This window comes from Amblyomma americanum, chromosome 9 (assembly GCF_052857255.1).
Source record: "Amblyomma americanum isolate KBUSLIRL-KWMA chromosome 9, ASM5285725v1, whole genome shotgun sequence".
Classification (NCBI taxonomy): Eukaryota; Metazoa; Arthropoda; class Arachnida; order Ixodida; family Ixodidae; genus Amblyomma; species Amblyomma americanum.
In genome coordinates, this window is record NC_135505.1 from 37,151,554 (window position 1) to 37,223,642 (window position 72,089).

General features: G+C 44.9%; 1 protein-coding gene across 1 annotated transcript; it reads left to right on the top strand.

Annotated features, from left to right (window-relative positions):
• The first annotated feature begins 1,720 nt into the window (after positions 1–1,720).
• LOC144104381 (monobin-like) lies at positions 1,721–32,074 on the top strand. Its single transcript, XM_077637343.1, has 5 exons — positions 1,721–1,837; positions 11,152–11,307; positions 20,401–20,568; positions 26,513–26,701; positions 31,965–32,074. Exons 1-5 carry the CDS (start codon positions 1,768–1,770, stop codon positions 31,967–31,969), a joined length of 588 nt encoding a protein of 195 aa, XP_077493469.1. The 5' UTR covers positions 1,721–1,767; the 3' UTR covers positions 31,970–32,074.
• The last annotated feature ends 40,015 nt before the right edge of the window (positions 32,075–72,089 follow it).

A 72,089-nucleotide genomic window follows, 5' to 3' on the forward strand; every position in this document is an offset into this window, starting at 1 on the left:
AAACTCCAGCCCTGAGCTGCACAATAGAGGAAAGTTCAGGGCGCACCATGATATTGATGACCACTTATAGGCAACCAAGAAAGGTATAAGCACACCTGTTGCTTCCGGGAAAGCGAGATACCCATTTTTAATAAAAATCAACACAATAACGCTCGAAAACTCCTGTCGGGCAGACAAAGAAACCGCTCCTGCGATCTACACTAGGAAGCCGTTAAACTTAGGGGCACGAGCTGAGACACTTTTATGGTTAGTCCTTCTTGTAGGTGCCAGCATAGTATTATTATAATTTAGGGAGCTAGCTAGCTAGCTAGGTGGAGCTAGGGTGGGGTGCCAACGTATAAACCACGTTCTACTGCATCTGCAGATTTTTTACGGTAATTAAGAAGCGTCCTTGTTCCGAAAAGTTTCTGAAAAATAACGTTGCTTGTTGTGCACACTTGTGCATTTTATCACTAAGAATAAAAAGAAAAGTGGGAGATATGTTCATCAAGCAAATTATTAACAGGGAAAATATTAAAAAGGGCATTTTTCATAATAAAGGCGAGGAACGCTGACTCCTTTTTCCGTATGCGGCGATTCCGCTAGTAATGCAGGGAATACTAAACTAAATAATTCGAAACCTGTTGCAAATACCGATGTGAAGAGGTGTCTTGCGCATACCTCCAAATCACATGTGTTACCTGCGTATAAGATAAGTTCACAGAAAGAAAAAGATCTCCTACAGCTCCGGGAATCTCGGGCCAAAAGCAGTGGCAGTGCAGTTTAAGACACAACGTAGGGAGTATGAATAGTTGTCTCGGATGTGTCCAAACGGATGAACCCGTGTTCAGGAGCGCAGCCCTTTAGTATGACTGTTAAGGCTTGCGTGCTTTTGTCACAGATTTTATTAGTCTGCCTGCAGCAGTTAAGGGCTTACTCAGTGCTCAGAAAATATTTCTTTACCGGATGAACCCCCGTGTACGTAGTTGGTTATTACAAACGGTCATGAAGGTATTGTTTTTTAGAGTGTACCGGCAATATCAGTGACCGAAAACAAAAGGCACTAAACCAAATTGTGTGGCACTAGCCGCGGTGGCTTAGTGTTCATTACAGCCGCCACTGATCCAAAGTACCCGGGTTCGAACGCCACCGCGGCGGCCGCGTTACTATGAAGGCGAAACGCAAAAGGCGCCCGTGTACTGCACGATGTCAGTGCACGTTAATGATCCCCCGCTGGTCGAAATTATTCCGGAGAACTCCACTGCGGCACATCTTCCTTCCTTTCTTCTTTCACTCCCTCCTTTATCTCTTCTCTTATGGCGTGGTTCAGGTGTTCATCAATACGTAAGACAGTTACCGCGTGATTTCCTTTCCTCAACACCAATTTTCATCTCTTCAAATTATGTGATTTAATTTCCGCTTAGATGTGACTTTAATCAGCGAGATTAATTTAACGAGAAAATGTAACCGCAAATTCATCGCACAAATGCAGATCTTTTGAAATCCTGCACAAAGTCGTTGGATATAAGTTCTCTTTGTGTATTCATTACAAATGACATTGGTTTCCTGGAATAGACCAAGCAACGAAGCAGGACAAATATAATGGGTATTATTCTTTCTCGGGCGGCGCTTCTTTTTTCTACTCCAAATTGGAAATAATTTTGCCTTTTTTATTAAGCAGGCTTCTCTTTGTCGCACGCAGAGATCCCTTTAACTTGCATGAGTACGATTTGTATATATATAAAGGGAAGCAGTGCTGAGAGGCATTGGTACTGTAAATTAGGCACTATGATGTTGCGCACCCTAATCATGCTCTTTCTCTATGGCTTTTCAGCAGGCCAATCATCGGTAGCGAATGGTATGCTTCAATCTTCTTAAACTTTTTATATCTAATTAGCTCTTTGTGATTATCCGATCTCAACTGCCAATCACGTTGGTAACTGCAAAATGTCCGCGCGAATGCGCCGTTGGTATTAGACAGAAAGAAGTGGCGATGGCTAGAGGCGAGGCACTTGAACTGGTCGAAAGAAACAATGCCAGGCATACACACCGAGGGCACACACAATAGCGGCATCTGAGTTTTCTCTCTGTATTTTTTAAACTTAGTATCTAATTTGGTTCTTTCACGCTTTGCGCTACGGGGCAAAGTATGAGGACGTAGGACCAACTCCATTCGAGGCTGGTATTAAATCTCAGCCAAAAAGAGCGCTTGCTATGCTAACCCGCGGTGGCTGTCCGACAGGTCTCAGTAAACTCAAGCACACCAGGAAAAAGGAAGAAAGTGAGGAAAATAATCAAAGGTAACAGCAGCGCCGCTTGATATTAGAATGAGGACTGCAGAGAGATTGCGCCGTGAATTGCATGACATGATGCAAAATTGCAGGGGATTGGCAAGGTGATAAGTTTTAGCGCGATCATTCTGGAGATGGGCGCTTGTTGTTCTTTGGGCGACTGATGCGGTTGGTGGAAGAATTTGAGGTTTTCTATGACATTTTTGAAGAGCTAGGATATTTGCTCTCCGTATTGTGCTGCGTCTTCCACTGGATACGGAATTAGGTCAGGAGATTGCGATCTCTCAAATGCTAATTTCTGGGGCCTGTTTATGCAAGAGATATTTTCCTTCAATGCACGCATGTCCACGCATCTACTGCAGGGTAATCGTAATGAAATAGTTTTCGTCCTTAAATTGCATTATATTTTTATTCTGGTGGAGGTTGAACAGTCTGAGTTGCATATTGTAAATTGATTTGGCAATGTAGGTATAGGTAACGATATTGGTGTGCTGTGCATTAGTGACTAGAGACCCATTGGTATCACACATTTAATCGCTTATGTTTCGAGCTTGGTTATGTTCTGAGGCTCAGAAAAATACTGGTTCTTTGCATTATCGGTGGTGCGTGTCTTAAGCATATGTTGTGTACACACATTTCTCTAGAACCGCGTGTAACGGTCGTGTTTGTTGTGGTACACTTTTCATCTGAGCGGGGATGAAATGTTCGTGCTTCACGTCCATCTTCGGGGACAAGTGGTGTGAAATCTAAAATAATTGTTAACACGATGTTTCACGGTAGCCGAGGCCCTGATCAATCGGCGTAAGCTGAATGGAGTGGCCTCTCTTACTTTGAGGATGCCACTTCCTGCTCGGTATGAGACAAGCATGCAAAGCTTGTCTGCCTCTTCGTTTGGTAGTTCGGCGACTGTGTCAAGGAGGTTCTTCTCCTGCAGTCGTCGGTTTTGGGTGTGTATGGGTGGACACAGGGCAGCTTGATAAAGCATATTGAGTACAGGTTTTTATTTTCAAATTACAATTTTCTGTTATCTTTAAGTACAGGGTGGCGTTGACAGCGAATCGTGATCGTTATTTTTGTTGCCAGATGTAAAATAAACGAACTACTTAAAGGCTCCCTGACGTCCTAGTAAAGCTTAATTAAGTGAACTAAGAAGAGTAAGGCGTAAATTTATTTAAGTATTCAAGATAGGGCGATATGTAAATGTGCATGGGGCAAAGTGATTCTTCTTTAAAAATCACAGAAATATAAACCCTAGGAATGAATGTCACACGCAGCTGGCTAAACAGACAGCTAGACAATCTTTCCCAGCCTATCGAATGGCTGATAATAAACTGAGACCGAATCTGGCACATTTTCGTTCCATGACCCACTACAGTCAACGCAGTTCTACTGCCGGACCCTGCGTGCAGCCTGTTCACACGCGATATTTCTGAATTTCCGGCCTTCGCCGCAACTTTTTTCCTGCTGTATTGCTGCAGTTGTTTATATTTCGCGCAAGCGAGTTGAATGACATTGTAATTTATTTCAATTCACAGCGCGTGAACACGAGGTTTTTATTTTGAATGTAGTGCAGTGCGATCGGGCTTGCTCAGCTGTCAGAATGTTTTGTATAAATAGCTGTTCATGCCCGCTGGAGTGAGTGCGACGCTGAGCTGCGCAAGATTCGTTACACAATTTCTGCTTCTGCCATTTTCTGTTTTTTTTTTTTGCTACTCTTTCATGCGTGGCTGTGTGAACAAAAAAACGCTTTGTGGCAAAGGCGGTGAGCGAGTCGCTTCAGAACTTTGTTCACGTTTTATGCGCGCTAGTCGGCATTAATTGTTTCACCTTTGTTCGTCGAAACTAACCTAGAGGTAGAGCTTTAGAGGTAGAGCCTTAGAGCAGGCATTAAAACGATTCCATTAAAAAAGTGTAGACACTAGGGCATTATTTATTTATTTATTTATTTATTTATTTATTTATTTATTTATTTATTTATTTATTTATTTATTTATTTATTTATTTATTACAATACCTTCAGGGCCCCAGTGGGGCGTTACAGAAGGGAGTGGATAAAAAAGTAAAAACAATGCAGCAAAATGAAAACAAAAGTAAAAGGAAAATGTAATGTAATACAGCAAGGAATGAAAAAACGTAAGCTTGAACAAAATACAAATCAGATTACGTAAGAAAACAGCCTAGTCAAACACATAGTTTTCCGCGGCATTTTTGAATAAACAGGCGTCAGAAATGTCGGCAACCAAGGTGGGCAGGTGGTTCCAATCGCTCGCCGTCTTGAATATAAACGAGTTAAAATATGCATTGCTTCAGCAGTATGGAATGCGTACCTTGTGGCGACGATCCGTGCGAGGTGATATGAACGATGGTTCAAATAGAAGATCCCGTTTTAGCTGATGATTGTGGTAGTAAATCTTGTGAAAAGTTAGTATTCGCGCGAGTTTTCTACGAAGGGAAAGGCTAGGAAGGCTCAAAGTATATTTCATTGTAGTTACACTAGCAGTGCGGGAAAAATTAGACAAAATAAATCGGGCGCTTCGATTCTGTACTGACTCTAACTGATTAGTAAGAGTTTCAAGTCCCGGGTCCCACACAGAGCACGCATATTCTAATTTCGATCTAACTATGGTTTTCTAGAGTAGCAGTTTTAAAGAAGATGGAGCCATGGAAAAATTACGACGCAAGTACCTAAGCATGCGGTTAGCATTGTTAACAATATAATCAACATGTGCCTGCCATGAAAGGTTAGCAGTTATATGAACCCCTAAATATTTATATGTGGTAACTTGCTCAAGGAGAGAACCTGAAATATTGTAGGGAATAAGATTTTCGTTAGCAGACCGGTGTGAAATACGCATGACCTTACACTTGTTAGTATTCAGTCTCATGAGCCAAATATTACACCAACTAGATACCTTATTTAGGTCACTTTGAAGTAAGGATGAGTCTGCAGCGGATTTGATTACTCGATAAATAACGCAATCATCTGCGAAAAGCCTAATTGTGGAGTTAATAGAAATTGGTAGATCAATAATGTATATTAGAAACAATAGCGGCCCGAGCACGGAACCTTAAGGCACGCCGGAGGTAACAGAGCATGGTGAGGAATCAGCGTTATTTGCAGTGACGAATTGAGTTCTGTTACGCAAAAAACTCTCGATCCATGAAAGAATGTTTGGGTCGATGTTTAGTTTGCCGAGCTTAAAACAAAGTAGTTGGTGATTAACAAGATCGAATGCTTTCTGAAAATCTAAAAATACACAGCCCACCCATTCAATGAAAAATCCCTTGTCTAATGCATCAAATAAATCATGGGTGAAGGAAATGAGTTGCGTTTCACAAGAAAATGATTGACGAAAGCCATGCTGATGAGGGAAAAAAAACGAATGATTTTCTAGAAATTTAACCAGATTAGAATAAATGACATGTTCAAACAGTTTACACGGGACACTCGTTAATGATATGGGTCTGTAATTAAGAGCACAATGAGCATCACCAGACTTGAATATTGGTACCACCTTACCCACCTTCCAGTCCCCGGGTAGCTTTCCTGAATTCAAAGATTGCGAAAACAGTGCACACAAGTAAATGGAAGAGTAAACACTTGTATTGTTTAAAAATTTAGAATTTATGTCGTCAATTCCCGAAGACGAAGAAATTTTGAGATTATTAATTAGACTTTCTATACCAAGACTGTCAAACACAATTGGGTCCATTAATGGAATCTGCACAGGCTGAAAAGAGGGCAGAGAAACAGATGATTGCTGTAAAAAAGTATTTGAGAAGGCGTCGTTTAGCACTTGAGGGCATTCTGATGAAGGAATGGCTGCGCCGCTTCTATCGTTCAGAGCTATTGCTTTATGCTTGGGACCAGAAATGATGTTCCAAAATTTTTTGGCATTATCAATCAACAAAAACGGAAGCGTGCTCTGGAAGAAAACCTGCTTGGCGTTTCTTAAGGCTTTTCGATACTCAGATGTTATGGCAAGATACACATCCCAGTGATCAGGGCAACCGGTGGTTTTCGCTCTACGATAAACTCTTTTTTTTACTTAAAAAGCATTTTAATGCGGCAGTGAACCACGGGGAACATTGCTTGCCTGATATGACGTGTAAAGGTATGTGTTTTTGGACGAGAAAATGAACTTTTTCTTTAAAAAGGCGCCAGTTCGTTTCCACAGTACGGTTATAAAAGTTTGGCATGCACCCTCCTAAGAAGATTTCGAGTTCAGCGTTAATCGACGGAAAATTTGCTTTTGGATAAACTCTGATATATTTGCGATTGGGTCGCACACGTGTGCTAGTATCTTTAAGGTCAAACTGGATGAAGGAGTGGTCACTTAGGCCTGGTAGAAACTCCAATGAATGAACTAGCTCAGTAAGCGTAGTTAGAACAAGATCAAGAATGTTAGCGCTAGTAGTGGTGATACGGGTTGGCTGAGTAATAAGCTGAGAAAAATTCAAGTCAGTGCACATATTAATGAAGCCAATCGTGTCAGGTAACGAATCCAGAGTTGAAGGGAACGCGCCAGACCAAATTATTTTTGGCATGTTGAAATCGCCAAGTAAAAAGATTGGCGAAGAAGGAAACCTAGCTAAAATGCGATTGAGCACATCATGAAGTTCACTACAGAAAGACGATGGAGCACTTGGAGGGCGATAGCATGCGCAGAAGAATACGTCTCGATGATTAATGCGTATAGAGGCGCATACAATTTCTAGTGAAGAAACAAGTGACACGTGTGAAGAATGCAGATGATCAGCGACCGCTATCAGAACACCGCCTCCTATTCTGTCTCCACGGTCACATCGATAAGTAATGAAATCCTTTTCGCAGTTTAGTATTTCATCATTAGAAATCTTTGAATTCAGCCAGGTTTCGGTGAGGACCAGAATGTCTGCATCGCACATGTCGATGATAGTACACAGATCATCACGCTTGTTAACAACACTACAAATATTAGAGAACAAAACACATATGTCATTTGGAAGCTCATGACCACGAGCAGGTAGCTACGCGGTAGAAAGATCGGCAGGCAAGGCACTACTATAAGGGCTGCGTGGGGATGCTTCGTTATTGATATGATATTCACAGATGCTATCTGATGCCGAAATGTAGATGTAACACTTATTCTTTATGAACAATTTGTTCTGACGAATAGCGTACTTCTCTCCACTTGCTTGTCCAAAGTCAAAACGTTTTTTACGTGCGTTGCGAGTTGACAAGCAGAAATCTTCCGTAACCATTATCCCAGCATTTTTCATTTTGCTTCGGTCAGTAAACACGGCTTCTCGGATCTTAAAATGCGTAAACTTGACTATGACAGGACGGCATTTGTCATTCGAAAATTTACCCAGCCGATGCGTGCGTGCTATGGCCTCGCTGGGTAGCTCAAGGTCCATTTCAGAAAGAAGCTTTTCACGCACGAGCTTTTCAGATTCATCCCATGTTTTGTTTTGCGTGTCAGGGAGGCCGTGAAAAAGTAGATTATCGCGTCGTGACCTGTCTTCGAGGTCGTCGAGTCGTTTATGAAACGCCTCTGCTTCATTCTGTACAGCCTCAGACACTTCCTGGGTAATGTCAAAGGCGCTGGAGGCTTGCGAGGCAGCTACTTTTTCTTCGACGGCAACAAGCCTATCGTTCATACTGGCCATCTGACGCTCAAGCTTTGTTTGTGTTTGCCGAACTTCATTGAGCTGGGAGAGTATTTCGCTATGGTTCTTGTCAATTTTTTCGTTTAAATATTTTAACAGAGTGACTATGTCATCATTGGACTGGCTGGAATCTTTCTCAGGGGGCCCTGGGTTCTGTTCAAGGTCGCCACCTAAGAGCAATAATTTCAGCACATGTACACATTCGCAGACAATGCACATGAATACGCTTGGGCATGGCACAAGCAGCAGGTTGTGCGTTTACAGTGCAAAGAAGGACATGAACTGACCTGCACCAAGAAACAGAAGAACATTGGTTGTTGCTGCATTGCTGCTGCTGTTCCATGCCCACTCAAGGCGCTCGGTGATTGCCAGTGCTTAAATGGGCGCGATACACTTGATGACTGTGACGATGGGGCTTGCGCGGCCAAAGGTGCAGACCACTTGAAGGCGATGGCTTCTTCCGGTGGCGTCGGGCAACATTCGCTCATTCGTAGCGAGTCGGGCTTGAACTGTACAGGCAGCCGAAGAGGCGATACGGGGCGCTCAGTCGATGTCAGGCAGGGAACGTGCTGCCGGTCGCTCGAGTCATGACTAAGGCCGCTCCAAGATAGCATCTGCACCAAGAAACAGAACATTGGTCGTTGCTGCATTGCTGCTGCTGTTCCATGCCCACTCTGCATATGAAGAAATATGCACCGCGACCGAGAAGTGGACAGTGCGCGCACACACACACACACACACACACACACACACACACACACACACACACACACACACACACACACACACACACACACACACACACACACACACACACACACACACACACACACACACACACACACACACACACACACACACACACACACACACACACACACACACACACACACACACACACACACACACACACACACACACACACACACACACACACACACACACACACACACACACACACACACACACACACACACACACACACACACACACACACACACACACACACACACACACACACACACACACACACACACACACACACACACACACACACACACACACACACACACACACACACACACACACACACACACACACACACACACACACACACACACACACACACACACACACACACACCTCGCTACTGTGCGTGCGTGCAGCGCTATGTGTGTGTGTCTTATTTGTCCGCGTTTCGTTTCCATTACTTATTTCTTCAGATTACAGTCAGTTCAGCCGCAATAACATCCGAATGTCGCGTTTTGTCCCACATGTAACATCCGGGTAAGACACTTTTATCGTATCCATCCGAGGCGCAAGTTGGATTTAACAGCAAAATTTTGACAACCTGGCGTGCAGAATTTCGCGCCTTTCGACCATTTCCTCACTAACAAGTGCTAATTTCGCATTTTTTTTTCTGCTGGAGCTAAGAAGGATGGCTATTGGCTGCACAGCAGACACTGCACAAATACCCGGAACACAGATGCGCAGTGGGGAATGGACAAAAACTATCCTTTCATAAGAGTTCTCTCTTGAATGCAGCTACTTGTCCGCGGAGCGTGGTTTCTTGGTATAAATATGTTGCCTTGATTTTAAAAGAATTTCTAGAATGAGGGACAGCTGTGGGTGCTGGTGATCAGTCTTGTTCTCCAGGAAGCAAGCGTCAGCTTTGTAACAAATTTAGAAGTTTCTAAATAGCGCAATGGTAATACCAGTCAACGAGCCTGGACTAAAATTTACTAGTAAACGATATGTGCGAAATTGGTTTTTATTTAGAAGGTTGTGGCCAATTACTACATAAGGGTGGCCAAATCCTGCTCTGGTGAGGGAGTGCGTTGTCAGTTCTGGCATAGATGGCCGCAGCTGGAAAATGGCAGGGTTTCATATAAATTTTATTGACTGCTGTTGACTGTAGTCAACAATTATTCCGTTCTTGTTGACTATTTGTGGACTCCATAAGATGTCAACAGTTGGCTAACGAAATGGCGATGCTGTCTTCTGTAAGGGTTGGCCCTGCAGTGGGCGTAGTCCGGCAGATGGTTATGATGATCAGCAGGGATAAAGGGGGAAAAAGGAAATGTCGCAATCTGCCTCCTGCGCCCTTACTTACTCAGGTTGAGGTGCACACAATAGACACCGGCTGGGCCAAGCCTGTCCCCATCCAGTCACTGCCCCAGGTGTGGCAAAGCAAGTGGAAATATCAAAGGTAGATATAAAATTCTGACACATGCTCGAGTGACTTGGTGAGGATGGGCGCCAATTCTCTCGCCAGTGCCAAATGCTGCGCGGCATGCAGCCCTCGCTGCTGTTTGGGCCGATAGTGCACACGAAAATACACACACTCATGCACGCACACGCACGCACAGCCAAGCGCTTGTTTCCCGCGACTGGTGGTGACGAAAGCGCGCGCACAAGAGGGTCTGGGCACCGCATTACGTCAAACTGAGCAACGAGCTAAAAGGAACGTAAGCTTTTGACAGGAGAAGACTTGGTGATTACTTTTCATAGTGGAATAGCCTGAAGCAGAGTTTGCTTGTGAAAACAATCAGTTTTGGAGATACCTGCAGCCATTTTAAAAGTAGTCTTCTTTGTCAAATTCTACTTTTTGCTTCGCCTGCTGTTTCCTCCACCTATCTCTCTGACCAGAATTTGCTATATAGGTGCATACCAAATTAAGTTTACTTCCATAGATCCTTTGAAATAATATGATAACGAAGTGATTTTCCTCTTAGGAACATAAAATTCCTTTCAATTTTCTTTCCAGGCTTATTAAGAGTTTGTTATGCTTGAAAGAGGTACTGTGGTTCTGAAAAAGAACCGACATAGCCGTTGTGTGGTGTCCGATACTGTGCTAGGAGAAACAAAATGCAACCTCGCACGTTGTTTAAACTCGGTATTGTGGGATCAGTTTGAAAATTTCTCATCTGCTTTCCTAACTTATGTATGTGTTATTAGAGGTGCAAGAGTGCGGACTCACTGAGAGTTCCTCGTGCGGAAAAAAGAGAAGGACGGAACAGCTGTGTATTTCATCATGACACAATGCTTGGAAAGAAAATGGGTACAGCTTTCAAGAGCAAAAAGCGGGACACTCCTTGGGAACCTAGAATAATGGTCACCTTCGCGTATTTCGTTTCAGAATATTAATTGCATTAAGCCCCGGCGAGAAACCAATATCCTCTCGTTGACGATACTGTTTGTTGTACTTTGATTGGTTTCGTTTTTGCAGATCCCAAATGCACTGTGGAGAGCCCGATCATAACGACACCAGGTTGCGCCTCTCCTGGCTGGCAGTTTGATCAAACGTCGAGAGAATGCGTATCCACGTGCAATTCCGCTGCGCCGTTTAAAGACAAAACACTCTGCGATGCAACTTGTCGAAGCAGTAAGTAGAAGAAGAGTTGAGCAGAATATTTCATTATTTTATGCGGATTTCGTAGCAGTCAATAACATAAATTTTTACTTTTGGGTAATAAACATCAGCATTGGTTTCATGGACATGTGAAACATCATTTGTTTATAACTTGGAGCTAGAAGCTTTTCTTTATTCCAGGTTTTGTGCTTTCCATGTGTTTCTTATACTATGGTCGCTATGCAATATGGAGGTCAGCGGAGAAAATTTTCCGACCCGAAGTATGACGCACCCATGGTTGTGCGGAAGGTGATCATTATTAGTGGAGGTCCCGGTAGCCGCGTCCAGTGAGCCGGCGGAGCGGGCTGTGGACGTTGCTAAACAGGCCGGTTGCCGAATTTGTTTTCCTGCGCGAGCCACATCGCGCTCTCCGCTTCATCTTCATCAGAGACGCTACAAGTGTCCCCCCCTACGTGCGATAGGCGATAAGAGAAAAAAATAATAACGATATGTATGAGTTACTACCGGTCGGTCAGGACACAGCTAAGTTCAGGACACAGCTAGGTTCGTGATATCCCCGTGCGGAGGGAAGCGAACTAGGGTGGTCGAGCCTGGTCGCAAAGGGCGATGAGAGCGAAATTCAAGGTTCAAGGTTCGTTTATTACATGTTTAAGGTACAAGGTTAGAAAAACACTGGAATACAGACGGAGGTCCCAAAGTAAGAGACTGTGGACAGGACCTCCTGTAAGAACAATTGTAAAAAAGAGTTACAGACAGCAGATGCAAACAAAAATTGTTTTTGGCATCAAAACTGAGCGGTGAGTGAAACACGAGAATAATATATACCCTTATTTGAATTAAAAATGATTACACACTTAATAGCATACAGACCAATACAAAACAAAATCATTGAATGATATAAATGACAAAACTAGTACCATATACCAAGTAAAATACTATTAGGGGGATTATAAACACTTACGGAGAGCGGATTTAAAGGCACAGATTTTAGATGATTGCTTAATGCTAACTGGTAATGAGTTCCATAATGTAGTGGCAGTAAAACGACCTGTTTGCTTTCCATAATTAGTGTTAGGTTTAGGGAGTAAAAAGTTACTATTATTAGCAAAACGCGTGTCGTTGCGACGCGGATTTTGGTCACTGCTAGTTACCGAAAAAGGAAGTAGATTTCTAACAGATTTGTTCATGAGGGTGCCTAATTTGTAGTCCATTATTTTGAGCAGCGACAAAATATTCTATGATAGGGGCAGACGAGGGGCATTTCCAGAGTAGTGACTATAAGTGATAATTCAAATTGCTTGATTTTGAATAGTTTGTAGAGAGGATAAATGCGAATGATACGTGTTTTCCCAAGATGAAATGCAATACTGAATATGGGAGTGGATGAACGAGTAATAGAGGGAAATGAGAATCGGAGCATGGAAATGCATGCGAACTTTAATTAATACTCTAATACCGTAGGCCATTTTTCGGGAAATGGATGAGATGTGGGTCTGAAATTTAAGATGTTTGTCCAGTACTACGCCTAGATAGGATACGTGATCCGCTTAATGGATTGTGTTTGAGCCTAAGCTAACAGACTGGGTTTTCGCAAAGAATTTTATGAGGTGACCTTAAAACTATAAAGCTGAATATGGATGCCTTAATGAAGAGCAAATTATTTCTGCACCATTTGAATACATTTTGTGCATCAAGGTAAAGTTTATCGACCACTTTATTTATATGTGAATCTGAGGTTAAGATTATTTTGTCGTCAGCATAAAGAAAGCAGTTGGAAATATAAAAACACCTAGGGAGGTCATTGATATATAATTTGAATAGAAGAGGGCCAAGAAGGGAACCTTGCGGAACTCCAACGTTAGTAGCCTTGAATTTTGAGTATGTTCCCGATATAAACACGGCTTGTTTTCTATTGAATAAATAGCTTCTGATTAGCGAAAGTGCAGGCCCAGTTAGGCCGAAAGCGTCAAGCTTATTGAATAAAATAGCATGGTTGAGGGAATCAAAAACTTTGGAAAGGTCAATAAATAATGCACCAGCAAAGTTACTTGCGTCGATGTAGGATTTAATTTTATCTGTGAGAGCGATCACAGCTAAATTGGTGGAGAATCCCGTTCTGAAACCGGACCGGTTAGGTGAGTGGATGTCAACTTTTGATAAGTAATTGTTTATTCAGAAAACAATGGCTTTTTAAATAATTTTGCTAAAAATTGATAAAATAGCGATTGGGCGGTAATTAGTAATGATTTGTTTATCTCCCTTTTTGAAGAGTGGAATTAGCTTTGCCTTTTTAAATGCAGTAGGGAAAGTGCCCGATTTCAAGACCAGATTGACAATATGGGCGAAGACATCGCAAATGAGATGCGCAATTAACTTAATATGGGATGATTGAATATTATCGAGACCTGGACTGGCGTCTTTCAGGTTGCGTAATATTTTGCCGATTTCATCAGGGGAGACAGGGAAAGGGAAAATGCTCTGGGGAGATCGTTGTAATTTTTGATTAGCGGCAGTATTTATTACTTCTGAAGCTTTAAGACTTCTGCGTCGAAGATGTCGTCCGGAGTCACCTGATATGGAAGGAGATCCACATTTATTCGAGGTCCCGGTAGCCGCAGCTGGTGAGATGGAGGAGCGGGCTGTCGACGTTGCTGGCGAGGCCAGTTGCCGGCTGCTGGCACATACCCACTGAAGGGTAGTGGCCAAGACACGGGCGAATAATTGCTTGAAGCAGGACACACCGCCCGCTCGCATATCTCATCGCACCGGCCATCCACTGCAAGTGTCATGCCAACGCTCCCGCACCGTCCCTTTTTCCGCATCCTTTTTTCTTCGCACTGCTAAAGACTGGAATGGCCTTCCCCACGACGTTGATGCCATCACCTGCCAATCAAGTTTTGTGAACAATTTAAATATGCATTTCATAAATATCATGTAAGCAACCATATTAAACCCATATTTGTACTCCCACCCCTTATGTAACACCCCCAAAGTGGGGTCTTTAAGGTAATAAAGTGAAGTGAAGTGAAGTGAAGTAATAGTAATAGTATACAGGCTGATAGATTGGTAGACGCAAATATATGGGTCCTGTTAACTTGGAGATCGAAGACTGAACAATGGCTTAATATGCATAATAGTATACCATTCCTATAGTGTTTCAATTTCGCACTGAACAAGAGCGGGAAAAAATTAGAATGAGGGAGTCGCTGCGTTTCTTGAAGGAAATTTTGCACAGCAGAGTCTACACTCCTTTAGCTTCGTCAAAGCAAAGAAGCGCAAATTAAAATAACACCCGCAGGCTACCCATGTGGTGAACCCATGTGGTGAAACGGAATTTCTATTATGCGCCTCCACAAATGAGACAAGCGGCGGCAGAACAGCAGGAAGCTATCTATTGCCTCAGGTTCGACACAAGAAGCGCACAATTGGGAAACCGCTAGGCCAGATCTGCGAAGGTAGAAATTTATAACGGGAACCTGACAACACACACGCGTGAGAGGGACCTCTAATCTGCGCGAGCGCCAGTATTTTGCTACTCCAAGGATGAAGAAGATGCTGATATTCGGGAGATGATGTAAGAGCCGAGGCAGCTAATTCTTGAAATATTGTGTAGCTGCCAAACTCACCGCATCTGTATATGGAAAGGTTGGCAGGACAGCAATAATTGATCGCAGATAGAGGCCCTTGCTCAGAAATCTGCAACCTCATTTAAGTGAAAGCCTACGTTACCTGGTACCCAAAGCAACCTTACCGAATGTAGATTGAGTGAGATCAGCAACTTGAAGAGGTGTAATACCCGGGACTCATTGGGTGAGGACACTGAAGAGCAAATGGGCCGAGAGTCCGTCATAACCGCGACCTGGGAAACGGCAATTACTAACATTCGTGAGGCACAGATTACAGCTAATAAGTCAGCCCGACCCAACCCAGTGAAGTTAAAAAAATTACCACGCCTGCTTCTTCGCGATCCGGCGGTTCATCTGTAGCAGTGTGAATATGAGGGGGAAAGGACTGTAGGTGATCCTGCAAAAAACACTGAAGAAGAGGAAAGGGCTGCAGCTTTGAATTCGATGGGAAAATGTCATCGAATTTAATCTGAACAGAAGGCGAGCTGTTATAGACTTGGCGAACATCTGTGAAATGATTGTTTTAGGGATCAAAGAGGGTCTGCACGAAGCATATCTGCGGAGACCAGGCGGCACTAAAAACACTGTAGGTTGCCTAAGAAATACTATACTGGAGGCGTGAAGAGGTCTGTCGCACAATATTAAAAATGTTTAAACTGTTACCAGACGAAACCTGTCTTATAAAGATGGGATTTGCGCCTAAAGGTGCAGAACAGCATTGGCGACATATTTTCGAAGCCCCAGACAGCGGCGCAGCGCCTCACACTTCAACAGCACAACAGGGCGAAGTTTATAGGCAGGAGCTCCTGAGAATAAAACATAGCCGAACTCCAATATTTGGCGGATATACACTTTATGAATCATCAGAAGTGTATGCCTTCTCATGCCTGACTAAGCACTACGAAGCCTGCGCAAGATGCCAATGGCCCGAACTCCTTTTGCAGAAACATGCTCAATGTGTGGCAGCCAGGATAGAGTAGTGTCGTATATTACTCCGAGATACTTCACCGTCTGAACTTTAGGAATTGTTATTTCTATAGACCAGGCAGATATTTACTACAACAGCAACAGGAATTACTAACAATGATCATTTTTTCACATTCAGGGACAGATTAATTCTTCCTAACCAGCTGTCAAGAGCGCTGAGGTAATTTTGTAAGCTTTTGATTAAGAGTGTGAATATCACCTGATGGCGCAAAAAAATGCAATTTGGTCGGTGTACAAATATGTTTTCACATTTTTGAATGGTTGCAATTGAGCTCAGAAAATTGTTTAAAAAAAACAGGTGAGGGAACTGACTCTTGCTGTACACCTTTTGTCTGTTGAAATCTCCTAGAGAAAACACCATGTTGGCAGCAATAAAACTCTCTATTTTTCAAAAATGTACAAAACAAGGCTTCCTGTAATTTCAGTAAAATAGTCGAGTGCTGAACGCTTTCGTAGGCTTTACTGACATCCAAAGTCACAAGCGCAGCGAACTGTTTTCTGTTGCGAGTTAATTTAATACGACTCTGTAGGTCAAGATGAGCACACCAATTGAACCACCCAGCCTGAAACCAATTTGACACAGATTCCAGAGAGCATTTTCACAAATTAAAGATATGGCGCGGCTGAGAAGGACCCTTTCGTTCAATTTCACTCTGTTCGATGATAATGAAATAGGGCATATGTTGTCGAAAGTAAAACCCTCCCCTTGCTTTTAAGCAATGTAACTATTTCAGCAAAACGCTACTCATGGGATATCCAAGGACCTGTCATGGAATGACTAACTAGAGCCAATAGGTCTTCAGGAGATTCATTACACAAAATTTTGATCACGGATAAAGTGACCGTATCCGGGCCAGGAGCCACTGGGAATAAGCGCAGAACAATTTGGCACAGCTCAGGCATAGATACCGCAGTAAAATCACTTCACGTCCATGTGAATATAGCTGGAGAAGGTAGAGCAGATGTAAGGCGAAGCTCTAGGCCACACGCAATGTCCTCTAAGGCCTTGGCGATGTCAACAGGGGATTGAACGAGGGATTGAACGTTGACAACCGGTGGAATCATTTTTTTTGAGCCTGATGAAATTAATCAAAGCTCGTTTATTTCCTGATTGCGAATGTAAATCATTATAATTTATACTACACTCTTCCATTGCTCGGGAGACAGGGCGCTTAAATATTGCTACGACACACTTCAAATCTAATGAATTTTTTGGGTATTGATTTATGAGAAGTTCCTTTCAAGCTGCTTTCCGTGGTTAATATGCACACGTGCACTCAGCGTGCCTCAATTTTTGGCGACTGCACAATTGGTTACCCTGACCAAAAATGAAGACTTTTGCCTTTCATGTTGGGTAACTGAACATAGATGCGTAGCCTTGCATTCGACCCTTGTCTCAGCACATGAGTTTAAATTGATTGTGAGAGCTGATTTCTGCGTGCCATTAAAGCAACTATAACTTATAAATGTGCACTGATGTCGCTCCAAAAGATCTAATTTACACGCAGACTTGAAAGTAATCGGTAGATGAGCCCTGTTGCACAGTCAACCGGCGCCCAATACGGCACAGAGACTCCTGGCGAGGAAAAAGTTAAATCTAAGGCAAAGCGGCATTGACTCCATACAAATGTAGGCAATCCACAATTGTTGCAGATCATGTTCTGGTCAGAAACCCAATCAAACAGTCCAGAAACAAAGCTGTCTGTTTTAAGCCCCCTCGTCACATGGTGCGAATTGAAGTCTCCGACTATTAAAACTTGATAACGGCTACTAGACATCAGTGAGTCAAATGGCCGATTGTCATGCCCACCTGACAGGAAATATGCATTAGCTCCCGTAAAGGGCTTGTTCCAGTCAACTGAGGTCAACCGTATATTCATTGCCCGCATGTTGGAAAGAAATGCATGCCCTGTAACAAAACGTTGTAGAGATTAGCATTAACAACCCCGGCTCTCCTGATGACCGGTCAAACCAGAACGGACGGTAATTTTGTAGCGAGAGCTATACTACGCTACCCAGTCGATCATTTCGCTTTGAGCCTAGGAGGCCGATGGTGCGCATGCGCGAAACCAGGGATAAGCAGCAGGTGCGCGGCGCATGACGTCAGAACTTTCCGCCGGCGCCGCGCATGAACGCGCATGCGCGGCAAGCGGAGATGGGCAGCAGGTCCGCTGCGCATGACGTTAGAGCTCGGCCGCCGCCGCCGTGGCCGCGCGTGGGGTGTTGTGAATAAAGTGCATATGTGGGCTGTGGGTATAAAAGCTTAGGTGATACGACTCGGTGTATCACAATCGCATCGTATGGGAGACGAAAAGGAGACTCCAGCCGCCGCTATGCGGCGGTATCATCAAGAGAAGGTGAATTTTTCGGACCCAGAAGTCGTCCCAGAAGTAGTCCTTGTTTCTATTACACGCTATGTTGGACAAACTTCGGACGCATGTTTTTTGTTCACGTAACCAATCTGATACGAACGCATTCAAACGTCAGAGCAACGCGTAACGTAGGACTGCCACCTTTACAACACCTTCCTTTGCGACTTACTTCTGCTTCCTACCGACCGATGTGTTCTAGGTACAGTACCGTGTAATCTTGGCGTGAAAAACTGTTCATGCTTTCGGCCAATACAGGAAATGCGCAAGGGGAAGCACAAGGCAGGAGTTGCGTTTGAGCCTTTATTAGCCCGATAGCGTTAAAGAGGTCGTGTGGTAGAAAAACCGGCGTAGATGTCAGCTTCGATGGCCGTGAGCGAAAAATCCGCTAAATATCCGAAGAGACTACGGACAGGCTGGCCACCTACGTCACGTGACCCTGTAGCGTCAATACATCCTATCCATCTTACTGTGACCAAACTGAGCGTCTTGGCAGGTTGCATTTAAATTAATGATTTGTCGCGAGAGGTTGCTCGGGAAGAGCAGCGTGCGCGGCGCAAGTCTCACAGATGGCAGCACCTGCCATCGGAGGGTAGTGTCGCATCGCTTGACCGCTGCACCACAGCGCCAGGAGTGGTATGAGGACTCCCAGATATATATGAATGTTAAGTAGAGAATGACCGATTTCACATAGATAAGCATTACCCTATTATCGCTATCGCATCACACTCTTATAGGCGGAGCCTAGTTCTCCCCTCCAAATTCTGCATGCGAATATGATTACCGGCTGGGCTGAACCGTGATGACATAAATGTTGCGACTTCTTACACCAATCGTACGACGAACGATCAGTTGTCACTGCTTCGCGAACTGAATAAATTAGCGGTGACGCCTCGCATAACGATACCAAGATTGTATTTTGGGTTAGGAGGCAAGGTCTAACTAAAGCTGAGTGCAGGGTTTAGCGGCCGCTTTCCGTGTGCTTTCTCCTGGCGCTTGAACCGTGGCACGTTTGCGCAATACAGTTATTCGGTTGCATGCTAAGTCTCGAGCGCGATGCCACGCGCTCTCTTTGGATGCATGCATATCTTTCATCACAACCAACTGCTGTGCCACGTCGAATTTACTGCTTTCTCATAGCGGAAGCCACAAGGTTGCGCCGAAAATAACGGCATAGATAATACGAGGAACGAGAGACAGGTTGAGTACATGGACTGCTCCCGTGATGGAGCGTGACCGCATTACAGGATTAGTCGGCACCGATTACCCCTAACCGACTGGTGTAATGAAGATAACACTACAGTTGTAAATAGCGAGAAAAAAAATAGCAGAGAGTTTAGCATGGCTAAGCTGGACTGTTTTACAGTAGACCTAATTATGGTGGCCATCTAAAGAGCTTACGTGCTGTGAATGAGAAAGCACCCTTTGAATCATAAGTCGTTAAGCGTAAACGCCTTTGACCTAAAACATTTTATCTTAAAGGCCTTTACCCGGAAGGCATTTACCATGAAGGCTTTCATCCTAAAGGCCATTACGATAAGGTCTTTACCCTAAAGACGTTTACCTTGAAGGACTTCCACTGCTAGGTGTACGCAGATGTAATGTTGCCCACAGCCCGGTGGGTAGGTGTGTAGTCTACCACAAAGCAGACTTCAGGGACGCACGTATGCCCGAATTCTAGAAATGCGCCAACTATTGCTACTGCAATAAAATAATTAATTCTGTCCTGAACTGCCCGAAAATCCTCCGTATGGTGTTTTGAAGCAAAGCGCGAGAACATTGGCGCACAAAACCACGCTGATGGCTACTAATGCGCACCATCGCACCACTCAGCGCATAAAGGTTCATATTGAATTTCGCCAGTATTCAAGTCTTGCTTTAAGCAACCTTTCCTGATGTATAAGGCGAATAAAAAGAGCAGGGGCAATATATGTGTCGCTTGCTTAGAATTCCCAAAAATTGGCTGTTCATGAATCAACGTATTCAAATAGAGAAATAAGACAATTTGAAAAACATTTTTCTTGCCAATTACCACTATACTTCGTAATAATTTTCTTGAAAAAGTAAGTTCTCTCTAATATGTCGATGACATGGTAAACGCATTGTTTTATTTTCCATTGCAGGAGAAGTTTGCACAGCTCCCCGAGCTGCTACTGGATGCGTAGCTGGTTCTGAAGTGAATGTCTTCTACTATGAGCCCCATTCGAAAAATTGCCTTCCTGATTTATCCTGCGGCTACACCGGCAATAATTTTCCAACCGCAGCCGAATGCATCAAGACTTGCGGTGGCCGTAAGCAAATTCTCTTATGTTCCATAAAAACCAGTCCCTAACGTGCGTATTGCTCATGAACAATTACAGTGTGTTATTGAGCGCTAATTCTTGCTGAACACAAGCACGAGTGCGGAGAGTATGTTGAATGCAGTCGGTTTAATTTAACACAGATGGCTACTGAGAAGGCCCGTATTTTATACAGAGCTATTGAAAAGTGAACTGCTTGCCAGCGCAGTGTTCACTCTGTCACTTTCACTAGCACTTGGGGTTCAGAGATGGTGCTTCATATAGAAATGGGAATTATAAGTTACACGTTTCCTGGAGACTTGGCATATAGAATGGTCTGATGTTTAGGCTAATCCCCATAGGTGGAGTAGATTTTGAATTAGGGAGTTATATCATCGATATTCACCCAAGCGCAGCCATACGGCTACAATGGAAAGCCCATGAAGCTGTAATAACTGGCAGAGTACTTGCTATCACGGATTAGGGGCTAGGACATATACTTTCATCAGACCCACTAAATGGTCACTAAGGTGGCAGTCTGGGCATGTTGGTGATTCGAAATGAAAATGTACAGCGTAAAGAAAGACGAGGACACGAAGAAGGCACATGGAAAACACGAGCGCTGCTTGCAAGCTTATTTTGAACCTCGGACCAGTATATATAGCTTAAAAAACCGGGCCAACTTCACGCATACGCTGTAGGCGACTCAAACATATGTTGACGCAGGTATAACAGCTCCTTACCAATAAGAGCAATGGAAGGCTTAGACAAGCAGCACCAAGCTAACCGGTCTATCATTTCAGCTTCAATGATTTCTCGAGTTAGTTGGCAACGGCTTTTGTCGATAACAGACCAATATTGGTAAGTCGGCTGGCACACGAACACTCCATCTGAATTGATACCATTCTCATCTTCACCGTTTCCCTTAAATTTCCTGCAATGTGCGTCCAGAAACCCTCCTCGGCGTTTAGACACATTTTAGCAATGTTCTCGGAGGCGGTCGTTGAAACACGTGTTCCATGAGCTCGTATTTTCCACGTGTTTTCTTCGTGTCCTCGTCTTTCTTTGTGCTGTACATTTTCACCCCTAAATGTAGCGCCGTTCCCAAGCAGCTCTTGTCCTCTGCGCGCAGATCGCACAGATATGACGTCCAGAGCGAAGTGAGTCTTACCTTTCAAAGCTTTCTGACTCAATGCAGGCGCGGGAAGAGTGAAATTTAAGAATACTGGACTAAATGTATGCACGCTCGCCAAAACGAACTTCGTTAAGAAGTTAAATTGCAGCCTGTGCGCTGCCGGAATTCTGCGGGCGCCCCTCTCCTCCTGTGAAGTAATCCTGCTCTACGACCTGAAAGATTAATACGAGTGTTTTCGCGCAGTTTGCTTGTTTGCTTGCGTATCACAAATAGGATCACATCGCGACACCAAGGGAGTCCATTTGCTTTGCACGCATTATTTACCTCGATTCCTTACTTAAGATGATGAAAGCCACGAAGAGTTTTCTAGAATAAAATTGATAGGCAGCCCAGTACTTGCCTAGGTTTGTTGGGGGCTGTGTAGTTTTAGAGCACGAAGTGAGGAGGTCAGCTTCCAGCGGCGGTGGCCGGAGGTCGATAAGAGTGTTGTCGGCATTGTCAATGAATTTTAAGAACGCTAGCCTAAATGAGCTCGTAGATTTTTGGCACGGCAAATATTTTAGTCAGAATGATTGCACCTTTCATCTTAATCCCTTCCTTATGAGCACGCTTCAAGTGTCCACCATTACTGCGAAATCTATTGCACCATTATTTACAAAAGAAAATGTAGAAAGCAAACATTTCCACCATCTCTTAGCGCAGTCTTTTAAGAAGCGTTTACTGCTTCTCGCACTTTACTACGAGTAGCTAAGGCGCTCACTGCCGAACATAGTGTACACCAGTAATGTAACTTAATCCAATATGCTACATGCAGCTTTTATTGTTTACGAATACAGCACTACGGCTGAGCACGAGACTACGCGCGAATTTAGGACCACTTAGGTGGTGACAACCGGCGCTATGAAGGCTAAGAATGTGTTGGTTTGGTAAAATATTTTTCAGTCCGCAGGAACCGGCTGCCATTGGCTGAGTGTGGCGAAAAATGTTCTTGACGTTCGGTGGGACATTTTCCGGCTTTCAGAGTGCAAATTGTCTTAGCGTTCGTGCTCAGTTCCAATACCTTTTCCAGCTTTTTTTTAACACGAAGTCAAAAAAGTTGTGGTAAAAGACTTCTTACGGGGCACTACATCGCAAACAATTAGTAGAACATTCAGCGATCAGTCGGAATTTGCTAAAGCACGCACGAGCGTCGAAGCTTTCTCTGGCTTTCGGCGAGTTTGTCATTGAGCGCTAGCAAAGCGTCGTGTTAGTCATTGAAACGACACCATGAGGACTTGGTGTCTTCTTCACGGAACAGATGTCATGGGATGCCCAGGTGGATCATATTATACACAATTTGTCAAGAGTCGTTGGCTTGACTAATATAAACAAACGTATCTCCCCTACCAAGGTTAAAACTTTGTTATACCATGCATTGTTCTACTCGCACATAAGATATTGTCACTTGATATGGGGAAAGAAGACCCTAAGTAACATGCATAAAACATATCGATGCAGAAAAAAAATGCTAAGCAATATTTCTAACGTTCCTTATGACCATCCCTCTCTTCCGCTCTTTCAGAAACATAACAAAATGACAATATGTGGCATGTACGCTTACCACTTAGCTTTAGCCTATAAAAATGAAATTAAAACAAGGTAGATTTTTTGAACCAACTGGCTTTCTTACAGAGAAAAGTTGTGCATTATCCCGCTCGTAGCCCACACATATGGAATAAACTGTTCTGTGGCACAAATTATGGCATACAGATGATACGGTATCATCTTCCAAACTTGGTGTATTCACTGAATAAAAATGACCTTCAATTTCAGCAAGCATCGAAAGCTGACGTCAGATATATTTCCGCGGCTGAACCTGTTTCTTTAGGTGATCTTGATATGCTCTGGAAGGAAATGGTTTTGTTCGTTATCTTTGCTGTGACAGTGATTCTTCGTTCTTTTTTCTTTATGTAAAACCTGCATTTTGCCACCTACAAAGTGGAATTTGTATTTCTTTGTAAGTTCGGCTTGTGCTCAAAGCTTTGAAGTTTCACTCTGCTGCACTAGTTTGCTGCTAGTGGGAACAAAAGCGGTCTTTTTTTAATTTTCCCTGATAAATTGTGACCTGACTTATTTTTTGACGAGCCAAATTCCTGCACATGTTTCATGCAAATATTGTCAATTTTGTTTCTGTGAAACTTGTACTGACAATTCAGAATTGTAATGGGTCGTCTAGTGCACTTTTATTTTGTGTTCACGCTACACTGTTGGGCTGATGCCTTTTTTATAATTTTTAAAAATATTTCTGGGGGGGGAGGGAGGTGGCAGCCTCATTTAACCGATAGCCTGGCTTTTTCTGCCTGGCTCCCCCATCAAATTTATGACAAATAAAGGCATTATTATTATTATTATTATTATTATTATTATTATTATTATTATTATTATTATTATTATTATTATTATTATTATTATTATTATTATTATTATTATTATTATTATTATTATTATTATTATTATTATTATTATTATTATTATTAATTTTCTGGAGCCGAAGGTCTGTGTTACAATTACCCACGGGTGAAAATTTGCGATCCTGGCAAACTATGGGGATGTGATTATGGCGGACCATGATCTTGTGGTTATGACTAATTTCACGGCCTCGGCGGCGGCCATGAGTGGACGGCGTAAAGGGTTCGATGAGGTAACTGATCGCGGATGTTTTCTTGAGAATGCGGTAGGGGCATTGGTACATGCTGAGAAGTTTTGAGGATAGGCAGGGACTGGTGGATGGTACCAATACCGATATCAAAGCGTCGAGAAGGTAAGCTGGAAGAAGTTCAGATTGATCAGTACTCCTTTCTGCCGCTGCTGGAAGTGAGCAATCAAAGAACGAGCAAGCAGGCAGGATTTATCGATATAAGTTGCGACTTAGGAAATAATTGTAAATAACTCATAAGCATGAGGTCAGGATGGCACAACTGAGTCCCTTATTACTTCAAGAAGGCTCACGGCAATGCAAAACAGATGGAGAGAGAATGCGTTGGTGGCATGAGTAAGAGAGCTGCAAGAATAGGTGACAAATGGTAGGACGTCGTGTAGGTTGCAGTGATTGGAAGCAACATAGATGGCCCACATATCGCCGAGAGTGCGGTTAAGCGCTAAACTATGTCTTCTGTCTGAGGATGGTACGCTGAGGAGGGGCGGTGAACAGTGCTGCATTCCGGAAGGAGAGCTTCTACAACATCGGAGAGGAATGCACGACCGCTATCACTCTACAAATTTTTTGAAGCGCTGGCGATGAATGATTTAATGGCAGATGAAAGAAGCAATGTAGTCGGCTGTATCGGATGGTACAGCCAACGTCTTGACGTAGCGCGTAATATGATCGATGAAACGATGATATAGCGACTGCCGGTAGATGTGCTTGGGAGAGGGCCATATATGTCAATGCCAACCCGCTGGAATGGCTGGTCTTGTCCGGGACAGCGGCGGGCTCAAAAGGTGGGTTTCGTGGCCGCTAAATGTTCCGAAGCCGAAGGTGTGTTTTACATACTGAGACTGGGGAGCACTACAATCTAGACAAGGGAACCACACCACATAAGAACACCACGACACACAAGCGTAAACATTCAGCTGAGTTTATTTTCGACATGGCACATATTTATACGCACCTAATCATGCGACACACAAACATAAAAGCGTTAGAGTTAGCCAAGATATCAAAGCAATCACCTACCCCATGCGAGATATAAGCTATCCTCGCAAGTCATGAATTTCACACATGACCAGCTAAAAACAATTTTTCTTTTTTTGTTAAAACCACAGAAGGAGCGCTAACAAACACAGCACCTTCCTTTTCTGAAGCCATGCAAAATGCTTCCCACAATTATCTTGTGGTCTTGTCCTTTGATTTAAGAAGAACCGTCATTCTATCCAGTAGAGGTTCGCACTTGTGCTCAGCGCAGTGTCCTGCGAGGTTGCCAGGGGTACTGACCAGAGAGTTGTAGTAATTGTGCTCCCGCAACGATTCATTTAAGCACCTTCCTGTCTGGCTGACATAGGCCGTGCTGCAAGACAGCGGTATTTTATACAGCACTCCTTCAACACATGCCGCAATGTCTTGTGCCTCACGCCATAACACCATGCGTCGTGCTCTTCTTCGTGGCCGGAATTGATTTTCGCACACATGCATTTGAGTTTTGAGTTTTGAATACCGCTGTCTTGCAGCAAGGCCTATGTCGTCCAGACAGGAAGGTGCTTAATTCAGAGGCTGCGGGAGCACAATTACAACTCTCTGGTCAGTGCCCCTGGCAACCTCGCAGCAGAATGCGCTGAGCACAAGTGCGAACCTCTACTGAATAGAACGACGGTCCTTCTTAAGTCAAAGGACAAGACCACAAGAGAATCATGGGAAGCATTTTGCATGACGTCAGAAAAGGAAGATGCTGGGTTCGTTAGCGACCCGTCTGTGGTTTTTACACAAAAAAGAAAAATTGTTTTAACCGGTCATGTGTGAAATTCATGAATTGAGAGGATAGCTTATATCTCGCATTATGTAGGCCTTTGCTTTGATATCTTGGCTGGCTCTAACGCTTTTGTTTGTGTGTCCCATGATTATATGCGTATAAATATGTGCCATGTCGAAAAAAAACTCCGTAGAAAGTTTGCGCTCGTGAATCGTGGTGTTCTTATGTGGAGTTGTCCCCTTTCTTGATTGTAGCGCTCCCCAGTCTCAGTATGTACAACCAACTAGCCCCCTATAAATCTTTACAGGTGTTTTACAAGTCTGTCTTTTTTTGAGGATCTGTATTTGGTACCCTGATTACCACGGCGCTTTTTCAGAAATTGGGCAACCGGACTACTGCAGACATCCCCCAAATCAAGGATACACCTGCGACAGAGAAATGGGATCATATCGTTACTTCTACGACGTTAGTGCAAGGCAATGCTTATGGTTTCCTTACTTTGGATGCGGTGGCGGACTGAACAATTTCTTGACCTACGAACAGTGCCGTAAGCACTGTATGCAAGGTGAGTTAAAGCGTTCAGCGTTCGACGGCAAATTATATAAAATTGTTTTCGCTGCAGCTTCATATTGCAACAAATTTTCTCTCGCTCCACAGCCGTTTTTTTCGAACATGTGCCCACTCGTGGGAGAGAAAAGTCTCCTGAGAATGAAGGGGAAAATTCTGTACAATTTCTTTAAGGTTCAATATGTGATAATCTCGGTTTTTAAAAAAGATAGAATGAAAATTTTATTTTTGTAAGTTTTGGCTCTTTAATGGGAAATGTTCAGTACAAGAAATACAAAATTTTTGAAGAAGATAATAAAGTTTACCTTTCGTTGCTAAGATGGGTGCTTAAGTACTGCGCATGCTATGTTATCAGATATAGATGTACATAAAGGTAACTTGGAAACTACATAAATGACCATAGATCTGTCTGCTTTTTTTTCGCTTTATAATGTGCTAACTTCCAGTTCTAATCTTTCGAGAGCTCTGGAACAAGTTGACAATGACAAAACTTTCGTGATAATCACTACATCGCATTACAGTTTTAAAACTCGTTTCAGAATCTTTATATGACACGCATCATTATTTGATCACTACTTTGCCCTGTATTTCGTACTCCGAGTTATTGGACTATATTTACATTGCCGAGTGTCAGGAGCACAATTTGAGGCGCACATGTCTGACAATCGGTGAGCACGGAACCGTCACAGCCACTTCGCTAAATGAACTTGAGTATCCACTCAGAAATGACGAAACAATTCTGTTATTACAACGACTCCTTGCTGTGAGAGAACTAGTACCCAGCACACCTCCTTATTGCGGCGATCTTACCGCAACGCTGCGGGCCACGGACGCTGTCAGCAGTACAAAAGTGGCGAATTCTACGCGAGGTTTGGCTGTACTGCGTTGCCAAACCACCTTCCCTGAGAGCCTCGTGTGGAGACGGGCGACAAGGTGGCCGTTTTACCTAGAGCAATGCCACATGACTCGTTACAATCCGCGGCGCACGTGCACTGACTGATGAGTCTAGAACAGCGAGCCACTCAACAGCAGCTTGTGTATTATGTGTTTATTCCGACATTATCTAAGCAGATGCAAAATTACTTCGAAAACCTTGCTTTCTCGACGTCACTAGGAATCGCTAGTTAACCACAATGGCAGAATCAAAATACACCTTTGTTCGCAAAGTTCCGAGACTGCGTGCTATAAAAAAAATGCGTTTAACATTCAAAACATTTCTGCAGAACCCCTTCGAAATAGTCTCCCTTGCAGTCTATACACAGCCTCCAACGCTTCTTGAGGTCTAGAAAACAGTCGGAAAACGCTTCTTTTGGCAAGGCTGCCAACTCCTTTGTCGTGGCGTCTTGAATGGCTTCCACGCTCCCCACCCTGGGACCTTTAAGGGCTCTCTTCACACGAGGAAAGAAGAAACAATCGCATGGGGAGAGGTCAGGCGAGTATGGCGGATGGGGAAGTGCAGTAATGCTGTGCTTGACGAGAAATTTTTTCACGCTCAGAGCAATGTGCGGCCTTGCGTTATCGTGGAAAAGGCTCCATTGTTTAGACGCCCGTAAGTCAGGGCAACGGCGTCGCAGTGCATCATGTATGTGTTGCAGCACGCGGATATAAAACAACCTTTTCACCGTTTGCACTTGTGGGACGAACTCGCGGTGTATGACACCTCTGCCATCGAAAAAAGAACGTATTTGTTTTGGTCTTTTGTCACCGCACCTTTGTCGACGCCGGAGAGCTTGTCGACCGCCATTCGGCGCTCTGCCTCTTTGTTTGAGCATCGTATTGAAAACACCAGGTTTCGTCTTCAGCTCCGATGCAGTCGACGAATGGAGCATCCTTCTCTGCCTCAGAGAGCAAATCAGAGCCCACTGATGCCCGCGTGTCCTTATGGTCCTGGGATAGGGAGTGCGGCACAAGTCTAGCATTCAGCTTTCATTTCGACAAGTTCTCAAGCAAAATTTGGTGGCATGTCGTCTTACTATTGTGTCGAGAACGTCTGATAGCATGCGGACTGTAAATGTGTTGTCTTGCTGATTTTCCAGATTCGAGCCGCGTTGTTTTCATTCCTTGAGGTTGAAGGTCGCCCCTGTTTTGTGTCGTCTTCCACCGACGTTCTCCCCAAAACGAACCTCCTGTGCCTCTCGAAAACTCGCACCCGCGATGATGTGTCTGCCGTAAACGTCACGAAGGAGCTCATACATCTGTGTGGCCGTCTTTCCAAGCTTCACAGAGAATTTTATATTTACACGCTGTTCGAGGTGGACGTCGATCTCTCCACATGCACTCACAGTATAATGTGCAGACGATTAGTGGAAACTTAGTTTTCTGCATGTAGTGCCATCTAGCGGCTGCCATAGCAATTAACATATATAGCTCAGGTTATCCCGAAAAAATGGCGCTACTTATACGCCACTACGTTTGTTTTGTGGAATCATTTCTAGAGAAAAAAACAAATCAGTCTCGAAACTTCACGGAAAACGTTGTATCTCGGGTTATGAGCACCCGAAAAACAAATATACATGGAAAAGCATGAAAGCAGCTAGAGCAGAAGCGCGAAGAGATGCCGTTAAAATAAAAGATAGGACATTATGAGGGTACAAGAAGTACGAAATAGTGAAAGGCAATTAGAAAGAAAGGAATAATGGCACCGGTACTTAGTTTTGGTAATACGGTTCTGTGAGCAAGGGTAGAAGTTCGGACGAGATTAGAAATAAATCACAGAGCTGTTGGAAGATAGCATTAAGCGCCCATGACAAAACCACAAACGTGGCAGTACAGGCGGGTATCGGCTGGGCATCGTTCGAAGCACGGAAGGCTCATAGTAAAATACTTTATGAAGAGCGCCCTGAGGGAACTGGGCGGTAACAGTCGGGCAGCTAAGGTGTTTAAATAATTATGCACAAAGAGTATAGACTCAAGATAGGGGAAAATGAGTAGATTTAAAGCGGACAACTGGGCTAGTCGGTGATCTTTAGATTCAATGCACATGGTAACTAGCGCTAAAGACAAGGACAGAAGATAAAGACAGACACCACGAACGCTAGACATCAACTGGTTTTATTCCAGACAGACACACTCAATATATAGGCAAACATTTACAACCGATCACACCTTAAAGCGCATGTGCAACTGGAACTTCCCGTTAAGGAAATGCAATTTCCTGAAATTGAAATATAAATGACAGTGAAACAGAGAATTCAGTCTAAAGGAATTGTGGGTTTTCAAAACGATGCGGGTATTTCTCTGGTGATTTTTTAACGCTTTTGGAGTTTTACCTTTCTAGCACATTTGTAAGTTTTGATGGCGGGATGTACGTTCAGTGTGACGGTGTGTGCATCGGTTCTTGTGTCGCCCCCGCGCTAAGTGAATTGTGTCAGTCAGTTTGGACAGACGCTTTGAAGCGTGCCTTGACAACGACAAGATTTTAAAGATCTTCAGTTATGTCGACGACTTCTTGGTATTTGCAAAAACTACTCAGGATGATAGAAAGGATGTTCTAGTTTAACGAACCTTGGAATGTTTTGTCTTCTGTCTATGGTCTTAATTTCACTCATGAGCTTTCTAAAGATGGCAGCCTGCAGTTCCTGGATGTCCGGCTCTTTCTGAGTGACGCACGAGTTTGCTATATGTACCAGCCAAGGTCTGAAAAATAACTTTTGAATTTTAATTTCGCCCTTTCTAAATTAGTAAGAAGAGGTAGCGCCAGGACATGTCTTCGTGCTGCTCTTGACAAGTCCTGCTCACACAAGGTGAATGAGAGTGTGCACCTGCAGGCAGATCGCATGACGAAGGCAGGCTTCCCTAGGGATCTCCTGACATCTGTGGCTGAAGGCCTGTTGAAAATGATAACCTTTGCGAAACTGGCAACGATGAATGAGCTACAACTCATGAGAGGGCAAGATGCGTGGCAATGCCTTATATCCACCAGCTGACACACCGCCTAAAGAAGGTGGCGCAGAAAGGCAAGGTCCGAGTTGTGTTAACTGCATCCGATAAACTCGAAAAAAAGTGTAAAGATGTTGATGTTGCTTCAAAAAAGAAGGAACCCCATTGCCCGATAGAACATCAAATGCCGTATGTGGCTTGCAGGACCAACGTGGTGTACAAAATTTCCTTGTCATGCGGGAATTGCTACATCAGCCAAACTGGCCGTTGTATCAATGTTCGACTAATGGAGCTGAAGCTGGCGGTTGAGGGGCATTATCAGGTCCGGGACAATTCGCGGCACATTGCAAACAATGCAAGGATAAATGCGCTTCGATTTATAATCAGACTAGGGTCATTTTTGTAAGTTCAGACCGGAAGGAATGCGAAATACTGGAAGCATTCCTCATTCGCTTGGAACGAGAGTCGTGCGTAAGCATCCGAATGTTATCTTTGTAATCCAAACAAGGACATTTCCTAAACGAGAAGGTGCCGTTCCACATGCGCTTTAGTGTGTGATCCGTTGTACATGTTTGCCTCTATATTTAATGTGTCTGTCTGGAATAAAACCTGTTGAAGTTTAGCGTTCGTGGCGTCCATCTTTCTTCTGTCCTTCCCTTTAGCGCTATTTACCATGTGCATTGACTAGGAGACTAACCAGCAACTATGCAGGATACAGGGCTGGATAAATAATGAGCTTTATGGGCTTTATGCGCAGAAGCTGTCGATGGCAATAGCGCTTACCCGCCAATGTTATTCAGTATGAATTGTCGACTTACGCGGGTGGAGAGACCCTAGACGGGAATCAAGTTTTTCTATTTCACTACTGGGTGTGGATTTAAATGCCAGTTTCGCTTCAAGAAATATTTCTCGAGGAGCTCAACTGGAGGAAAGTTCAGCTATTTACGTATTTCGCGGTGTATATTACACCGATTATTCTCCCTCAATGACGCTCTCATGTTCGCACGTCCGCTCTCACAGTTCAGTTAACAGCGGGCGAAAATGCCCCCCAAGGCGACCATATAGAAGAGTCAGGCATGACCAGCCAGCCTAGCGGCGTATGTGGCTCTAGTGGAAGGAAATTTCGATTACGTTTTGGCGCAACCCTTTTCACCATTGCGATGAAACAAGGCGCTCGAAGTGTTCTAGGTAAATATTGAAAAATATTTTTTTTTCAGCGCCACTGTTAACTGCTAATATGTGGTTATCAGACAGTACATGCTCCACAACTCATTCACCTATGTTGAGATATTTTGCGCTACAAAGACAGTTCTCAGCACATTGTAATTTCAGTCTTTCGTTAGCATCTTTGGCAGAAAATTAAGCGCTGTGCTTTCTTCCAGGCTGAGAGTGATAAGTTGAATTGTTGGAGAACAGCGAAAAGCGAACGCCGGAAGGTTGCAGCAGCAGTTCTGTGCTGGTTGCGATTAAAAATAAAACAGTCTTGAAGAAATATTGTTTGCCTCAGATTTGTTTAGTTCATATGCAAATAAGAAACATTGTTGGATTCGAAAAATTACAGCATCTGCTAACCTGAACCAATACGTGTGAAGAGGTGTATGGACAGAAGTCCGTCCAACTTCTGAGCATGACAGCACCTAAGCCCTTCCTTCCATGAGCCAATGTGATGGCTCCTGATCTCAAAGACCTTCGTCCAATCGCTGTCATGACGATTGAGTTTTCATATCGGCTAAATACAACCTGTACGTGTGATTCGAATTGTAATTTTATGAAAAAGAACCCCAGGTGTTCGAAATTTTTAGAGGGCTCTCCTCATCAACAACTTACTTTCTAATCTGCATCATCTCTATTGTCAACAGGAGGGGAACCCAGCAGTAACTAAACTTTATGTACCCCAGTTGTTTGAGTAGAGATAAGACCGATATCTTTGTCGCCAAAGGTGTTTACTCCATGTTGTTTCTAGCTGTGATGCATCAGTCATTTTTACTGAGTTCGTGACTGATGCATTTTCAGTGGTTGTGGCGCTTGACGGTTTATCTAAACTAGGCAAAACCGGGATACTCCAAACATCTGAAGCAATCGAAGCACATTACTTCAATTCATTCTGTTGTCCCCTAGACTGAACTGGAAACAGTTTAGAGCGGATTGATGTTAATGAGTTATCGATGAACATGTAGATGATGTCAATCACGGCACGTTTTCATTGCAGTGCATATAATTGATCATCCATGTTTGATTCTTTGAAACAACTCAAACAAAAATTAAGTATGGGGAAGCGTATGAAAGATCATTGCTACTATTCACAGAATTTATCTTCCAAGACTCAAACAATGATTGGCACGAAATGGTGCGTAATAATCGTTCTATCGTTGCCCCCGCAGATCATTCCTTTAGACGATTGCAGTTTTTCTGCTATTTCTAATCAAAAACCGCCTCTTTTGTTCTCTAAAGCAGCAATAACTACTCCGTATGAGCGCGCTACAACCGGTAAAAGCAAGATTTTGCTTTCCATTGCAAGATGAGACACCTCTGATCAAAATCTTGATAACACACTTACATAAGAACTGCTGGCAAAAATGCACCACACTTCTCTTTCATGCGTCTTTACTACACGGTGCGAGATCAGGAAAAACTTAAAAAGCAAGATTGTGCTACGCGTCGAAAGGTCGAAATTATAGGTACCAATCTGTGTACTCATAACAGTATCTTACAAAATTCCACATTTGCCTCCCAATTAAGTGGTGTCCAAGAAAAAAGTGCATGTAAAACACGCATTTTGGACATATATTTGCTAAATTTGTGGCTAGATAGCTAAACCCGTCAAAGACAGATCAAAAAACGTTACTTTACATTAGTAAATATCCTGTCCCCTCTCTGTCTTTTTGACGTCTGCAACTACTAGCACTTCTAGGCGGGAGAAATGTTCTGAACCGAAATGGCCGTCTTTAAATATCATTTGACCCACTGAGAAGATAGCGTGTAAGTATTTCCAATTTCAAGCTTTGTATCTACTTATTTTTGCAGAACTTGGCAGAATGTTGCGTCATTCATGGCACTGTTACTACCACTTGTGATTACACAGCGCTCTACGTGGCCTGAAATGAACTGATCTTTCTCTTAATCCTGTATTTCACACACGTTATACCTCATCCCATGTGCGGGCTGCGCCCGCAACGGTGGATCAGTGGTTACACAGCACACGACTAGAGGGCAGAAGTACCCGTGGGCGGCTGCGTTTCCATGGAGGCGAAATTAAAAAGGCGCCCGTGTGCTGCGCGATGTCAGTGCACGTTAAAGATCCCCAGGTGGTCGAAATTATTGCGGCAATATCCACTACGACACCTCTTTTTCTTTCCCCCTTTTTTCTCTTCCACCGTGCCTCTTCCCTCACGATGCGGTTGAGGTGTCCACAAAGAAGTGAGAGAGCTGCTGCGCTATTTTCTTTTCTCCAAAAATCACTACTTGCAAACACAATATAGCCTGGTAAACCTTCCCGCCGCTTCTTTCGGATGTTTGATTTCTACAGCACGACTTCCCAATGTGCTAAATGATACTGTCGTTGTCCACTCAAGGAGGTAAATGTTGAAAATGCTATTTGAGGAGCATTTTCTTTGTCTCTTGATAAAAGAGAAATTTCGAGCTGCACATACACCGAGTCTGCTTAAGATGTGAAGATTTTAGACTTCTTGATGGCGGTTTATTAAGGAGCTGTCTTTGTGTGCTTTCTCACTCATTTGATCCAAGAAAAAATAAAACCTTAGGGTTCCTTATTCTTCTAGTTCACAACGCAGATAGCAAAGACAAAATAAGTGGCTTGTAAAACGGCTACTATATTGGAATCTGCCGCTGTTGCTCAGTGGTTAGCGCGTGGGTCCGTTCCATCGTAGGGTACCAGTTAAATCCCGGCAACAGCGGCAACGTTTCGGTGAGGATGAAACGCAAACGTTTACAGTGTGCTTAGGGATGTCAGTGCACAACTGGAGTCCCCAGGGGGTTGAAATTATTCATGAGCACTCCATGGCTGCGTCTCTTTCTTTCTCCCTTAATCGACTTCTTTGGTGATTATGAATTTTTATGGCACGAGGGCATCTATGGTCTGAGAGTGCCATGGAACAAGATATTTTTCTATTACTCAAGGTGGGATCAAAGACCCATTTCCCAAGCCTTTCACCCCTCATAAGCCGAGCACCAGGCCAGAGGAAAGCTTGTGCCCATTGCATCACCGGTGCTTACCCGGCGGCACTGGGGATCGAACCCCGCTCCTCCCGCATGAGAGGCGGATGCTCAACCAATTGGCCATTGCCACGGATCTAACTCGCTTCTTTAGCCCTCCTCATAGCCGATTTTACGTGCCACTGAGAAGTAAGAGAGGCACGGCGTAGCTATTTGCCTGAAACCAAGTTTTTTCATATGTGCTGCACAGCATACAGCCCTGTGTTCAAACCTTCGTTTATTCTCCTTGAAACACACTCGATCGAGTGGAGAGGCACACCACCAGCTTTCTTCCTCATACTGATACAAATTCTTTATTGTGAAATTCTTACAATTCTTAGTTGTAGGATGGAGTGCAATAGGAGCTGGTAGCGCAGAATTAAAGCTTTTAGATTTACCTTTTATAAGCATAACGGGCATCACTGCAACAATGGTTCTTCTGAAAGCGGCCGCCGCGGTGGCTGAGTAACCACTCAGCCACTGCGCTCGGCTGCTGGCCCGAAAGCCGCGGATTCGATCCCGGCCGCGGCGGTAGAATTTCGATGGAGGCGAAATTCTACAGGCCCGTGTGATGTGCGATGTCAGTGCACGTTAAAGAACCCCAAATGGTCGAAATTTCGGGAGACGTTCATTACGGCCTCCCTCATAGCCTGAGCCGCTTTGGGACGTTAAACCCCCCTAAACCAAACCACGCATTCTGAAAGCACACGTCGCTTGAAAGGCTCTTATAAACTCTTTTCTTTTAAATAAGGTACAGTGTGGAAAGAATTGCACTAGTACACTGCTATAGCGTACTCTCGAAAGCTTTTCGCCAATCTGATTTCGCTCGGCTACCATGAGCAGTTTTAACCGGTCATGCATTTATTGATTTCACTATCCTCACGACAGAACTACATTAGTTTTGGTAGTGTGGTTAATGTAGACACAGAGATATCATAGGTTCTAAACGTGAAAATTTTACAATAACATCTCGTAAAATCTGGGAGGATATCCCTCTTCAGGCGGGCTCACTAGCAAAGGTATCACCCGATTAGTAACGCACAGATTTATAGGGGTTTAACGCCCCCAGGGGCCACAGGCGATAAGGGAGGGCTTATTGAAGGTGTTCGAAAATTTTGACCACCTGGCCAAATGCCATTTACTTTGTCCGTACACAAAAGAATCCCCTGAATTGCATTGTTCCTTGGCCCAATTTCTCTCACCGCTTTTCTATCGCAATTCTTGCAAGCAAAGTTTCAAACAAACACACAAGAGACACTAGCGTGTGTAGCTTGGGTGTTTATTGTAGAGGTCATGTCTGTGTTTTTAAACCGCTCAGAAAGTGGTTCCAGCAAGCCAATACAAAGTGTCCGAACTAAATGTTTTAACGACACAAACTTTACTTTGCATCCCTTCTCCGCGCGACTTTTTAAACTGCATGTCGGGGCTTTGGCGACGCTATCAATCAGTTATCAGTACCATTTATGCTTTTGGTGCTATATTTTAAACAACGTGCATTACTATTATTAATATTAATATTACGTATTAAACAATAAGCTTTTGAGGAAGTAGCCTTACATACGTGAATGAAAACATTTATGGCCCAGCATTCTGCGCACAAAAAGTCAGCTTATGTGGAAAAAGGATGAAGTATGTATAATTGCTAGGCTGAACGAAGTGGTGTTTATATCATAATCTGAGGAGCAAAAAAAAAAAGGTCGCGGTGGAACAGTGTGTTGCTTTGTGAATCAGTTTAAATATTTGTTTCTTCGGAAGGTCCGCTGGGTCCATTTTCTGCGCTTGATTTTTATCAAGTGCTCTGCCGATTGCTGTGAGACATAAATTAAGGAACAAGCGAGTTTCATAATCGGAAGTGGTGAGCGTATGGCTTCAGTGCCTTCTTCATATCGCTGCTGAGGAAAAAGTCAGTTGTCGAGTTTTCTGCTTTTCAATGACGAAGATGCTACATTCAGCGAAAGCGGGCGTTTCAAAACCTATGAGTCATAAAAAAATAAACTAAGGGTGTCTTCAATAGAGCCGCTTGTGCAAATAAACTGCGTTATGTGAAAGCACCTTTTGTCAAGCCAGTCTGCGTCGTCATTCACTCCCAAAAGGCGATCGCAGAGATCTTCCTGGTCTGAGCGCCACGAGTTTGAATACCTTGCTGGGTGTAGTTTATGATCCTTTTTCGCCACAATAAATATATTTTTGTTACCGACCAAGCAGTAAATAATATGGAAAGAAGTGCAAAAGCGATTTTTATTTAGAATAAGAGTCAGATGGGGTAGTCTTTTGTGACCATTCTGTTCCTTCCTTTAACTAGGTACAGCGGTTGGGACTTGCACAAATAATATTTCCAGGGCTTTCCTCTTCAGTTGCCTAATGGTCACTTGCAATTCGTTGGGTTTTATATTTTTTAGGTATGTAACAGAGAGCTTCAAGTAATAATATAGCATGCTGCCTAAGTCTGCCAGCAGCCACGCGAAAACAACGAACTGCCACCTTCTAGCTTTTCAGTCTATCGGCCCAAGTAACAATGTGCTTATGTGCTGCGGAGCGACCAATCCGTTTCGGGAGTCAACAAAGGAGGCCTATAAACATCCATTTTACTGTCAGCTTGTCCCCAGATCTCGGAGCAGGAGCTGCACTAGTATAGAGAACAGTTCTGCAGCTTTCTTTTTTTTTGTTTACATGAACAATAAAGGAGAGCTCGGCGAAGCATGGTGGCTCCTACTACTTCATTTCACCAATTCATAGCAATGACCTGTTACGATGATGTACAGTTAAACATAATGTAACACAAACGAAACCAGTACACAGCATGAAAACTAATTGCAAGCGTGAGCAGAAGTAATATTAGATTGGATTAAGAATTTTTATGGCGCAAGGGCACTTATAGCTAAAGCGCACCATGGCACAAAGTATTTTCGGTTTCTTAATGTGGGGTTAAGGATCCATTTCCCAAGCATTTCGTCCTAAACAAGCCGAGCCCCAGACAAGAGCTTGCACCCATTGTATCACCGGTGGGTACCCGGCGGCACTGGGGATAGAACCCCGCACCTCCCGCATGCGAGGCGGATGCTCAACCGAATCGCCACTGCTGCGGTCAGGAGAACTAATATTAATGACCGAACATAAACGGTGTGCATTTTGTCAGAACACCTGTCTTCGTTGTGCAGAACGCAGCCTGCCCAGGAGGCTGTGGCAACTTGCGCAAACAACTGCGGCATAAGCGTTCACATAGAACACACTATTACTTTCTCTACGATAGGTCAGGGCTGCTCTCAAGACACACAGCGTCACGGCTTCCCAGATCTATGTGCAGCCGCGGCGCTACACGGCCGGGCACTTGTTCGGTTTCTTTTTTGCTTACTGCATTAAACTGATGATAACAGTGCTGCAAAGTGAAACCAAACCTCCATTTTATAGTGTCGTTTAACAGGAGCTTCGCTATAGGAGTGGGCCGATGACATATGGATGAAGTGGAGAGGTCCAGCAGCTAAAACCACCTGAACAGCGTTCAATACCAGCTGGTTCCTGTACTTTATTTCATTTGGCCAGATGTGTACAGAAAACAAGCGTGTAGAAGAATATCTAGCTAATTGTGAACTTGTTAATTGAGCCGCATGCTAAGCACACAAAGATGGCTCAAACAAGCGCTACAAACTACTAAGTATTTCGAGCTTGTCCGCTAAAGCAACAGAAAAATATCAATGCGCATTAGTGAATGCGCAATAATGATTTCGGATGACTTTTCGATTGTGGAAAATATACTTTGAGGTTCCGCATTCCGAAGCAAAACATGGGTTTCAGGGGACCCATAGTGAAAGGCTCTGGATTATCCACAGTGCCAGACGTTCTTAAACGAGCGCTGACACGCAAAGGCCAAGGGTGTTTTTGTACATCGTCTCCATCACAATACGACCGCCGTGTTCGGACTGAACCTGCAGCCATGGGATCAGAAGCAGGCCGCCGAGTCCATTGAGCCACTATGCAGGGTACCTGCGATTATGCTTTCACATTATACGCTTGAACAGTGCAGCACTGTCGCGCATTTGAGGCTTGTGCTGTTCCGGCGGGGGACTACGTGACGTCATCCTTGAGTGCATTACATCCTACAACACGTGTGCATGCTTGCGGTGGCAGCACGGCGCAGCGCCCTCTGGCGATGCCAGTCACTTGGAACAGGGAAGGCGCTTACGCGGTATTGATTAGGAATTCTGGACAGACAGCTGAATTGCAAAAAAAATTACACTATTACATGACAACGATTATTGTGGTATCTACGTTCTAAATTTAAGAATGTGCATGAAGAGCGGTTATAAAAAATTACATTTGATGTATGCATGTAAGTGTAGAAGTTGCAAGCATTAAATTAAATGCAAGAAAGGCTTACCGTGGTCCAGGGCGTCTTATCGAAGGTGTTAGCAACACTCCTGTAATAAAGAGCCATCCGCAGCTCTATCTTAGTTCAACGCCGCACTCGGCGTCCTGTGTCCCTTTCGGTGTGTGGCGCCGGTTGGAACTCTTGAATCATCGCCTCGACCGAGCAACGCGTGCTACGCCGTCCATCTTCATCACATGTTCCCCTATTCTCTTACAGATTAGCTCAGGAATTCACCGGGAAGGTCTTTAGTGGCACGTTTCGGCTTATTTTTCCTCAAAAGCAATTTTACGCGGTGAGTACGAACTAATGAAACATACGAGAGCACAAAAAAAATATTCAAAAGTTTCCCATTTGCAGCGTCAGCCTAGGGCCGCACTTAAATTATTTTGCTTTTCTTCTTCCTTTTTTTATGCAGCAGAGGAACTTATAACAATGGAATCCCTTTATATTGTGCCTGAAAAAGAGATGGACGGGACTTATGATGTTCTAGCTTTTCTTGCAGGGGAAGCCGTTAGTAATGTCAGTGTTCTCGGAGAACAGATTGCGCAAAAAGAAGGGAACGAAAAAATTCATTTAAAGAAATGTATACAAGAACCTTCACCGAAGAGTCCAGAACGAAGCGAAATACAAATACAGAGGGGATAGAGCCCCGCGAGAGCTCTAATAACAATAAATATCCTCTCCGTAGCGCGGATGGCTCAAATCAGTCATTGACGCATACCTGAGACGATGGGCGCAAGGCTGAAGCTGAGCAATGCAAGGAAGGTATATAATGCTGAAGAGAACAATAGCAAATATGACTGAGCAAAAAATTCGAAGGTGCCATAATGATATTGCAGGCCAATCTTCAGAAAACCGCGGAAAAATCAGTGCGATTACTCGAATCGTATCACTCAACATCGCAGACATACGATATGAATTCTGATCGCTAGGTTCATGAAATAACGAACAGGAAAAGTAATAAAACGCTGAGACTAAGGGAAAGGATAGCAGCGGACAGGTAAACACAGAAGGAAAATTACATTAAGCCACAGATAAAACAGGAAAAACTCTTCCAGATCTCAAAATGGTAGCACGAGCTTAGCATAACAATTATGCAGTGCAAGTGCAGAAGCTTTAAATGCAAAGGAAAACTTCTGCAACAGGATGTTGACTCAGTGAATGGAAGGTCGGATGTTATCGTCCTGCAGGTTGTAAATGTGTAAGGGAAACTCAGAGGATATAGCCTGCTGCAAATTATTAATACAATTAGCTTTTCGGTACAAGAAGATAGCACGGGAACTACGACCGAATTTAAGCTACAAAGAAGGATACAGCAGATATTCCTACACGACCTTCCCATATGCTCAAGCAAAGAAGTATATGCCCTTAACAAGCATTCAGCACGCCTAAGGATAGGAAAGCCGCATTTAATGAAATTTTTGAGAAGCTAGCTCAGACTGAAGGAAATACGCTCTTTATCATAGCAGGAGACTTCAATTCATACAGGTATATTTACTTAAATGCACAGACTTTATTGCATACAAAGGAAAACAATCAAAAACTCAAATCAACGTAACAGGAACCACTAAACAAGTGGAAGGACTTTCCGTGGGTTCTGCCTAAAAACAACTGGCTAACCAATTGTGTTAAAGACAAGTGCCTAGGTACGCTCGGGTATGAAGAAAGAGAAATTCATTATCAAGAGAAAGGTAACCCAGAACCTGATAGGGACCTTTTGGTTCATGGAATTCAGGTGGAATTACTCTCCTTGGGAAGCAGGGCAGCACCAGGTAAGGAAAAAATCGCTGTAGGCTACCAAGCAAAGGAGAATACACATGATAAAATATCTTACGTAATATATGAATGAATCTTAGAGGATTTACAAGCTGCTACAGTCGTGGAAGACGGTAGAGATTGGTGTTATTCCAAAGCAAGGTAAGAAAGCAAGCATTAGTAACCTTCTACAGACTGGTACAAACTGATCACATACAAACTGTTTATGCTGGGTTCAATGTCATTCGCCGAGCATTACAACATGCCATAGATTCCACTAAGGGTAGACAGCTGGGCTAGTTGGTTGTTTGCGTTAATATGGAACATGGTACCAGCGCAAGAGACAAGACACACGGAGAAGACAACACGAACGCGGGTATTCGTTCCAGGGGAGGACACACATGCACAAACGCCCACTTACAACTTCATTGTTAGGTTGCCACTCGCTGAATTTGCACAAAGCAACACGCCCCACAATGTAACGAAACCAAAACAGTGAGGCACGTGGACGCGATGTGTGAAGCAAGAAATCATGATAATCCACATGGGAAACAACATGACGAATACACTAAGCAGAACTGAGCATACAGAGCATCCTTGTTGCTGATGATTAACTACGAAAACATGAGGTAAAAGACGTAAAGAAAACCGTCTAAAACCTAAACAAATCATGATCACATAATCGAAACAATCTTCCGGAAGGCCGTGTCGCAAAAGACACGCGTGTGACGAAGAAGGGCTAAAAGCGCTAAAAACAGGAGGATGAAACTTAAAACGTCCACGCAACACGGACCCGCCGCGGTGGCTCAGTGGTTAGGGCGCTCGACTACTGATCCGGAGTTCCGGGGTTCGAACCCGACCGCGGCGGCTGCGTTTTTATGGAGGAAAAACGCTAAGGCGCCCATGTGCTGTGCGATGTCAGTGCACGCTAAAGATCCCCAGGTGGTCGAAATTATTCCAGAGCCCTCCACTACGGCACCTCCTTCTCCCTTTCTTCTTTCACTCCCTCCCTTATCTCTTCCCTTACGGTGCGGTTCAGGTGTCCAACGATATATGCGACAGATACTGCGCCATTTCCTTTCCCCAAAAACCAATTATTATTATTATTATTTTTACACAACACGGCTAAAGAGACCTAAAAAATCTCTGAATAACATGACGCATAAAATAAAACAACAAAGCAAGCAAGAACACGGCTAAAATTTGATGACAGGTGAATGAAAGGAAACTTGGCACAAAAGCACAAAACCAGGCTCAAACGAGCTCGGGCACCTGGCATGGCAAAAAAAAACTAACAAAACAAGAACTCCATAGTTAGGTTTGCCACTCCGAGAGCGCTCACATTCGGTGAGGAAGGTCAATTCTTTATCGTAATTCTTTCTTCGTTAGACAGATTGATGCCGCTCTAACGCAGGTCTTCTTCTGCTCGCGCTATTTTTTGTGCTTCTACAATTTCGTGGTTAAGGTGATTTTTGTGTTTCTAAATAGGAGCGCATTTCATCAGTAGAGCCCTGCAGTTGCAGGACTTTCAGTTTTCGGCTAGATGGCCTTCAACTGCCAATTGATGTAATTTCATGCGATGTTCTTTAAGACTCTCGTTGAGGCACCTTCCTGTCTGGCCTATGTAGCTGGTCCGACATCTTAGAGGATCCTTGCCATCGATGCCTTCTGAACAGGCCACAAATATTTTCTCGTAGGTAATCATGCAATTTGGACTCGCTTTCTTGACTTGACACGATTTCTTCTAAAGGAGAGAAAGTTTGATAGGAGCGGAACGTACCACTCTGATTTTCGCACGAGCTCCGATCTTTTTGAGGTTGTGTAAAACGGCATGAATGTATGGTATCGCAGCCACCTTGCTTTTCTTGAGCTCCTCTTTTTTCTTTCCCTTGAGTCCATTCTTTTCTTCTTCACTCAGACGGGCCTCTACTTTTTGTTTCCTATGCAGGCCTTAATGAATAACAGATGCGGACCGCTCTGTAATTAATGGGCGTTTAGTGCCCGCAGCTAGCCCGTGCCATAATATGGTCTGCTGTACGACTCCCGGGATTCGACACTGCTGATGTCCAACCAGCGAACCAGCGAGGGATCGCTCATCATTCTTTTTGAAAATTTAATTGTCGGTTTGTTGCAATGCTCGGCGAAAATTTGCGTTTATATTGTTTGTGTTCCTCACGTACTAGTGCACACTTTTGAAAGACCTCATTCCCTGTTGTAGACTGTGTTTAGAACTAGTTTGCATGCGCTGATCTGTTTCACAAAACGCTCTGCGTGTGTTTCTATGAGTGAGTTTGAATTCCTATTTGCCAGAACACTACTGTATTATGTTTGTTGAGCAGTGAACATTTAATACCGACCCATTCTCTGGCTTTCCGCGAGTCTGAGCAAGGCACTTTGCCGCCGCGCCACTCTCTTTTGTCACTCGGAATGTCACACCTGCATGATCTAAGGGCGTGTGGGTACGGAAAATACGTTAGTGAATGATGACATTCGTACGACTGCGGGAAATTTTTAGCGATAAAGTTGCAATCACTGTGAAGTCAAAGAAAGCAATGGTTTCGTGTTAGCGCACTCGTTTCATTTTTCTAAGAGCAGTGGTTGCTCATTGTTCACTAAGAAGAGCCTCGACAGCATGAAACTATCTGTGGATTTTCAGAGACTATGTTAATGTCTGCAGTACTGGTGTAGCTTTAAAATAGAGTCGGTAGTGTGCTGCCTACCTCTTATTCGCACTTCTCTTTGCAGTGCCGTTTTTCGGTGTCAAGAGCCACTGTGTTAACGGCTTAGGTCAACTGCGGTTCAATATATTTTTCTCGGGTTCTCACCTTCCGGTAGCTGTGAAAGAATAGTTTTACTTTCCACTGTGTATAACAGTTGTATTTCAAAAGTTAACTCAGAATAATTAAGGTTGTGGTTTGTTTTGCATTTTTTCTTTAGTGAAAATTAGGGGAACCACTTATCAGGATTTCATATGCTACAGGATAATGGCTTTGAAGCTTTGTTTGTTTTTTGTGGGGATGACTTCGGATCGCGCAACAGGCTATCTTGGAAGCTGTAGTGGAGGGCAGCGGATAACCTGCCTTGAAATCGCACAATACAACGGCCTCTACCATCTCGCTTCCATCGAAATGCGACATCGGAGGCCGAGATCGAACCCGCGTGTTTTTCGGGTCAGCAGCAGAGCACTAAACCGCTGAGCCTCGAGGGTGATGATTGACTTTGGAAAAATTTTCTAAGAATATTCTTAAAATCTTAAAAATTTCCACGTTGAAAAGTAAATCTTCTCACAACTTGCTTCTCTCGTCGAGATTTGCTATGAACTGTATAGCTTACAATGAAATATGAATGTTAAAACACAGCTGTCGAGCGCAGGTTCCTTGTTTTGGTGGAGGGTGTTTAGTAGGGAGATTTCGGCGTGAGTGAAGGACAGTGGCGCGGTCCTTCTGCGGCGACTGCTGCGAAACGTGCAGTCCGAGGAGAGACTCAGCGTCGGCAGTGCCGCGCGCTGGGAGCGGCGGACTGGGAAGGAGTGCTAGACGACGAAATAGCACGTGCAAAAGAAACAAACAGTCGTCTAACTTACATATATGCATATGTATGTGAACTCCCTTACCTCTACATACCGCAAAATTCGTCGATTTACGCCGGGAGTTACTCCGTCGGTTTACCTTAAGAGCCTGAAATTCCAACTGCCTGAACAACTGAGGAGAAAATTCTCAGTAAGGAATATCATAACCGCCCAGCGATTACAATATTACACAACCTAGAGCAGCTTCAAACATAGAGACAAGGTAGACCACAATTAATTTCTTAAGAGTTCGAAGATGACCGAATGCAAACTCTCGCTCGTTGCGCTAAGAGCGACAGACCTGGTTGCAGTGCTAGTAGAAGAATTATTCAGCGCTGAAAATAAGAGTAGTCAGTCGCTGTACATTATGCATATTTCCTAAATTTGTGTCCTTTATAGGCACCAATATTTAGGTATCTCAACAAGTGCGCAGAAAATTCGAATTTCTATGTAGGGTAATCCTGAGTGTAGTCGTGGTCACGGCACCATCTTCATGGCACAACAGTCAGCCATAATGTACTTCCAGTTTTGCTGATTGCTGTACTGGGTAGCCTGTCGCCTGCTGACCCTTTTTGGTTCGCCGTGCCGCCTCCCGAAGAACCGGCTGCCTACCTGGATCAACTTAGAGCAAACTGCAGCCTCCCATCAAGCACGCAGCAACCGCTCACGCCATGTGTGCTCAAACCGCTCGCTTTCGGCTGGCAACTGGGTTTACAGCATGGGCTCGCCCTTTCCGGCCTCCATAAACCCGCGCACTTCGACGCTCCTTCGGGTCACGGCAGCGTTTTCGTGGCACAACGCTCAACCATCATGTTTAGTACTTCAAGGCTAGCTACAGTTGTGCTCAGTGTGATCGTGACGACGACATTTGTCCAGTTGCGCTGTCGTTGACCCCCATTCTTTAAAGCGTTTCCGTGCTGTACTGGCATACCTTCGGCGTCTCTTGCTACTTGGCGGTAATAATAAAGGTAATCCTGGACCTATGACCAGGGCTCGGGAAGACAAGCTGGTCTATCTGGCTCAGGTAGTTACGAGTCTAGACGCTGGACATTCCGCTAATATCCTCGAGTCTCCTTTTGAAGGTTGTGACTTTAGTATGGTGTGAGTAGCTGGATTAAGTGTAACGTACTGCATGATATCGCAACGATTCTTAGTTATTACTGCTCTAAGCTTGGACAGTATCCCACATGAGAGATGCGTACTCTATTGTAGGGCGGATAAGAGTGGCGAAGGCAAGATTGTGTAAGTGACCAAGAGCATGGTGAATATTCTTTTTAATAAAGCCCAGCTAGCGGTTATCTGCTACATGCATGAGATTAATGGGGTGATTCCAGGAAAAGTCCGACCGGAAATGGGGTACAATGTACTTTTATGTATTTGTAAGTTCAACTGGCTTAGTGGTAATCATGTAGGAACTCTGAAATTGGCATACATCATAGGTAAATGATATAGATTTAGTTTTAGATAGATTTAAAGCATTAACCAAGAAGAGCATCATTCACGTATTGCAAATAGATCGGATTGTAAAGCGGAGCTGTGTGTTGTACTGGAAGCATTGCGATGCATCACATAATCATCAGCGAATAGTCTATTATGGAAAGAAACACATGCAGGCAAACCATTAAAAAAATTAAGAGTAACAAGGAACCAGTCATACTGCCTTGATATACACCAGACGTTACAGAGCCAAAATCAGCGTTGTAGTTATTAAAAAAGGCGATCTACATTCGAGTTTAAAGTCTTTTATCTAATCAAGCACGACAGTGCGAAGGTGAGAACTTGTAAACTTTTTTAGCAGTCGGTGATGCGGTACGAGGTCAACTGCTTGGAGAAGTCTAGAAATACAGCATCAATCTAAAAGCCAACGCTTATTGACAAATATATGCCATGATGAAAGTACGCGGGCAGTGTTTCAAACAACTTTCTCCAAAAACCATGCTGGTACCTATGTATGATGTTATATTTTTCTGAGTAGTGAATTACTTAGGGTGTATTATGTGCACTAATAGCTTGTATACGGCACTTCTTAATCATATTGGCCTCATATTCCCAACCTGGTTCTAAAACACGTGCAGCTCGAAAGCAGCAGGTGTTTCTGCCAGACTCTTGGGCTGCTCAACCGCATACGTGGCCTAGCATGTCAGAGACCCGCGTTTGTTCCCTCAGCCACTCTGCCCGGTTCACGTCTGTTAACATTACATCTATAATTTTTATTTCCATAGCTCTATGCGTTGTCCTTAACGTAAGCTGAACCCTTTTCATTAGCCTCCACCTTTCTGCATCATAGTTGAATGTCTTAAATAGGCATCCGTCGGAATAAAAATTTTGCAGGATTTTTTGCTACATACTGTGCACAGTCCCTCGCAAGCCTTATCTTGCCACACTTTACGTTTGGAAGTTTGAAAGAAGAGAAAATAACAAGTGATAGCAAGAGACATAACACATGTATTTCATTAAAATAATGAGAACAAAACGTGATTTGGCATACTTTGTGTTACTGATCCGGAGTTCCCGGGTTCGAACCCGACCGCGGCGGCTGCGTTTTTATGGAGGAAAAACGCTAAGGCGCCCGTGTGCTGTGCGATGTCAGTGCACGTTAAAGATCCCCAGGTGGTCGAAATTATTCCGGAGCCCTCCACTAAGGACCTATTTGTTCCTCTCTTCTTTCACTCCCTCCTTTATCCCTTCCCTTACGGCGCGGTTCAGGTGTCCAACGATATATGAGACAGATACTGCGCCATTTCCTTTCCACCAAAAACCAATTATTATTATTATTATTATTATTATACTTTGTGTATTCTTTCAATAACTAAAAAATACGATGAAAATGTTACAGTTAGGAAAATTCACCGGTTATATAACCGTTTTCGTCAAATGAGAAAAGGCGCATTAGTGTATGCCATATAACCCAGCGTGAGGGGGGGGGGGGGAGGTGGATTAGAGGCGCTAAACAGTTCTAAGAAATGCGGAGATTTGTGAGGACACGCTGTGAGAACGGCGGCTATGTCTTACAGACAGTATATTTCGCAATTCTGTTTGGTAGAGAAATATGTTTGAAGCGGGATTATAACTGATGGAACACTAAAGTAGAAAAGTAGACTCTGTGTAGGACAAAACTCGGCTCGCCGAAATGGGGCAGCTAGCAGAAAACCGCTGTTGGTCACTAGTAAGGTGTTTCGGTGCTGAAAATGCATGTCTGCATCCCGATGGGCATTCGTTTATTAGAATGGCTGACTGCCTTAATGCATGGTGATAAGTTACTGTTGCTGAGAATTCATATTATAATTGTAGGCTTCTATACTACACTATTATATTTATTCGTCATTGGCTCTCGCAGTCGCGTAAAATGCAAAAATCAGTAATGTATTTATTGGTTTGTGGTGATTGTTTATGGTGGCTTAACGTCATAAAGTGACTCAGGCCGTGAGGTGAGGCGTAGAGAAGGGCTACGGAAATGTCAGCAACCTGGGCTTCTTAATGCATCGCGAAGTAGACATGCCTCCAGCTTATTGCTTCCATCGAGATGTGATCGCCGCTGCTGGGATCGAACCCGCGTTTTTCGGGTCACCAGCTGAGCGTGATAACCGCTGAGCCACCGCGGCGGCTCTACTAATGTACTTAATAAATCATCAAACTCGCTTGCTTGTCTGTTCAGAACTCTGAACTAGACGGCTGGGCTGCTTTAATGTTTTATTTTTATTTCAAAACCTCAAATGGCGTTTGAAGGGGTTTTACATGAAGGATAGTCATTCGTAATGGCAAATGAGTTGTTCAATTAAAAATTTTAAGTGGTTTGATCGCAATCGATGACAGGAGGAGCAGGAAGGTCATTCCAGTCCTTGGGAGTCGTTACGAAAAATGAAGAACAGTGGGCTCTTGAAAGGGCTGAAGTTGGTTACACGGACTTCTAATGGCTGTGGCGGCACAAATGGCGATGTGCTGGTAAAATAGCTGCGTTACGTGGGAATTTACGACATGCTTTATAGAAGAGAGAAAGGAGATCGACGTTCGTGTTATATAGAAGGTTTTGTATGATTTCTTGCGCTTTGAGATTAGCAGGGCTTCACGTATACGCTTAACCAGAAAACAAAAGGCGCGCGCAACGCTTTTGGAAGAATGCTATTAAGTTTATGTGATTATACTGGTGCGAGCAGAAGATAGCGCATGCGTATTCGAGCTTAGGGCGAATGGAGATGCAGTATGCCAGAAATTTAACGAAAGAAGGCACTAATAGGAGGATGCGGCGTAAAAATCCGGGGGCACGGTTAGCTTCACTGGTTACTTTATGTGAACTATGCATGAAAAGTTGGCAGATAAGGTCCTTCCTAAGTGCCCTAAAACTTGCGGACCTGAGGTGGTGCCTCTTCGATACGCCAATGGAAGACGGCCTTCTGGTCGTTACCATTTGTGGCCGATGCCGATAAAAGCACACGCAAGCATTGGCTGCCTATTCGACCTCGTTTTCTCCTCGTGTCCGCGATTGTGCAAGTTTTTCACATGTGGTTTTTCACTGATATGATGGCACCAGGCAGACGGTGTCATTCATGTGAAACGTTGTGCTTGCTGCAGAGCAGTCTTCGAAGCTGGAAGCCAGTCGGGAATTTGCCGCCGACAAAAATATATATTGTTCGCCGTTAGAGGAGGCATTCTATATTTTGCTTGTGCCGCGAAGAGGAGAGCCTTTTAAGAGCCCAACGAAAGGACGCCTTCTCGAAGTGCAATGAGAAGGCAGTGATGGGGGCAGTGATGACGAGGAGCAGTGAGCAGGCGTAGGTTCGTCGAAATAAATGCCGTTTGCGGGCTGTCCCTGCATACGTTCATGTTTATTCGGCCTTCTTACATGCGAGGGTATTTTTTTGCTTTTAGCGACAGCCACATTATGGTGGCATTTGAACCTTCAGCCACCCTGTGGCTGCGCTGCCACGCTGTCAAAAGGTTGGTCACGTGGTGCGAAGCAGCTGCCAGCGGAGCGGCGCCGTGGCTGATCAAGTGGTGCATCACGTGGTCGGTCAGGTGACCAATTTCCGCTCGGCCAGCTGTAGCTATCGCGTCACTTCAGGTATAACCCCAGCTAACCTACCGCCAATTTTTTTTTACCTTGAAATTTCCGCCGTGGGCTTAGAGTTGTGGCCGCTCTAGCTTCGAGAAAATATGGTAAGCCGCATTTGGAGCCAACTTTGGATGCTAGAAGATCGGTCTCGCCCTAATAACATCGGTTATGCTCTTATAGAGCGATGGATCAGGCCTTCATCTCTTTATAAAATGATACTTTGGGAAGATATATGGACAACCTATAATATGAATTAAGAATAGTAGTGGACCGAGCAGTGTATCTTGTTGCGCTCCTGAGATAACGGCGGACACGGGACAGGAGCCATCTTTAGTGTGTACCAATTATTAAAGTTTGGTTTAAAATCTCCTATCCAATAAAAATTGTCATTCAGGGAGAGTTGTCATAGCTTCCGGAATAGACATTTCTGGGGTACTTTCCCGAATACTTTTTGAAAAGTCAGCAGAACGACGTCGACCGGGGTTTTGGTACTAAGGTTACAGATTACATCATTTAAAAGAGGGCTAGCTGAGCGTCGTATTGTAATGAGAGGAACCACGTTATGTTAGCGCACCGGCGCATTTAAAAAGATCGCTGTGTAAGATAAACAATTTGTTTCAGGAATGAAGAAAAACATGGCATTTAATTTCTGTCTTCTAACATTTGACATTTAAGACCGTAGGACAGGTACGAATATTGTCACTGTGTTGGTGACAAAACAGGGACCCGCAAGCGAGGGATCGGCAGCATGTCCTTCGGTGGAAGGAAACGGCGAACTTCGACGTCCTTCAATCCGCGCGCTAGCAGCGTCAACGTTATTTTTGCTTCAGCCCCACCTGGCATTCCTCCCCTCTTAAAAAAAAACGCGCGCAGATGAGCGCGCGAACACAAGCACACACAAGCACACTCAAACACACAGGTAAGGCTTGAAGTATCTTTGGGTTCACCGTGCAAAATACGGCTTCATGCGTAGAACATGGACGATCTCTGGACGGGGTAGTCGACGGCTTCTCTGCTGTGAAAGTGCCGCATGCGGTAGTACTTCGTAATTAACGTCGCTGACGCGCCGCAAGACTTTATAAGGACCTAAATAGCGGCAATTGAGTTTTTCGGACAGACCTCGCCGTCGAACAGGCATCCGTGCCCAAACCTGGTCACCGGGATTGTAGAAGACTTGTCTGTGGCGGAGGTTGTACTGGCGTGAGTCTTTATCTTGTTGTTGTGTGATTGAACACCTGCTAGCTTACAAGCCTGCTCTGCTTAGTGGGAAAGCTCCTCAGCTTCAGCGGAATGTTGGTCATCAGTTTGCGAAAGGAAGCATTGCGTCGAGCATCGTCTGAACCTCCCTGCTGTAGAGGAGGCGGAACGGTGTGAAACGGGAAATCTTTTGAACTGCTGTGTTATAGGCGAATGTCACGTACGTTATGATCATGTCCCAAGTCCTGTTTTGCACATCGACGTACATCGCCAGCATGTCCGCCATGGTCTTATTAAGCCGCTCTGTCAGCCCATTTGCCTGCGGGTGTTAGGCAGTAGTTTTACTGTGGGTCGTACCGCTTACTTGAACAATTTCGGCCATCAGCTGGGGATTAAAGGAGGTCCCTCGGTCGGTAATGACGTAGGTCGGGGCGCCGTGCCGAAGGACGATCTGATTCATGAAGATATCCGCAACCTCGGATGCTGTGCCACGAGGTAAGTCTTTGGCCTCGGCGTACTGAGTGAGGTAGTCTGTGGAAATGATGATGTACCGATTGCCACCCGAGGACAAAGGGAAAGGGCCGAGAAGGTCTATGTCGACCTGATCGAAAGGGCACGTGGTGGTGCAATAGGTTGGAGGAACCCCGGAGGGTTGGCGGCCGGGGCCTTACGGCGCTGACATTGCCGACAGCTCTGCACATAGCGTTTAACAACAGTGGCAAGTTTAGGCCAGTAGAACAGCTGGCGTATTCTGGAAAGCGTGGGCCAGAGGTTGGTTCGTCGTGGCACGCAGAAAGTATTTCCTCTTGAAGTTGTCGGCACGACGAGGAGGTACGCTCGCGAACTGGAACCAGTGTTCTTATAGAGCACGCCTCGTTGCAGGGAAAACAACGACAGGTGTTGAGAAAAACATTTAGGAACGGTGGCTGGCTGACCTCCCAGATAATCGATGAGGGGTCGTAACAATGGATCGGCACGCTGCTGAGTTGACAAATCACAAGAATGGATCGCCCCAAGGAGACTGATGTCATCGTCTGTGTCGGGTCTCGCGAACTCGACAGGCGCACGAGAGAGGGCGTCGGCGTTTTCATGCTTATGTCCGGACTTATAGTCAATGGTGAGGTAAAACTCCTGCAGGTGGAGGCTCCATCGCGCCAAGCGTCCAGACGGGTCACGCAGGTCGGCCAACCATCAAAAGGAGTGGTGATCAGTGACAACTTTGATATAGCGACCATAAAGATAGGGCCGAAATTTCGAAGCGTACTAAATAATGGCGAGGCATTCTTTTTCGGTCGTGGAATAGTTAATCTCTGCACGCGACAGAGCGCGGCTTGCATACGCGATGAATCGTTCAACGCCATCCTGGCGCTGCACGAGAACCGCGCCGAGGCCCATTTCGCTGGTGTCGCTGTGTACATCAGTGTCACGCCCCTCATCAAAATGGCCAAAAACGGGCTGCGTTTGAAGACGCGGGCGGTGTTCGGCGAAAGCCGCGTCTTGCTCGCGGGACCAAACAAAAGATGCGGCTTCGCAGGTGAGGCGAGTCAGTGGTTCTGCGAGGTCAGCGAAATTTTCGATAAAACGCCGGTAGTAACCGCAGAGCCCTAGAAAACGCTTAGAGCTTTCTTATCACGTGGGGGTGGAAATTCTGCAACCGCTGCAAGCTTTTCAGGGTTGGGCTTCACGCCTGCGGCACTGACGACATGGCCGAGAAATTTCAGCTCCTGGTAACCGAAATGGCATTTCTGGGGCTTCAATGTGAGGTTAGCTGAACGAAGGGCATCGAGGATCGTCCGCACGCGTTCGAGATGTTAACTAAACGAGTCGGCGAAAACCACCACGTCGTCGAGATAGACTACCTAACACTGGCATTTAAGACCGGCGAGGGCAGTGTCTATCATTCGCTGAAAGGTGGCAGGCGCAGAACAAAAACCGAAAGGTTGAACTTTAAACTCATAAAGGTCGTCTGGAGTGACAAAGATCGTCTTCTCACGATCCCGTTCATCGACCTCGATTTGCCAGTAGCCAATTTTTAGGTCGGTGGACGAAATATACCGAGCGCGCCGAAGGCGGTCTAGAGAGTCGTCAATACGTGGCAATGGGAAACGTCCTTCTTCGTGACTGCGTTCAGCTTGCGGTAGTCGACGCAAAAATGCAAAGTGCCGTCTTTCTTTTTAACGAGGACGACCGGCGAGGACCATGGGCTGTTGGAAGGCTGGATAACGTCATCTTCGAGCATCTCCTTAACTTGAGATTTCATGACTTCGCGCTCTGTAAAGATACGCGATAGGGGTGTTGACGGATTGGGTGTACGTCATCGTACGTCACGATGTGGTGCTTGGCTATGGTAGATTTACGAACTTTCGACGAGGAGGCGAGACACTCTGAATTCCAGCAATAGTGCACACAGCTGTTCCCGTTGGCTGGTTAACAGCCAGAAAGAAGGCTGCAATTTGTTTCAGGAATAAAGAAAAACATTGCATTCAATTTCTGTCGTCTAACATTTGGCATGTAAGACAGTAGGACAGGTATGATAATCAATGCCAATAAATATAAAGGAAAGGAAAAGGAGGCGCAAATCATCTTTTAGCACATTGCGGTACGTAAAAACTCATCAGCTGCCTCTTGTGCATTGTAAAAACCACTGCCAAAAATTAAAGCAAAATTGGCGGGGGTTCAGCTCTAGTTAAACCTGGAGTGACGCGATAGCTACAGCTGGCCGAGTGGAACTTGGTCACGTGACCAACCACGTGACCAACACGTCATCAGCCACAGCGCTGCTCCGCCGGCAGCTGCTCCACGCCACGTGACCAACCACGTGACAGCGTAGCGGCGCCGGCACTCTGAAGGCTCGAAATACTACCGTAAAGTAGCTGCCGCCACAAAACTACAGCTTTTTTTGCTTCAACGCAAAGGTGCCTTCTGACAAAGAACAAAAAACAGTGAACCACAGTGGATTTTGCCGCACAAAGCGGATTTATGTCTCTCAAGGATAGATATTCCATCAAGGAAAGGTGCTGCTGTGTGCCAGCGGATCAAGCTTTGGCGGGAATTGTGCATTGTGTTACAAAGCTGCAGTGGCGATTGTGACAGCGTTTACCGACAGGGGATGTGTCGTTGTAGAGACACCGTAGTGCCGAGGGGGGTAGAATCACTGACGCTGAGGTCTCCACCTCCTCAGCAGGTGCGGGAGGGCTTCGTTGTCCTCGGGGAGGAGAAGGGCGCTCCCAATGGCAGCGCACCCCGGGTTTGCTCGGTTTCGCACCGGGTTGCCCGAAGGGTGCCACCTTTAGCAGACTGCGAGGTCGTTCGAAACTGGGCTTGGCCCACAAGAGATGCAGCGGTGTTTAGGAGCTTTCCCGAGCGCACAATTATAAAGAAAGCAGGTTGCCAGGCCGAGGGACGCGCTTGCTCATTTTTACCGGTGGCTGTCAGGCGGTGGGTTTCGAACCAAATACTCTCGCAGCCGAAACGCACTCCCATACCACTGGACCACGGCTGCGGCTTGCAAATAGTTGAGCGCGGAGGCTACTGCGGCTGTCGGGGACGAGAGCGCCGAAGTGTCAAAGAAACGAGGTTCGCTCGATGATTTCTGCCTGCATGCACAATGCGTTGTTTAGGAGAAAGAAATAAGAAATTGCAGACAAGAAAGGAAGACAGGGAGATCGGAAAGCTGGGAGTACGTCTTCAGAGATATATGGTAGTTTAGAGACTGCAGCACAGACAGCCACCGGTGAATATGCCTGCCGTCTGGTCGCCTCGGCAGTGCGGTGGGGGATTCCCCTTGCGCCAGTTTCGCCCGTCTTATTCCAGCATAGAGATTATTCAGCCAAGTTGCTCCATCCGCCGTTCTGGTGTCTCTCAACATTGCAAAATACTGCCTGCTTGTCTAAAGGAGTTATCATCCCCTGCTCCGGTCTGCACTGCCAAAGATAAGCGGTGAACAGCGAAATAGCAGCCGTGACGTCACATCAATGCCCCCAGTTCTTTTGTTTCCCCTCACAGACTGTCGCCGCTTTTCTACAATCAGCGCATGTGCAGGAATAGCTGTGCCATGCTTCATGCGTGCACAAGCTTACTTCAAACTCCTAACTTGATGACTGCTAGGGACCCTTTACGCAGCACGTATGGATCGCTGAACTGGGTCCAAATTCTTCAGGGCAATGAGGTAAAAGTGCAGTGTCCGTACTAGTGCAAACCTGAGCTTAGCACCAGCAGCCCACTTTGTGATCCTCATCGACCCGATTTCCGATCTATCTGTTCATTCCTGAGATGCAGATGACGTTGGCTATCTTGAATCACACGTGAGAATTTCAGGCTGTTACAGGGAATCAAAGTTGTACACGACTTCCTGTGGGGAATGCGTTAGACGCCAAATCGGGCTAACCACGAAACAACTACCATCGCTCTGATGCGCAGTTTGTTGAGCAGTTAGGGGCTAGGTGAGCTGCCCTCTTTTCGCCAAAATAGGCTCGAGTTGCACAGTCCACATTATATTCACAAAGATGCCCACAAAGAATCCACAACAGGGTCCCAGCTGCATAGGCTTTTTAGTGCTAAAGTCACACCTGTGGTAGTTTTTTTTCTCCCAGCAAATGCGGAATCCGTCACTTAGAGGAGAATTGTCAACCAACTGGCTTCCATTACTGGTTGTTGTGGGATTATTTTGATATCATAATTAAGAGCACCCTCGGTGTTTATCGGTTGGTATGCAACCTATCTCTCTTTGATGGGTACAGTGTCACTCTTGTGTCCTTCATGCCGCATACAAGGCGTTTCACAAAGGAATTCCTGAATTTTGTGAAAATATGCTTTTCGTTATAAGAAATGCCATTCATTTCTTTACTGAATTGTATACCACTCAGTCATCGAATTTTATACTGCTGAAATGTTCAAATTTGCAGGGTTCTTCTTCTGAATCGGCGAAATGCGCTTGTGGCATTAGGACATTTCAAGAAACAGCAGTAATACGGGGCTAGCATTTCCTTGTGAATTTACTTTTGTATGTTAGGACAGTCAAGTGCAAAATGATAAAAATTACAGAGGTCACTGACAACCAGCTCCGTGAAAAACGTCTATCAATGAGAAAGCGTGAGTGATGTTTGGTAGAAAGTATTGATTTTACTTTAAACATTCCTTTCTAACGCATAGACAACCGCATCCAATATCGCGAACGGGAGCGCACAAAGAATAAATACATAGAGCTGAACATGAATTTAAAACAAACTCTGAAATAACACGGAAGGAATAGAAACATACTCACACGAATGTAAAAGTCGGGTGGCACTCGAAAATAAGTACCAAAGCAGCGCCATCCTTTACTTCTGAAAATTAGATGTTTACTTTTTCCCTAGATAATAAGTGATGCGACAAAAGTATATTGGAGCGGTTCTATTGAACTTCCTATCTTTGGTGGACCCCTGATTACTAAAACTAAAATAAATTGTTGGATAACAAGCGATGTCTAAATCTTTGTTTCATAGAGAACAGGGTAGAGTCTCTTTTTTCATTATTCAGGGAGGAGAGCTAGTTGCTAGATGACAAAATTTGAGGAGATTTAACAATAGTAAGACAGTTATAAATGAATTTAGAGGCTTCTGAAAAATTGCGCCGAGTCCGGAGACACACAGATTAGGAACAGGCGAAAAATGCACACGACTTGTGCGACAAATTAAATGTGGAGTACTTGTTGCATCCGTAAAAATTTGATTATTAAGTGGCTAACGACTCCTGTGTAAGTCGAGCTTACACTGTACAGCTTAGCGCACCCTAGAGGTAAAAGATAATTGAACAAAAAGAAAACCTCCTATGCGAAAAGCAGAGCGTGTGATCGCCTTTCATTTAGTGCATTCGAGTTAGGGAAGTGCCACTTAATAGCGACGGGCAGAGGGACTTGGTTCACAAGCTGAACGTCCTTACAAGCCTGGAAGTCAGCTATCTTCAAAGCATTTTCAAGCTTCCTAACAAAAGAGATTTCTTACAGTGCAGGCACGCTTCGTCAATCTTTTGTTTTTATGTAACATTTTCAAAGTATAAATGAAGGAATCGATCTTTGCTCTATTTTGCGTGGGTTAAATAGAACTGAGGAATTTCGTTTGGATAAAGGCCAAAAAGTTGAGCGTTCATAATGAAACGACAGTAAAATAAAGATCACACGCATTGAGGTATGGAAGTCCAACCAAATATAGAAACTCAGTTCACTTGAAGGCGCCGGGATCAAACCGGACAACCGGTCGGCGTATGCGTGTTGACCTTCGTACAGTAGCGTCCGCAGGTGCAGGTTCTTCACTCTTCGTACTACAATTGGCTTTTTTTCGCTGAACCTGGCTAGAAGTTGATGATTTTGTGACCTTCAATTCAGGAGGTGCTATCTCGTCGTGCTTGTTACTGGATAAGCTTCCCGGTGGCTGTCGAACCTTTCGGCCGTGTTTTCCACGAGCTGACTCAGAGCGGAGTTTCTTAATAGAACTGTAAAGTGGCAACGAAAGCAGAGAAACAATGAAATGCGCGCCATAACTGGTGAAAATGCAATTTAAATCATACGCTTGACAGACACGCGCACGTTTTGGCCAGTGATCCGACTGCTTTGCTCAGGGGTGCACGCATGGAATGTGGCAGTAAAAATAGAAGGCCTACGCTTCCGCATTGGCCCAAGCACTCGCAGAATGGGGCTGCATATCTGATAAAACACAGTACTATTTTGTGCGAGGGGAATTATGATAACATTGTGCGAAAACCATGGCCGACGCTTAACCTACCCTAAAGAGTACAATGCGATAGCATTAGAGATTGAGTAGACGAGGTGCACAAAACAAGCACACAGGTAACGATTAAGACGAGACAGGCGCTACTTGCAACTGTTTATGAAATTCAGGACCGGCTTATTTGCAACCAGGGGGGAGGCGAGAAACAATATAACAAACGACAGGTAAATGAAATGTGCGAAGCCAAGGATACTACCACAGAAGGTACAAAAGTGATTCAACTCTTTCTAGACTTATCTAAGCACATATTTTCATTCTTATGAAAGACAAGAGATGGGGTGCTAACTCGGAGACTCCCGAATTGTCTAATTCGTCGGCCTTCTAGCAATTCACGGGCAATATTATATTTGCTTCTACATAATATCTGAGTGTCTTGGAGCTTTGTTTCACAAAATTCTGCTCTTCTTTGCCACAGTCCGAGCAAAGATGCGGCAAATGGGACCAGATATCTGTTCTTATGGAACGCTTATGCTCCATTAGACGTTGAATAATACATCGGCCTGTCTGGCCAATGTACGCCTGTACACAAGTCAGTGGGATGCTGTAAACTACCCCCACAGCACATTTTACATTTGACATTTCACAAATGTTAAATGTCAGTCTCCCAAGGAAGCAGCAGTTCACAATTGGTAGCGAGGTGGTGGAAGTGGTAAGAGAATATGTCTAGTTAGGGCGGGTAGTCGCGGGTGATCCGTTTCATGACAGAAAAATAGCTATAAGAATAAGAACGGGGTGGAGCGCATATGGCATGTTCTCTCATATCATGAATGGCAGTTGAACAATATCCCTCAAGTGAAAAGTGAGCAGCAGCTGTATGTTACTGGTAAACACCTATGGGCCAGAAATGTGAAAGGTAATGAAAATGTTTCAGCATAAGTTGAGGAGTGCCTAGCGAGCTATGGAAAGAAAAATGATGTGTGACGTTAAGATCTCGAGACCGGAAGCAAGCAGAGTGGGTGTTTGAAGAAACTTGCTCTAATGCTTCTTAACGGAAATTAAGAGAAAGAAATGGGCTTGGGCAGGACATGTTATGTCGAGACAGCGTAGCCGCTTGTTCCTTAGGATAAAGGAGTGAAGTTCAAGAGAAGGCAAGCGTAGCAGAGGTCGGCAGAATGTTAGGTGGGCGTGTGAGATTAAGAGGTTCGCGGAAATACTGTGGCCTCAGCTGGCAAAGCACAGAGTTAATTGAAGACATATGTTAGGGCCCATTGCCTTACGGTGGGTGTAGTAAGGCCCATGATGATGATGATGATGTTTATAATGCACTAATATTTTACAGAGCGCATTCGAAAGGTTTTAATGGGATAGCATTGCAGTTGTCGTCTCACAAAAATTGGCGCCTTGTCTATCATGAAATTCCCGGATTGGTAAAGAGGGATTACGTTGCGTTGTGACATCACCACAACCTGCCCACTGTTGAGGTGCAAGTAAAATTATTGATTCGTTGACAGACGACACGTGACCTTGTGTTGCATTGGCAGGCTGCCCACCTCGGCACGCGGTAACCTCCCATGGGTTGTGAGCTGCTTGCCTCCCATAATTGGTGTGGTTTAAAATAGAAATAAATTCAATGCAGTCGCCACCTGCCCACCAGAGCGCTGCGCATGAGCGTTACGGGAACTCGGGGTGAACAATGCAGAGCTCCGGAGCCTCACCTGTAGAATTGTTTAACAGCGACATGAAGGAGGTGTGGCGCATTGCTTAACCACTCGTTATGCGCTAGCATAGCTATGAGATAAACCGATCAATAAATGGGATTTAGTATATAACGACGTCTACGATCTCACATGACCACCAGTGGAGCAATCATAGAGCAATTCCAATTTGAAAATCCATGAACCCATTAAAATTGGGAATTTGGCCCGCCACTGCATATTCGAAATGGCCCCCAAAATTTTGGTTGCAGGCCAGTCATTCGTGAGTCGGATTGTTATAATCTCATATGACTACCCAATGACAGGCACCCGAGCATTCTTGATGATGCCTCATGCACAGAATATGAGACCAGTTTAACCGGATACAAAATGTGTTCTCGCTTCATACGGAAAAACAATTCACAATAAATGGAGCCGCCGCAGTGGCTTAGTGTTTACGGCACTCGGCTGCTAACCCGAAAGACGCGGGTTCGATCCTGGCCGCTGCGGTCGAATTTGGGTGGAGGCGAAATTCTGGAGGCCCGTGTACTGTGCAATGTCAGTGCATGTTAAAGAACCCCAGGTGGTCAAAATTTCCGGAGACGTTCACTACAGCGTCCCTCCTAGTCTGATTCGCTTTGGGACGTTAAACCGCCACAAAACTAATTTCACAATAAATATGACTGCATAGCAGAAAACTTAAATAATACTGGAGTTTCTTTTTGAAGATTGCAGTAGAAAGGCCATCATTTTTTTGTTAGAGAAATTTCATGAATTAATGTCCTTCAACTATAAAATGATATCGGGCGCTTTCATTACAAATTTGATGGCAGTACTGAAAGCCATTATGAAGGTTTTTTCACTCTTGTACGAAAGGTTTGAATATTAGATCATAAGATCCATGAGGGAGAAAATCTAGAAATAATGTACAATGCAGTCGAATCTGTGCTTACGGAAGCATTTATGCTCGGTAGAACACGAAGATGAGCGAGAAATGTCACGTGACGGAGCACGCGCGCTAGGCCAGCTCCGAACAGACAACGGACGATTCTGCTCGCGTCTGAACCACAGGATTAGTGCTTTCGCACTAAAACTCTGCGACATTGGAGGTCGTGGTGTCGGTATGAAGCCTCCCCCTCAGCAACGTGGGAGTTTGCAGGTGATGTATAGGAGGATTTCCCTTTTTTGCCAACTTCCCCTCTACCATCCCGATCCCACTAGAAGGGGAGAACTGGGATATGCCGGACGAAGAACACTCAGCAAATACAAAATGACTAGAAATGACCCAGCAAAAACTAACAAAAGGGCAATTACAAATAAAATACAATAAAATTAAGATGAGAGCTCGAATGCAATACGAACTGAATAACAATCAAAATTCAAATACATTGTAGATGCAAAAGCAATGCTGCCGTTTTTCGGATCATTTTATTAATGCAGCGCATTGAATCAATTGAATGACAATTCAACTCTTCTGGCTTGCAATAAGCAAGTAGGTTTCTCTTTTAGGTCGTCGAGAGTGTAGTTCAGAAAACAAGCAATGCAGGCCGCTAATGTCATTTTCATAATAAGGAAAGCAGCGTGAGGCAAAAATACCGAGCAACTAATTCAAGCATATGGCTCGCAATAAAAGCGTGGTTTCTCTCAATGCGGCAAAACTTTGGAGTGCACATGACCTCCGCCTTAAATTTATGAGGCGATGGATTCAATGCGTCCTTTCAATCCCCTCGGGCCTTAGGCAAGACAGCTCCTGTGGTGTCCAAGTCTCCTTTCAGGCCAAGTATCCCTTCTGCCCGTGTTTTCTGCGCTGTTCTAAATCATGAATACACGCCAACTCGGCCAAATGTCTTTACTATTCACTCTTACTTTGCCTTGATAGATCGCGTAGTCCTCATGGGACTCGCGGCGCAATGGTGCAGTGATCAAGCGATGTGACTGCTTCAAGCACAGCCACCGATGAGGCCTGTTAAATTCACGTTGCTCTTCCTGAGATCATGTAAGGCCGATGCACAGCGACACAGTGGGAATGTGGCAGTTGCACTGAATTTAGTTGAGGGAGAGAGCGAGAGAAGACTTTATCTACACCACATAAACCTCGGGGCCGGGGCTCAGAAAGAGGGAGGGTCTTTCCCTTGATGGCCTTCTTGCGCCGTGACCGCAAAAAGGTCTTGGAGTAGGCCTCCTCCGCCAGCTCTAGGACGATATTTTGTACCTCCGCATTTGGGCTGGGGATGTAGGACTCCAAAGCATCTTGATGAAGGGGATTAGTCTGTTTAGCTCCCAGAGATTCGGGGAATTGCCAGATTGGTTGATTTTGACTCAGAGGTAAGTTGCAGCCATTACGAGTATTCTTATCGCCTGTAAGCTCATTATGCAGAGTAAAGTAAGGGAAGAACCGATTGGCCTGAATTATTCGCCAGGCGCTACATTCTGAGGCTGTGATGGACTTATCTGGTGGTGGATAGATCCTTCGACCTAGTCTGGGGGTCTCAGAGAGCTCTTTGTAGGTGATTGGGGTTTTATGCTTCATGTAGCGGGGTCTCTACGGCCTCTCAGGTGTATACGTCTCAAGGGAGGCGATGGGCAGTCTCATTGTCTGATAGACCATCATGAACTGCAGCCCAGATAACTGAAATATCCCGTCTTAGTGGGTGCTTCCTCAGTTGACTGGCCGAATGCTTGAAAATGAGGCCTTTGCCTAAGTTCCAACAGCCGCCTTATTGTCTGAGAGAACGGTTTTTTCTCGAGTGCCTGTACATGCCAGCGTTATTGCAGCCTCTTCAGATATTAAAGCGTTACGCGCATTAACGGATCCAATTGCCTTGTCATCGATCAGGTGCATATTCTCAGGAATCAGTGCAATTTGGAATAGTTTCCGCGTCTAAAGCTCCAGGTGTTCAGCGACGTAGGGTGGCTCTCCTGACGGACGCCGTAGTTCTTGTAATATTTTTCGGCCCGCTACAGTGGTGTTGAGCCGCCAGATATTTGGCCCCCTAACCGCTTTGGCACTCAATTCTCAGTCCATATGCATTCCCATAGCCAGAAGCTCCTCTGTCGAGGAGTTGGGGGAGATGCCTAATGCCCTCTTGAATGATGTTCTGATCATTACCTCGAAATTCTCCGCTTCACCAGGAATGAGACTGAGAAAGGGCGTGGCATAAGTTATCTTGCTGATTATGAAGACACGAACCAAGCTTATCAGGCAATGGTCCCCGAGGTTGTTGTTCCGGAGGGAGATTCGACTTTATATGCTGGTTACCTGGTAATATATATGTCTGAAGCTTTTTAAAGGTGGTGGTGGTTTTAATATTCGGATGTAGGAAATACCCCAGGATCCTAGTTGTGCTGCCTCTAAGTACTTTGCTCCGTTTCTCCTATACCTGCACTGGTTTATGCAGGGGCGGTAGGCGGGAGTCTCGGGTTAGTTGTGCAATTGCTGCACATCGAGAACAGTTGAGATTTCTGAGGAGAGCAGGATAGTCCTCTAGCCTGGGCGTACTTATCAACTACAAACGCTGCCTTCAGACTATCCGAAATGTCGGCGCTGGAGCCTCTACAGTTCAAATTGTGATGTCGGCTGCATAGATGCTATGTTTGATGCCTGCTATCGTGTTCAGCTAAGACGAGAGATCTATCATTGAAAAATATAAAAGTACAGGGGAGGGTACAGATCCCTGAGGCGCCCCTCTGCCCCCGGTACTGATGCTTACGCTTCAATTGCGAAGTTGTGAATAAAATTGGGAATTTCTTTGAACATGCCACAGGGACCAGTAGCTTCGAACTAGGCTGGCAAGGTGGCACATGACACCGTTCCCAGGTTCAGTTGCCGTTGCAAATCGCGTGACACCATTCGGCATATCGCAGTTTACCTGCCACTTCCCACGTTGCGCAGTTTGCTTAGATTTCTTTGGGCAGGTCGCAACCGGTACAGTGGGCAGATTGTTATGACGCCGCACGTTCACGTGAGCGTGGTAGCAGGTCGGCCACCTGCTTTTCTCGGCATGCCTATGCCGGGTGTCCCGCTTATTGGACAGCTAATGCAGTTCTGTTAATTTATATGTTAGAATGCGCCGCCGCGGTGGCTTAGTGGTTGCAGCGCTCGGCTGCCGGCCCGAAATACGCAGGTTCGATTCCGGCCGCGGCGGTCGAATTTCGACGGAGGCGAAATTCTAGAGGCCCGTGTGCTGTGCGATGTCAGTGCACATTAAAGAACCCCTACGGCGTCTCAGAATACGGCGTGTCACATAGCCTGAGTCGCTTTGTGACGTTGAATCCCCATAAACCACAAACCAAACCATATGTTAGAAACTCGGATATTAAACACAATGGAACGTACATGTGCAAAACCAGAGAAGGATGTATTTACATGGAAACTTAATTCACAAGGCTAGAATACATGTTCACATCGTCGACCATATCGCTCGCGCACTCACGCAGTCGAGCACCGCACATGCACTTCTTTTCCTTGTTGCTCTCCCGACCACTCTGCTGCTTTGTTTCTCATGGCTCCTTTGAAAGCCCTGTGCTGCAAAGGACTGAAGACGTACAAATATACACAAAAGAAACACATAAACACAGAGAGGCCCATATAGATGGAGGCCTTTTTCGAAGGAACTCCGGAAGCTACTTGGATCCGCGCTTCGACCATCGAACCAGATGGAACGCGCGGCTGCCGGTTTGAAGAAGCGCGTCTCTTGACTTACGAACAAAAGAAGCACCCGGCATTGCAGTCGTAAAATGAAACGCAGACCCCGTCCCCCTCCCCCCCAAAAAAAGGCATTAAATTGACGCTCACTAAAAAGGGCGGAAATAGATATAGACGTAAATGTCGCCGGCATACATATACAATTATACATATACAGTAGAATCATGCAGCCTTTTGGGAGAAAGCTGTGATGCATGAATTTACACTCGATTGTTACTTTCATGCTTCACTGTAACGAATGTTTTCAATTTTCACACAAAGACATTTTTCAGAAGGCTTATCGGGGTAGAGTTAGAGAGGCGGGCGCAGGTAGAGTGGTAAAGTGGTTTTGAAGGTGGTGACGGGTAAGGTCGTTAGCCAGCGTAGTAGGCTATAAGCGAAAGCTACGGTAGCAGGGGGTGGTAGAGGGAAGGTTAAGAAGTCTGTAGCACTACATTGGCAGTACGTGGCTCGAGAAACGGTTCATTCGAGATGGTTAAGAGTGGTTATCCTGCAGTGATCATAGATAGCTTGATGATGGTGGCGTGTCTGAAATTTTGTAGAACTTTACTTTATGTTCCGAAAATATGAAAAGGTGCAAGCCTGTTACAAACGGTAATAAGCTAACCACAGTTAGCGAAGTGAAAGAATAAGGTGAAGCTTGCTGGCACCCTGGAGTTCAGGAAACTCGATCATGGGTGAGTTAATAATATCAAGCGCATGCCAATGGTCCTGCGTTACTGTGGCATGTAGTTATGTACGTCACATCATACCCGTTTCGCCTGCCAACTTGTTGTTTTGACAGAATGACAAGTCCTAATCTTCGTGCAGCCCTAGGTAATCATTATGACCGGAGAGGTCGACGTCATTGGTGAAAATACAGAACCAATGGGGTAAAGAGAGACGCATTTGATCCCGTATCAGAAATGCGTGTTGGTTTAACAGCCCTGTGAGGAGGTCTTATAGCGAAAATTTTTAAGTGCTGCATCCTGTAGTTTCTTGCCAGTGTAAAAAGGTGCGGACAATTCAGCACTACCGCGCTTCGTCGCCATCGCTAGTGCCTAGAGGGTGAGTCTCGTGCTTAAGCTGCTGACTCACTGGCTTTTCTGTCCTGCTGCGCCCTCACTGCCGCCTGTGCTGGTCGAGGTGACCGCTCAATAACTCCCCTCTACTCTTTCTGGAGGTCCACGATGCTAACCTCCGACACGCCCTGGAATTCCGTAGTTGCAGGTCTCTGTTCTCAATACGGAGGCGAGCGAGCAGCGCCCGGTCCCGCTTCCCCATCTAAGCCGCTGTGGCGCGTTGCGTCAACCTGACCTCACTGTCTTCAGTGGCAGCTGCGACCAAGGTGCCGAGGTCTGGTTATCAGCCCACAAACGGGTGAGCCGGCACAAAAAGGGGATGACGCTCTTAAACGTAACAACATCATTTTCTACATAACTGACGTCGCCAATTTGTGGCATCAGAGGCATGGTTTGGTCGTCATCACCAAGCTGGCATTTCATACCATCTTCTCTGAAGTAGCTGGTCACCCTGCTGTTCACGAAGGTTGCTCTGAGCAGCGTCTACGCTCGTAAGCGCAGCAGATGGGAGAAAGCTTCGGAAGTTAAATTGAGGATGTCTGACTTCCGCAAACGCATCACCCGTTAGTTTCCCGTTCCGTCACTCACCTTAAACTAGTCGCCGCTCCATTTCGACCATACGCGGTAGACCTCACTCCCACACCTGAGCATGGAAACTGACCACCACAGTTCCTCAAGCACCAACTGCATACTCGTCCGAGCGTCAAAGTCTCCTTTCTCCTGCTAACATAATTGCTCTTATTGTTCACGCTGTTTAGACGCTTGCCTTGTAGACGCAGGTGCTACCGTATCTGTCTTGAGGAAAAAAACTATCGCTGTCTTTGCAAGCTGACGACGCCTATTTAAGGCCTATAGCTCCCTACCGCCAAGACACAGCATCTCCATCCGACAGCTTTCTGCACCGTCGAGGTATAACAACCCATGCTCTGTATTGTATAGAATTCATCGTTCTTCCCTCTTGTTCTCATAGCGTCATTATCAGCTCGAATTTATTGTCCTAGCATCATGCTCAGGCTGACTACGCCTTCCTGACTTGGATCTCTCCGTGCCTTGTGTTCTTCCATCCGATACCGTACTTGGTGAGGCTGGTCATCGTGCTTCTACCAAACGCCTCGTCGCTCAGGACACCACTATCCCGCAATGGTACCAGCACACTTCTGGTGGCTAGTACTCTCTCGTCTACGCCACATTGTTTCGGGGGCAGTACATTCTCTGTATTCAGCACGTGGACCCAATCTTCGATCTTGTTGCTCCCGCACAATCGCCTGCTCTCGCATTCGATGCCTAGACGCTTGCTTCGGTGGCTTCCAACCCACTTCAACATGATAGCTTCAGCCGGTCTGTTGACAGCACCCTTGATGCGCTCCGCCACGAGCAGCTTGGCCTGCTGCGCCATTTCCTCCCATAGATCAAAATTCCCCAAGCGTCCTTGGGCCGGACGAAGACTGTCTCCCACCACATCAAAATCGGCCCTCACCCACCTCTCCACCAGCGCCCGTGGCGTGTGTCACCTACATAGAGTCGCGGCCGGCCATACAAGTGGACCATATTTTACATGGCAATGCCGTTCAAGAATCCAGAGGTTTCTTGTCGTTCCCTTATGTCTTTGTGAAGAAGAGTGGCTCCATTCGCGTCTTTTTAGGCTATTGCGGCCTCAACAAAATTACGCATCGGTATGTGTATCCGTTTCCGTGCATTCACGATGCATTAGACTGCTTGCTAGGTGCTGAACTCTTTCTCCTGCTTATTTGCGCTCGAGGCATGGGAACAACGCTACAATGCAGCCGACCAATTTGTTCCGCTTCTGCCTGTTCCAGATCGTGACCATCTCCAGCACAAGCACCGACGCGGCGCCTTATCGGTGTTGCGATGGTTTTCTGCCACACGTGCTGCAGCAAGACAAGCCAGCGCGAAGTGACGTGTGTTCCGCCCATCTTCTGGATACCACGCCGGCGCCAGTTACCGCGGCTCTTCCTGGACTGTTGACCGCAACTGCATCGACATCATCAAGCCCGCTCTACTTAAGCAACAGGCGACGCCCGCAACAGTTTAGTGGGCATGGGAACAACGCTACAATGCAGCCGACCAATTTGTTCCGCTTCTGCCTGTTCCAGGTTAGTTGCACATCTTCTAAGCGCTCCAGTAATGCATTCCTTGTTGTGTTCCCGTGCCCACAACTGCTTTTGAATCATGTGCATGATTGTTTCTGCGTAATGAAATTGCTGCTGTGTGGGGATGTCGAGCTGAATCCTGGGCCGAACAAAACTGGTGCCGCGAGGAATGCCCAGTCGGTTCAAGACGCTCTGGACAGCGGAAGCGAAGCGGTGTTAGCATTGCTTCATGACCTTAGGGACCGTTCTGCTAAAATTGAGGAAGGGCAAGAGCGTATATTCAGTTCCTTGCAAGACCTCACAGCCAATCAGAAAGAATTGAGCGGACAGATTGCAGACCTTTCCATACGCCTTAATTCGGTTGAAGATAAACTGGAGGTTTTAGATGAAGTTCGTGAAGATTTGGCGATGGTGAAAGAAAATGCTGAAAGGGCACTGGACGAAAATGAGAAGCTTAAAATCCGTTTAAACGATTTAGAGGATAGGTCTCGAACGGAAAATCTGGTGTTTTTCAATGTTCCAGACGTATCGACTGAATCATGGGCTGAATCTGAGAAAAAGGTACAATTCAACACGTGTTGTAACCAACTCAAGCCCTTCAAGCCATTCTTCTCCAAGATAACTAGATAAGGATGAGCATCGACCTGCGCAAACAGAAACATTTCTATCCTTTTCACTAATATACGCAGTGTTTTTTGTCATCGTGACAGCTTATCCTGCACCGCCGATACCATGGGGGCCGATATTATCGTACTAACAGAGACTTGGCTCAATGAATCCGTGCGCAATAGCGAAATATTTTCCTCACAAAAGTGTTACCACGTATTTCGTTGTGACCGCCCTTCTGGCCGCGGCGGCGGCACTTTAATCGCTGTATCTGAGGATATAGAATGCTTTGAAGTTAACCTTGATACCACTCTTGAGTTCATTTGTGTCCAGATCAAAATTAACAACAAAGCTCTCCTCTTTTGTGCATGTTACCGTCCACCATCTGCTACCGTTGGCTTCTGTAATTACCTCCATGACATTCTTAACATAATTCAAACAAGGTTTCCTAATCGGCCTATTTTTCTTTTTGGTGACTTTAACTTTCCTGCCATTAACTGGTCAGACACTCATTTAGGCAACGATGGATCATCAGAATCAACAAGTTTTTCAGCACTTTGCTCCACCTTTTCATTAACACAGGTAGTCACACAACCTACAAGGGTGACATCTACAAGCTCAAGCATATTAGACCTTTTGCTAACTAGTTCCCCAGACCTTGTTTCCGACGTAAGCTACTTACCAGGTTTAAGCGATCATTACCTACTCCTTATCGAATTAAGCTTACCGTCTAAGAAATCGCGAAATAAAACTAAAATCATTTACGACTATGCTAAGGCAAATTTTACGTCAATTAATGATGGCCTTAAGCTATTTTTGGATGACTTTCTCATAAAGGCTGACCAAAGGTCTGTTAATGAAAATTGGTGTTTATTTAAGAACAAACTACATGAGCTAACTGAATTGCATGTTTCTCGAAGAATCATCACTACTAATGACAGGTCACCATGGTTCACCCGTCATTAAAACGCCTTGGTAACAAAAAAAGACGGTTATATTCCAAGGCAAAGTCATCGGGAAAACCTGAACATTGGACAGCACTCAGAGGTGTGGTTGAGGAGTACAAAAATGCGTTAAAGATAGCCAAGGAGCGATATTTTAACGTCACTCTGCCATCACTTTTACTAACTGATCCAAAAAAGTTCTGGAACGTTGTCAACGGTTCAGTCCAGCCATCAGTTTCTCTTCTCGATGCGCAATCAAATCCCATCCCTATTAGCGACAGTGCTAAGGTACTTAATGAAACTTTTTCTAAGGCATTTTATCTCTCCTCAAGCACATCACTACCGGATTATAATGGTCACATCACATTCCCAATGGATCCCATTCATTTTGATTTTGAAGGCATCATAACTATCATAGATCACATGAAACTATCCTCTTCTTGCGGTCCAGATAATATCAGCAGTAAAATTCTGAAAAACACTAAAGTATATTCTGCCATAATACTGTCAAAATTATTTCAGCAATCCCTACAAGACGGTGAACTCCCAGATGACTGGAAATTGGGTAAGGTGGTTCCACTCCACAAATCAGGCGACAAACACCTTTCACTCAACTATCGACCAATATCATTAACCAGCATTCCTTGCAAGATAATAGAGCATGTCATCCTGTCTCACCTAGCTAACTTTCTTGAGTCATCTTCGTTCTTCAACTGTGCACAACATGGTTTTAGAAAATACTTCTCTTGCGAAACACAATTAATAAGTCTTACGAGCAATATTAACTTCATACTTGATCATGGCAATGAGGCTGACTGTATTTATTTAGACTTTCGCAAAGCATTTGACACAGTGTCGCACAACTTACTTCTTTACAAACTAAGTAAACTTAATATTGATCATAATGTACTAAGGTGGATTGAGTGCTTTTTGTCGAACCGATTGCAGTATGTACACGCTAATGGGTTTAACTCGTCATCCATTCCTGTGACCTCCGGCGTCCCACAAGGTCCTGTCATAGGTCCTTTGCTGTTCCTTGTATATATTAATGACCTGCCTAACAATGTAACATCTTCAGTAGGACTCTTTGCGGACGATTGTGTCGTTTACCGCGAAATAAAAAATACGAATGACGTTGAATTACTTCAGGCAGACCTAACCACTATCTCTAACTGGTGTTCACAATGGCAAATGACTCTTAATACGACTAAATGCAAAGTAATGCGCTTTTCCCGTCGCGAAAATTCAAGTCCCGTTGCCTACACTATTTCTTCTTCCTTGCTAACACCCGTGGAACCTTATAAATATCACGGCGTCATTCTAACATCACATCTAACTTGGAAAGTACACGTCAGCTCTATCATAGCTTCCGCTAACCGCATGCTTGGATACCTTAAGCGCAATTTTTACTTAGCACCAACCCCTGTCAAGCTTCTTCTGTATAAGTCACTTGTGCGCTCAAAATTAGAATACGCTAACTCTGTATGGGACCCTTTAACTAACACACTCATCGACGCTCTAGAAGCTGTGCAGAATAGAGCAGCGCATTTTATTGTGCGCAACTATGATCGTGCTTCCAGTGTCACAGAAATAAAAAATAGTTTATCGTTAACCCCTCTTGCTCTGCGCAGAAAAGTGTCCCGTCTGTGTCTGTTTTTTAAAATTTACAGCATGAACTCTACTCTCAAAGAAGCATTGATCAGAACACCAACATATGTTTCATTTCGCATCGATCACTCACGGAAAGTTGGCGTTCCTCGTTGCCGGACAACATCCTGCATAAATTCCTTTATTCCAAAAACATCGTCGGAGTGGAACCACCTACCACCACATATTGTAGCTGCAAAGGACGTTGATGAGTTTAGGGCACTGTTGTCATTACATTATGGTTTACCATAGCCTCAGTTGGTTCACTTCGTTTTGCATATTGTGTATTTAGCCCTGTTCCTTTTTTTTTTCTCGCATGCACTTTGTTCTGTTAATAGCCTTCTGCCATCTTACCCGTTCAATGTTTCTACGAAGGGTGATGTTCTAGTTCATATCTTTGTGTTTACATGAAATGGTTTTTGACTGTTTTTGTGAATTTATTCGTTTTGGTGTTGGTATTCCTAATTATTGTATTGTTTTGCTTTTTTGAATCATGTATTTTCTTGCAGCTAGCTTCTTTTTTTTTGTAGGCATGCCTATGTATGCGTTAACCCCCTTTTTGTAAGAGTTTCATTTTATATCTATGTACCACTCCCCTCAATAATGCCCTGTGGGCCATGAGGGTATCAGAAATAAATAAATAGAAATAAATAAATAAATAAATAAAGTTACCAAGGCTGCGGCTGATCACGCGAAGAACGCCTTCGTCATCACTGGCGGGCTCTAGAAATTCAACGTTATGACATTGAGCCTTAGGAACACCCCAGGGACGTTGGAAAGAATGATGGACAATGTGCTGCGAACCTCTAATTAAATTTCTGTGTATCATCTAAACGACGTCGTCGACATCTTACCAGATTTTCAACCCATCGGAGTCATCTTCGCCAGGGTTTTACTTGCCTGACACGCACCGGCCTTCAACTCAAGCTGTACAAAAGCCACTTCGTTGCCCTCAAGCTCTTCATTTTTGGCCACGCCATTCGTAAATATTGAGCTCTACCTAATCATGGCAAGCTGCGAGCCGTTCCTCATTTCCCGAAACCGACCTCTCGCGAAGAACAGCGCAGCTCCGTGGGCCTCTGCTCATACTTCCGTCGTTTTGTCTAGAATTTTGCTACAATGATAGCCCCCTTACACAGCTCTTGAATGGCCCCACTAACCTCTCTGCTCTTAGGCAACGGCCGGCGACGACCCCTTAGCGATTCTCCACCAAGCTTTGAATTCACCGCTCATACTTCGCCATTACGAACTGGTGCCGCAACGCAACTCCACACCGATGCCAGCAGTGTTGGCCCAGCGCAAGCCTGGTTTTACCGAATCTGAGGCCGCCTATGCCAGCCGTATTCTTACGAAAGAGGAGTCGAACTACTTTATCACTGGAAGAGTGTCAGTCGTCTGGGCGATAACAACTTTGCACCCTAATCTCTAGGGCCACACCTTCGACTTAGTTCCCAACCACAAGCCCTCTGCTGAGTCACTTCTCTCGAGCATCCGTCGGGACGTCTCGTGCCGTTAAACCCGGCCGCTTTAAGTATCTGACATGTCTCGTGTACTGCTCGGTGTGCAAGCATTCGACACCGTCGATCTCTCCCGGTCAACGGTTCCGCTGCCAACCCTTAGTGTTAAAACGCCCGACCCTCCACTGACCACCCTCACCATCTCCTACATGTCCTCCGAGCAGTGACGCGGTCCCTGATTTTTCGTCCCTGTTCAAAATGCACTGCGGCCCTACCATGGGTTTATATTCTCGGACTCTCCGCCGCCAAGCTTCCCATTTCTCCGTCCGGGATGGTGTTGAGCGCCGCGAGTGCGACTCGGGCGGCAGGAAATGGCTAGGTGTCATCCCACGCCAACTCTAAATGATCAACCAACCAAATGATCAGGCCT

Excerpts from the sequence above, each read along its gene's own strand:
- LOC144104381 (XM_077637343.1), top strand. The coding sequence starts at position 1,768 with ATGATGTTGCGCACCCTAATCATGCTCTTTCTCTATGGCTTTTCAGCA. Across the intron at positions 11,308-20,400 it reads CGATGCAACTTGTCGAAGCA|GAGAAGTTTGCACAGCTCCC; the intron begins GTAAGTAGAAGA and ends TTTCCATTGCAG. Across the intron at positions 20,569-26,512 it reads CATCAAGACTTGCGGTGGCC|AAATTGGGCAACCGGACTAC; the intron begins GTAAGCAAATTC and ends GCGCTTTTTCAG.